At 42.2% G+C, this 72,089-nt stretch overlaps 1 protein-coding gene across 1 annotated transcript; it reads right to left on the bottom strand.

Moving 5' to 3' along the window:
• Window positions 1-17,950: 17,950 nt before the first annotated feature.
• EMB1579 (ATP/GTP-binding protein family) lies at window positions 17,951-51,955 on the bottom strand. Its single transcript, XM_086524776.1, has 22 exons — window positions 51,799-51,955; window positions 50,687-50,821; window positions 50,119-50,391; window positions 49,992-50,041; window positions 49,207-49,890; window positions 47,881-47,920; window positions 47,701-47,793; window positions 33,310-33,365; window positions 32,938-33,049; window positions 32,042-32,259; window positions 31,764-31,827; window positions 31,475-31,642; window positions 31,261-31,288; window positions 30,665-31,167; window positions 19,739-19,813; window positions 19,585-19,659; window positions 19,182-19,436; window positions 19,042-19,107; window positions 18,896-18,955; window positions 18,703-18,744; window positions 18,557-18,619; window positions 17,951-18,471 (listed from the first exon to the last, which is right to left on the bottom strand). Exons 1-22 carry the CDS (start codon window positions 51,838-51,840, stop codon window positions 18,385-18,387), a joined length of 3,189 nt encoding a protein of 1,062 aa, XP_086380902.1. The 5' UTR covers window positions 51,841-51,955; the 3' UTR covers window positions 17,951-18,384.
• Between the last annotated feature and the right edge of the window lie 20,134 nt (window positions 51,956-72,089).

Raw genomic sequence — 72,089 nt, 5'->3', positions numbered from 1 at the left:
GCACGTAGGGGGCTTGTTTATTATCTCTGTTTTGTAGGTTTTGGATCGTGGTCCTTAGGCCTAGGCTTGCGGTTTAATGGATATATACCAAAGTGGATTTACAAGAGATAAGGCCATGGGCATTCTGTTTTTAACCTCAATCTCTAGAATGGACTTGAGCTTCAGTGCTTTGGACTTTCTTGGGGAGTTTATCTGCAAGATGTAGAGGACCGTATGGGTGTTGACGTTGATTGAGAGTTTGTTACTCTTCTTCTTTCATGCCCATTTCTTACCTTCAAGGTTGTCTACACACTCATTCTTGACAACCTTACATCATACACATCCCTTAACCTATGCAAATGTGATCTTCCAGCTCATTACGAGGATAGTCACTTTGTCTTGGGTCTCATGACATTGTCGGCGTGGATCGTGATTTGGTAGACACCAGAGCATTGGACGTAGAAGATACTCACATAGCACGGCATTCACTTCTTGGTTAGGCCACCCCTCCTCTATGAAAATGACTACGACCAAGATTCATTAGTCTTGCTACCCCTCAGGATGCTTTCAACGCAAACACCTTGGTTTGGCTTTCCCGTTTTTCAAGGACGACCATAACATAGGCACCTTGATCTCGCTTAGTGGATGCTTTTGAAGTCATACCATCCTCTAACTTGCGAGGACATGTTACCTATTACCATCTCGTGGTGGTCCATGCAATTTATTGGTGGTTGTTTAAGCACACAGTCGAGTTTTGTGGTGCAGGATCGGCTACTTGAACATGATTGATTACAATTGCTTCCTCATTTCTTTAGATGAGTGACCGCAGATTTTCTTTGGCAAGAATGGACAATTGTGGGCCTTTCAACAATGGCACACCTGCAATTGTTGACTCTATGATAGGAGTTGTTTCTACACACAGTAGGCGACGTTTTTCTTGGAGTGGTGCACATACTTACTGGTAATGGAGTACATGAGTTTCCTACGCTACTTATGATGGCATCAATGTAAAGATTTTTCGAGTAATGTTGTAGTGGACATCTTCATCTGAGGCCTTATTTGACTTTTTATGGTTTGTTTAACATCGGGTTAGGGCATACTTGTATACGGCTAGTGTGCACATGAGCTGGCCACCCTTGCAATGCATTTCGGATGCTAAAGGTCCTAGTAGTGCATGTGGCCCACTTATTTAGGCCCTGTTGAGAGTATTAGGCATCAAGGGCAATGGGGGTTTCATAGGGCAGCGAATGTTCATAAAATCTTTTTCTCAAACACACAATTCTTGAGCTGAAATTTTGCAAATTATACTATAGTTTTGGCTATTTGTACACTATCGTCTAGTAAAATCTAAGCAAACTTTTCCCTTTTTACTCTCGTCTCAACCAGCTATCTTGAATTTCTAATCGGCTCAAGACTAAGTTGAGAAACACTTTTCCCGAACACCAAGGACAACACAACAAGGGCGCTCCAAGGATCCCTTCACACCATGATTCAATGACTTGCCCATAAAACCAAGTCAATGCGTCATAAATTTTTTGTAGGCTACTAAAAAAGAACCTATAATTTGTACACTTTTCTCCCTTCTCCTCTTAACACATATTTTGAAAGTCCAAAAAGAAGAATGGTTGCTATCATGAGGATTGTATCTTGCAAATTTTCCTCCATGTCCACCACCACCTTGGCCAGCATGGACACAAGTTTGATTCAATTTTGTGAAGTATTATGTCTCAAAATGACCATAGATGCTAGATCTATTACAATAACCATGTCCATGTCCATGTCCATGGTTTTGGGCTCTCCTCCTACCTCTTGTAATCATTGTAGCTTTGATTGTTTGATTCCCAATCATCTTTTCTATACTTATTCCACAAACATGATTGCCTCTTCCACCTTTGAGTAACACTTGATATCTTGATTTTCTATGTGATATAGATGGGTTGACTTCTCTAGCTTAACCTCCCAAGCATAAGTTACTCTTCAACTTGTAGCATGTGCACTTCAACATTTATGATAGCCAGATCTTCACCTATGTTCTTTATCTTTGTCACATAATTACTTGATGTAGAGTGGTTTTCATGCCAAACACAATGTAACTTTTGCTTCAAATCAACTTTTTGTGGTTGGCTATGAATTTCAACCGCCCATTCTCCTAACAATTGCGATGCTTAGGTGACTTGGCCCTTCAAGAATTCTCCATTCATTTGTTTTCACCACCTTTTAAAAATTATCCATTCATTTTTCGTATGCTACTACTTGAGCTTGCCATGATGTATGTACTTCAACAGCCTCTCTATTTGGTTTTTTCAACTTTTGAAGATATTTGATCACTTGAACCTAATTCTTTGCTCATAATAAAATCGCCATCATCAAAGACCACACTATAATTTTCTCTTTTAAGCTTCTCTCAAACAATCTATGTGGACCTTGAGCATTGATGGAATTCTTACAAAAAAGTGCAAGATTTTGGAAAAAAAAAATTGTTGCAATTTTTAGCTATATTTTTTGAAGTATCAATTGGAAAATGGCCAATTCTCAATCAATGTCCAAGTTTTTTTTTTTTTTAAAGCAAAAGGTGTTGTTTATGACAAGGGGAAAGTCAATGACAAATTTGATACAAATTGGCACAAAGCTTGGTATAAATAAACCACAATATTAATGTCCAACATGCACCTAGCAATGCGATCCCTATGTTGTTTTGCATCGCATAAGCATATGTTTGTCATCCCATAGCTGTAAACAAAATATAAAGTTTCTAATTAGGGGAGTCAAGGGCACACTCTAGTACCTACTAAGCCACCTTGTCAAGGTACCAAACCTTACGAGTCAAGGTTGTAAGAAAAAGCCTCACTTGACTCTCAAAAGTTGCAATTCTCTCAAATACATCCGTCACCTAATCATACATAGACCACAAAAACCATAATTTTTAAATGAGCCACCACAATTCCAAAAATGGCCAAACATAGGTAGCAATCCCCCAAAAGGACCCACAATCTTCCATATGTACTCTTTGTTGCAAATGGTGAAGCATACGCCATAAGCAAGAAAAGAGAAAGAGCACATTCCACCTTTAAAGACTGTAACTAATTCTCTAGAGGAAGGAATTTCACACTCTATTTCTCCAAAGGAAATCTTTAGTAGCATATGCAACAAAGGTTTCTTAAGTAAAAGTATCTTGTTCCATCAGAGGATGCACTAGCCATAAACCAATGATTGTTATAGTAAGAACTCTTGCACAATTTGTGGAAAAATCAACAATACTACTAGATAAGATAGCTAAATCCATATCTAGATAGGTGGCTTATCCCTAGAGTCTCTTCAACACTACTTTTTGATATAATGCGCTTAGCTCTACACACACCTTTACTACATTATACCTGACATAGTCAGAGCTAACTTTACCTCTTCTATCCTTCATTATCACTTGTATCAATAGTTATGGAATCTGTTTTGGAGTTAGAATGCATTCTCATGCATGAACGCTAGGGTTTGGTTTTTGTATGCAAGAAGCTCGATTGGTGATGCAATTTATATAGCTATTGTACAATTGTATGAAACATAGTATAGATATATGTATGCGTATTGTGGTCATCATCGGTTGCAATAGATGGAAATTTCTTTTTGTTTTGTTTTGGTCTTTTGCAAATATGTCTAATAATGATGGAATCAATGCAATTGTCAGTGAGAAGCTCGATAAGGACAACTTCCATGCTTAAAAGTTCAAAATGACCTATTTCCTATTTGGTAAAGATTATTGGAGTAGATTGAAGGTGATTAAAAAGATGCACTAGCATTACTAGAGAAGAATTCTACTACTCAATATGTGAAGGAATTTAAAGACTAGAACCAAGGAGCACAAAAGTCATGTATTGGTTATCTATTAGTGTGTTGGATACCATGATTGGGCATATGTAGGATGATAGCTTTCCCAACGAGGTTTGGAACAATGTGGTCTTGGTAGGTATGCCAAAAACAAGGCAAGAAAGTTGCAATTGAAGACAAAGTTACAATGCAAAAAGGGTCTCTTGTTTATCAATGATTGGTTTTTAAAGATCAAGGTTCTTTGTGTCTATTGGTGTCACTAGTGATGGTGAGGATAAGGTGAAACCCTTTTTGCATGGTCTAGGTCTAGAAGCAATTCAAGACCTCTATTCATAGGGAGAGAAAAATTTGTTTTACAAATCTTGTGTCTTTCATTGTGGACAAGGTGCATATAGTTTGAACATGTTTTTTATATTTGTAGCGGTAGAAGACAAGGTGCATACATCAAGGAGGTGGCCGTGGCCGTGGCCATGGCCATGGAAACTAGAATCACGGCAATCAACATTAGGAAAAATATGAACCCCAAGGGGCCTTGTAAGGGCAACCAATTAGATTTCAACCAACAATAGGGCAAAAATGGATAGCCCATATCTACATACCTCAAAACGCATAATGCAAATGCCCGAATCTAGATCCTGTTTTGTCCACTTCGATCGTGTCTCCTCAGGTTTCCTCCTTTGTATCCTCAGATCCAAACAATCCATCGGAAGGATGCACATTAACCTCGCGATTGCCAGCATGCACTAATACAACAGGTGTCATAAATGCATAGTACAACTCATCAACATCGGACCAACATGTGCAGATGCAGTTAACTGAAGGAATGAATTACTTCTCCACTCTGCAAGGTTTTGTCAATGTCAGATGACCAATGTTTCAAGTGATGACAATTTCTCCACTTTATGTCTCCATAGCTATGCTTGTGTGGCTGCATTATGGCATGCAGATCTGCATCTTTGTTCCCACATTACAGAGAAACAGTTGGGAAGCTTTTGAGGGGGCATGAAATCCACCATATACACATCATTTCTCAAATTAAGTACTCCACCATCCCCTATTGTTCCACCTGCCAGCGTTGCGTCCTCTCCTATGCCCCTTGGCTCTGCCATACACCATAGCAATTCAAGAAAGGTTGTTGTAGGTGTTGGTGTCAGCATAGCTACCTTATTCATTATGAGCATCTTGCTTTTCTTTTTGTGACGCTGCAAGCACCACAACAGAAGCGGTAAATTTGATGGGTTTATCTCAATAAATGACGATGAATTGGGCAATGCAGCCATGTTGAAGCTACCTCCTAGGTACTCTTACACAAAAGGCTTCTCACATCTTCTTGGAAAAGGTGGATTTGGTTGTGTGTTTCCTGGTGTTTTGGCGGATGGCACGACCAAAGTAGCTGTTAAGAAATTAGAAGGCATGAAGCAAGGTGAGAAAGAATTCAAAATAGAACTGGCAATAATGGGTGGAATTCATCAGTACAATTTGTTGTAATTGATGGGGTATTGTGTAGAAGGGGCACACAGAAGGCTCTTGGTGTACAAGTACATGGAAAATGGATCTTTAGATCAATGGCTTTTTGCATCATCAAGTGCTAGAGTCTTATCTTTCTCCAACGATGAAGCAGATGAGCAAATTAGTGACAAGGTTGCAATGGGAGGTGCGGTATGCAATTGTGGTAGATGTACCGAAAGGGCTTGCGTATTTGCATGAAGGGTGCAGAAAAATCATCATTCACATTGGCAATGCAATCCAAATGCACTATTGTCCGGAAAATTTGAAGTTAAAATGTTCAAATTATGGCCATCGAAAAAAGAGAAGCAAAAACTGGTGCGACCGTGGCCACAAGTCCATTCCATTGGTCTACATAGAGATTATATTCCAAAAGCATCTTTGACCCTTAAGGGACCTTTTGGGGTTCATATTTTCCCCAATGACAATGTACAACAATCAATGGTAGAATATGTGAGTGGTGGAGGAAATTCCCAAGGAAGGGGGACTCAAAGAGGTTGTGGAAACTTTCCCAAAAATAACGTAAATCAAAATGGCAAGGGATGTTGCAGGAAACAACACTTTCAGTAGGACTATCCGCAAAGAAGGAAACAAAACAATTATGTAGGTTCTAGTAGGGGTGCAAACAAGCTAAAGAAAATGTTTATCGTGCAACATATGATGAAGGCTATGTATAAATATATGTGGTATTAATGTCTAGTATATGGATTTGGAAAATCACATACCAACTATGGTGAATGGTTTAGAACTTGCAAACTTTGGACATGCTTAGGTATGTTGAGATTGGGGATGATGTGACACGCCGTATTGCACATAGATGTAATGTAAAATTTTCCTTGATGGATGGCTAAGAGAAATATTTGGATGATGTATTGCATGACTACCAAGAAATTGGTGCCTATCTTGAAAACAATTTAGAGTTTGCAACTCAGGTCCTATAGCAGTGGTGGAAGCAAAAAGGATGGGTTTTGCATCAGATGGATTTGAAGTAAGCATTCTTGTATGGTAACTTGCAAGAAGAGGTGTTTATGGAGCAACCACAAGGATATGAGGGTGTGAGACACCCTAAGGATGTACATAAGCTAACGAAAGCACTTTATGGCATGAAGAAAGCGCCTAACACTTGGCATGAAAGGAATGCAACATACTTGGCTATCAATTTTTATGCATTTTCTTCGGATTGAATATCACATTACTGCTACACATAATTTTATCAGACACTAGATCCCACAAGCGGTTACCCATCTCATTATTTTCTCCACAGCCAATGAAAATGCACTTGTAGACTTTGGCTTTAGCTTCTTTCTAAGCTCTTTGGGAACTAGAGCAGATTTCTCTACCATGCTTTCTATACACACAATGCTCACGTAAGTTCAAGTTCTAAAATTTTGAAAATTGGAAAGTGAAACGAAATAGAGTTTCCATTCTAGCTCCAATGGCCTTGCTAGCTATGGCTCAAAGGTACTTGGATGCTCGGTTATGATAACGATATTAACTTGGATTGTAGCCACATATAAAGGGTAAAGAGAACCATCCTTCTCTCTCTAGCCAAGACCAAAGACTCTCTAAATTCTCCAAGTGCTATTGCCAGAGCATGTATAATAGCCACAATCATCTAATTGTTGAACAAAAATCAAACTCTTGGTAAGAATAGATACGTGCCTCACATCCTTAAGCACAAATCTCGCACAAATGGGGAACTATTAGCAAGCCTCAAATGTATCTCTTGCACTAACAATATCACAAGCAAAGTTGTTGCCCAAATGTGTGCACCTATGTGTTTTATCATCATTGGTAATGAACCATTCTTGATTAGGAATAACATGAAAAGATGGACTAGAATCAAAGATCCAATCGTGGGTGAATGAGCCGTCTTTGCTCACCAAGAAACATACGTGAGAAAAGGTAAATAGAATATCTCCGTCATCACTCGTAATAGTATTTGTCCTCTATCTGGGCATTGCCCTTGCCCTCTTTCTTGCTATCCTCATATTTTTACTTCTTCTTCTCTTCTTTCCACTTATAGCAGTTCTTTTTATGTGGTGGTTATTCCCAAAGTGAAAGCATTCAAGATCTCCTTATCCCAAGACATTGCAATGTCTACGAGATTTATTGCAATCACAGGACTTTCCCTAAATCTCCTTATCCCAAGACATTGCAATGTCTACGAGATTTATTGCAATCACAAGACTTTCCCCTAAACCGCTTTCTCCCTCTATCAACACTAAGGGTAGCACTTTGCTTGCCTTGATCCACAGAATTTTGCTTTAAGGATAGCTTTTTAATAATCTTTATTCGTAGTGATGCTATATCCCTCAAACATTTGTATGTGGTGCATAACCTACCCATAAATGTGCCAAATAAAGCAGAGATATAAGTTAATGTAAATTTTTAAAGAAAATATTTGAATTTCGTACTCTCAATGTTGGAAAAATCATTTGTATCTCAATGGTCAATGTGATGCGTTATGACTCATTGGGAATTCTATTTAAGGTAATATGAGATACTTGATTTGGAGTGCACCCTCTCCGGGATATACATTCTAAGATCCTCATTAGCTGTAGAGATAAAGAAGTTAAGAGGAAAGATACAATAATACATAAGGAATTACTCTTTTTTCTTGAAATAATGTATCTCATCAAACCTATGTAAGGTGAACAATGCCTAGAAGATGAGTGCTAAATTTGAATTGTAGAAGAGCTCTCAAGTGCATTCAGTTTTTCATTATAGCGAGTTGACAAAATAAGCTCATCATGAGGAAAATATACTTTCACAAAAGGTCCTAGTAAATCTCAGTGAGCCACCTCTAGTTCATGACCCAGGAAGGTCCTTGGCTGTAGGGATCAATCATTATACAAGGCAAGAGGTAATGGGGGGCCGGGAGGGGGGGGAGCTTGTACAGATGCTCGTGAAGTCCAATTGCGTGGTGAGAGAAGGTCACCGACCCATGTGGGGGCACAATCTTGGTCAGCAGAGCCCCTTCACAGCTACATTTCCCTACTTTCAATAGTGACCTATAGACAGATATCTCTCTGTGCGGCCCAAGACAGTTATCCAGCCCTTGGTAACAAATCCCAACCCGTCCCTTTTTGGTAGGCCCTTGAATAGCGCACCCCCAAAGATGCAGTCTCCCTTGAGGGGGGTCTTCTCGATAATCAGCCCTTAACCACCGCGAGGTTATCCATGTCTACAATGACCAGCCCAAGAGGGAGCGTGGCCACATCCAATCCAATAGGGCACAACCTCCTTCGTCCACGGCATCCAACGATCCTTTCGTCGACGCGGGAGGCACTGCCAACCCACATTCATTTATCAATTCCAACTCCATGTGGGACAATGCGTTCATGAATGGGTTAGGTTAAGCTTAGATGATTACAAGGGTGAATCTAGAAGCTAGGAGCTCGTAAACCAAAAGTGTTTAGAAAGCCAAAAGCCAAGAAGCTCAATTACAGTGTAGCGGGTCCTATTTATAGCTCTCCAGAGTTACTACAATAACTGTGGTAATAACTGCCAGTGTAGCTATTTCCGCTCCCCCTGATCGACCTTCTAAGGGGCAGTTCTCGCCTGTTGGAACTATCTTCGCCTTCTACACCAAGGTTGGTTGGTTCTCTCTCTCTCTCTCTCTCTCTCTCTCTCTCTCTCTCTACCCTTCCGCATCGTTGTCTTTGACAAGTGGGAACCTCAACAAAGTGCTCAGAAATCGAATTGTCAGAAATGGCAAACTTGAGAGGATCTTTTTTTCTTCCTCATGCATATTACTTATCAAGACCATTTGACTTCGTAAACATATGAGAACGCCCGAGATTGCTCATTTATTCCTATATACTGAACGCTAGGAAGAGGGTTATGGGAGGGAGCCGCCTTGCATCCTATGAAGTGCAGAGCGTACTAAACAAGGGCCGTGGGCCCCCTGAGGTGATCGAGATGTCAAGTGGGCCTCAAAAAGCCGATTAGCTCTTTACCATCCGAGAATTGGGACGGGAACCGATGAGAAAGAAGGAAAAACCAACGATATGGAAGATGGTGAAGAAGGGAAGCGTGGTGAGGGATGGAGAGCCTAAACTTCCCCCCTCCGATCATGATTCGTTTGACAATGCGATAGGCGATCCCATTCGTCGACCACTCGAACTAGGGTCCGAGAATCCAACCGAAAATACTCGTAGGGCCAACCGTCCTCAGCCTTTGACACAATCCCAAAGTTGGCCGCTCACATCGAAGATGAGGGCCTCCTTGTCAACATCGGGACGGCCCCACCAAGGTTGTCAATCATTTGCCTTGCGGCATTGATAACAGCTTTGTCCCCAAGAAGCAATCAGATGATGGAACAGAGAGAATGCCCATAAGATTAAGCTCCTAGACAGTGGTACCAATTCCAAGAGCCAACGAGCAGTCAGAGAATGTCGATAGTAGGACGGCCTCATTTAACACTAGTATTCGAGAGGTGAGTAGCCCGTTGTGATATCAACTCTAGGCTCCTATGGTGGACTGGAAGAGGGCCAGCTCCTGGAGGACGGGGTGCCGAGGCCTCTCTTTCGGTGGGTGGCCGCACTCTTCCCCATCGAGCGCGCCTCCCTCATGCTGCCACCTTATGGCTCCCTATTCACTGGCTCGGCTGGTCCATTTAGACCAAAGAGGAGGATGCGCTTCAATTGGGAATATCCCCATCCATCCCTCGAAGATGAAGGACAAGATGGACCCCGACAGATAGGCCTCCCAAGCCTGAGGACCCCTCGATGACTGCATTAGGCCAGTGTATATTCTGGTATGGTACGCCACCATGTCGACCTCTTCCAAGGAGAGCTCATCGAGGAGGATTAGCTGCTCTAGAACCCCTCTGATTTTCCCCTTGACGTCACGCCCTCCGTTGGTGATGGTGGCCCCTCCCTTGCCATTTCTTGGAGCAAGCCACGCAAATTCAGCCTCAGGTATGGGAAATAGGTGATGGATGGGACTCCTCATGAAGAAATAAGCGCTCTCAGGGCATCCACTAAGGAAATATGTAAGATAGCACGTGCGAATAAAACAAGGGATTTATAATTAGATACATTTACATTTACAGAAAAAGAGGTTTTTAATTGAGAAAGTGAAAATTTTCATACATAAAAGCTAGTTTTTTTTTCAAAAAATGCAGACATAAGGAGTACATATAATACTTGAAAATATATAGGTAATGGATAAATATCTCTTGTTCACATGTGATATATGCAATTTATACATAGTGGACTCCCCGGTTAAGTGCTCTCCCTCAACGAGAGCTGACAGAGCATATAACAGGCCCAGACAACATCCGCACATTCGTTCTTAAGCAGTCCAAACCAAGACGTAAAAGTGCCGCAAGGAACAGGCCAGCCGGATCTTCCCCCCCATTAGGTCTCGTGCATGGGGGTATTGGGTCCCAACGAGGATGGTACTTACGTATGGTGGGTGGGTCTGGGTACACCAAGGCTTTGGCTCGTTGGTAGGCTACCATTGTTGGGGTAAAGACGTTGTGCCTGTGCCCAGGGTCAAACGTTCGGTGGCTGGCTGCCCACAGCTCATACACTTACCCTTATTCTTTAAACTCCTCACTTCTTGGAGGCTTGCTCTACCCACACATAGTGCACTCTTCTCTTCTCCCCCCTCTCCTGCACTGCGCCACGCAGAGGCACTCTTTCAACTGGTATCAAAGCCTATATGGCGATCCGCGCATGTGTGACGGCTTTCCGACGAGGTACGAAGACGAAGAGCTCAACCATGGAAGCTTGCGCTTGGCAAGGCTATGCGAGCTTGAGGCTAGTGTCTGCCATGACACATCCATACGTGACGTGTAGTCCTGATAATGCAACTCATGTGTATAGCACAAGGGAGGCTAGTACAACCAAATTTGCGTACATTTTGTCAACGTTCAAACGCCTCATGCACTGCCTACTAGTGTCGAAGCCCAATCTAACAGCTACAATGGGGCATTTGCAACAGGGATTGTTAGTTGTACGGTGACTCACACTAGCATGATGCATTTTGAAGCTTTGCAAACTATACAGCATGCTCACCTATCACTAAAGCCGATACCACTTCATGTAGATCGATTGAGCGAGCCATTGGGCATAGGTTGAGAGAGTCTCCTGCCTAGTTATTTCCTGTACATACTAGTACTTTAGATAGTGAGCTCCCATTTATTGGCACATTCTCTTTTAAGTGGGAGGCTGTTGGGATAAAAGAGACGTGCCCATACACTTACCCTTATTCTTGTATACACACATGAATAAGAAGCTCCTCAATTCTTTAAGGCTTGCTCCACCCACACACAATGCACTCTTCTTTTCTCCCCCCTCTTGCACCACACCGTGCACATGCATCTTCGCACACGCACTCTTCACCCATTACCCTTGCCCTCATCCCCCCCGCCGTGGACTTTCTTGTCATTTGCGAACCACTAAGAATAGAATGAATTGCTCTCCGATGTCTCAAGTGAATACTACAAGCAACAAGTCCCTATAGTAGATTGAGAATAATTAGGTCGACCTTTAGGCATCTATCGAAGCCCCAAGCACCAAAACCCCATTGAACAAGGGGAGCCTCAACTCCCCAATGCACTGTTCAACACCGTACATCGGATTTCAAGGGTAATAATCCCGAGCTCCTCACCTCCTATATTCATTGCTATGGAGAACTCCTTAGCAACTTTATTTGTGTGAACACATGTGACACAGCATTACAATGGTAACATAACAAAACATTTTTTTTTAAAACCTTATAAACAACAATACTTGTTAGTAGTTTGAAAAAATCGCATTATTGTACTAACTTTAGATCAAAGTAATGACATAGCAACCAAACATTAGTAAGAATAAATCCTACCCAATTCTACCTCTTTTCAATCCTACCCAATTCAGAAAATAAAAACTGTATTCGGAGCCCATCATCAAACAGTATTTTATGATACTTCAGAGGAGATGCTGAGAGAGGTGGATGTTGCAGAGACGGGCCTATCCAGACTATCACAGGATGGAAAACATACTGAGTATGGACGACACTCGATAGACATGGGGACTGCACATGGATTGGCCATCTTGAATGGCCTACAGAGATTTCCCGGTACGGGGGGTTTACATGCCTTCCACACATACATGGAGCCAGCACAGTGGATTATGTCATGAAACAGCCGAGCCTCATCTCTAGTATCCACCCATCTCTAGTATCCAAGATCTCACAGTTGGACCCAGAGCTGTTGGTGTGGCAGTGGATCATGCTCTTGTGTCATTGACCATCTCTTTCCAGTTTAGTGTAGAGCACAGGCTACACGCAGCAGCCCCTACTCGCTACACCTTCACGCGGGAGTCAAACTCTGTATACATAGATGGGATCTACAGACGTCTGTGCACAGAGGAGCCAGGGCTACCTCTGGAGAAGCTTACTACTATACTGACACATACATTACATGATGCAACAGCAGAGGCATACCCACACCTAGCCTGAGCAGAGACGTCGTTCTAGGAGCATGCCCCACAACAACTGGTATGATGAGGAATGCCGCGAGACTAGAGTTAGACTTCAGAGAGAGGTGCTTTTGGGGCACATCACTCATAAACAGTCATAAATTGACTTCTGATGCCTAGTGCGACGGAAGAAGAGGGCATTTTTGGCTCGCCTACAAAAGGACGCATCATCTCTGAACACAGTTCCTCGACAGACGCCCCTTCCCGACCTCCCGATCCATGCCCACACACGTGCTTTTTTCACCGCTGAGATGGTGAAGAAGGCCATTGACAGGATGAGGACTGGAAAGCATATGATCATGATGGCTTAGTGGCTGAGCCTTTCATGCATGCCAGAGATCTACTAGCAAAGCTTCTAGCAGTAATGTTTAACCATGCCATGTGTGAGGGCTTGCTTGATACTTGGGGCCTTTTTACTATTGTACCTATTTTCAAGTTAGGAGACCCTATGGAGCCTGGGAATTATCGCACTATCAAGATTGGACACACATGGCACGGCTATACGCATCCATTCTTGAGCAACAACTGAGTAGATGGGCAAAGAGGGAGAGGATGCGCAAAGCCGTGCAGGCAGGGTTCGGGAGAGGTTTTCCTTCTCTTGACCATATCTTGACACTCAGAGCCATCATTGACGAGGGCAGATTGCATGGGAGACGGATCTATTGTAGCTTTGTGGACTTCCGCAAAGGGGATGGAAGTACCAACAGAGCTCATTTAGGGAGTCATGGCATTATACAGGTCTCTAGTGGGGCATATACGCACCTCAGAGGGTCTATCTACACGGGTTTACTCCACTATTGGGGTGAAGTAGGGCTGCCCGCTCTCCTACTCTATTTGGTATGTATGTGGATGAGGTTTCTGACTACATTGAGAGATGTGGTGATAGAGGTGCACAACTAGCAGAGACATGGATTCCACTATTGTTCTATGCTGATGGAATTGTGTTGATCTCTGACTCTCCAAAGGCGATGCAACGTCACTTGGATACTTTGCATAGGTTTGCCCATGAAAGTGGTTTGTCTATCAATCTTGGTAAAACCAAGGTCATGGTATTTAATACCACCCCGCAGTGGATCAAGAGGTCAACACCCGCATTCACATACGGCCAGGAGATAGTGGAGTATACAGATGCTTACACTTACCTTGGAGTGGTTTTTAGTGGACCAGTATTTTCATTGAGGAGAGCAGTAGAGGCTAGATTGACCAAAGCCCATGCAACATTGGGTAGATTAGAGAGGCTGTGTTCACAAGTTTAATGTCAGAAGCCTCCGCTAAGCTCTGGCTTGGTGGCTTCTGCATTGCTCTATGGAGCTAAGATATGGGAACCTTCATTGGATCATCACGAGGACGGGTCGCACTAATGGATGGGGAGACATGGAGAAACCTCTGGTCTCTATGATCTCGCGGCTCATTAGAGCCAAGGCTCCAGTACCACGTGCCTTTATCCGAGCAGAGCTAGCTAGCTCCCCGCTAGTGGTTGAGGCACTCACCATATCTATCTCCTTCATACACCGCATTTGGAAACTTCCCACATACAAATATGCATGCCTTGCACTTGCGTTCTCTTGACAGTTAGCCATGCAGGGAGATACAGCATGCTAGTATGGGGAGATGACATCATGGTTTCAGGCACATGGATTCAACATAGACAAATTGCTCCCCTTCCAATACTCACTGGATGCACCCTCTCTGACTCTTACACATTCCGAGATCACCAGGCTCATGCGCCAGAACTTGACTTAGCTAGACACCAGGAGGACATGGATTCAACCAGTATAAGAGCTGGACACAAAGGCTATCTATAGAGAGCATCTTCTCCAACTTACAGAGGACGATTGTAAGCATCTCCTCCAACTTACATAGGACAATCTTCTCCCTATGTGACATGGAGCCTGAGACAGAGTTGCACTACACATCCCACTACCCCGTCTACTTCGAGGTACAAGGCTGATTCCATGGCTTGTTCAGAGAGGAATTTAGACCTCTCCAGAGTCGTGTGGTACGAGGATCAGAGATGCCTGGGTTTGTTTTTGCTCAAGCTGCGCATACATAGAGAGAGCCTGACAAGAGGACAGGCTAGGCACTCTTAGAGACAGATCGCAAACTTCTTTAGAGCAGACATTGGACACGTGAAAGAGCTACCACCACAGCAAAGCTCATCGCTTTACACCAAAGGCACATTGATTGATCGACTAATCAAGATGGGAAAACCCAGACACCCACGACTACGAAGGACTACACAACATCGATAGAGGCTGCGTCGGAGGATCCGGATCACTTTGGCCCGACATGGACGTCGCCCGATCAGACTACTAACCATGTAGGAGATTGATGAGATCTGCCATTGACAGATGCTGGATCTCTTGTGATTTAGCTATCCGAGCTAGCTGCTTAGTTCACATCTAACAGTTTAGGATTCCATAACTTAGTATTTTTATTGTCATTTTGTTACTTTTGTTACTCTGACTTTATATCAAATCCACCACATTGTCACTTTCTGGTCACATAGGTCACTTTGGCCTTTTGAAGACGTTAATATAGCATTCATCTCATTCCATTTCATCTCTATCCACACCGGTTTACTCCAATATTGGGGTGAAGAAGCCCTCCTACTTTATTTGCTATGTATGTGGATGAGATTTCTGACTACATTAAGAAGATGGTGATACAGGTGCACAGCTGGCAGGGACATGGATTCCGCTATTGTTATATGCTGATGATATTGTGTTGATCTTCGACTCTCGGGAGGGGATGCAACGTCACTTGGATGCTTTGCATAGGTTTGCCGAGGAAAGTGGTTTGTCTGTCAACCTTGGTAAAACCAAGGTCATGGTATTTAATAGCACCCCAAAGTGGATCAAGAGGTCAATGTCAACATTCACATACGGCCAACAGAAGGTGGAGATTACATATGCTTACACTTACCTTGGCGTGGTGTTTAGTGGGCCATAATTTCATTGAGGAGGGCAGCACATACTAGATTGACTAGAGCCCATACAGCATTAAGTAGATTGGAAAGAATGTGTTCACAGGTTCAAAATTAGGAGCCTCGGACGAAGCTTTGGCTCTATGACACTGGTGGCTTCTGCATTACTTCATGATGCTAAGATTAGGGGAGCTTCACTAGATCATCACGGGAGGACAAGCTGCAATGATGGATGGGGGGACATGGAGAAGCCTCTGGTCTCTATGATCTCAAGGCTCATTAGAGCCAAGGCTTCAGTACCACGTGCTATTGTACGAGCAGAGCAAGTTGCCCCCCCCACTAGTGGTTGAAGGCTCACCTGATCTCTCCTTCATACACCGCATGTAAGAACTTCCCAGAAACAGATATGCACGCCTTGCACTTGAGTCCTCTCGACAGTTAGCCATGGAGGGAGATACAACATGCTGGTACGAGGAGATGACATCATGGTTTCAAGCACATGGGTTCAACATAGACAAATTGCCTCCCTTCCAGTACTCATTGGATGCGCTCTCTCCGACACAATCCGAGATCAACAGGCTCATTCACCAAGACTTGACTGAGCTAGACACCAAGAGGACATGGATACAGCCAACGCAGGAGCTGGGCAGGAAGATGGCGTTCTACAGAGAGCGACTCCTCCAACTTACGGAAGATGGTTTTGTGACGAGGCCCAAATACATGGACACCCACTTGTCTCATGGGATATGATGTGCTATTGGCCAGATACGCACATCCTCACACCAGCTACAGACTGAGACTGGGAGATACAACAAAGTACCAACAGAGGCCAGGACATGCCTCTTGTGTGACATCAAGCTTGAGACAGAGTTAAAATACACATGCCACTACCCCGTCTACTATGAGATACAAGGCCGCTTCCATTGCTTGTTCAAAGAGGGCTTAGGACCATTCTCTAGAATCATGCGGAACGAGGATAAGAGATACTTTGGTTTGTTTTTTTTTTGCTCGAGCTGCGCAGATAGAGAGAGCCTGAAGAGAGGAGACGCTAACCAGTCTCAGAGACGGATCACATACTTCTTCGGAGCTGCCACATGACACCCAAAGGAGTTCCTACCACAACAGAGCTCGTCGCCTCACACCAAACACACACTGACCGACCAAGCGACCAAGCTGAGGAGACCCAAACGCCCACGACTGCAGAGGACTACACAACATCGATGGAGGCTGCACCACAGGATTCAAATCACTTTGGCTTGACATGCACGACACCCGATCAGACTATTGACCATGGAGGAGATTGATGAGATCCACCAACGACCGATGATGGATCTCTTGTGATCCAGCTATCCCAGCTAGCTGTTTAGCTACTTAGTTCACACCTAGCAGTTCAGGATTCCATAGTATTTTTTTTCCCAGCTAGCTGTTTAGCTACTTAGTTCACACCTAGCAGTTCAGGATTCCATAGTATTTTATTTTGTCATGTTGTTACTGACTTTGTATCAGATCCACCACATTGTAACTTTCTGTTCTCATAGGTGTTTCTGGCCTTTTGACAATGTTAATATAACATTTCATTTCATCTCTCTCTGAGTGGACCATTCCATGTTGTAGGATAAGCCAGTAACGGCCTGCCCACCTCCATTATCAACTCCCCATGCTCCCACAGCCTTCAATCTAGGGCTGAATTCAGCACCTTCACCCAGGTTCATCTTCAATTACGTCTGTATGGCTGTGTACGGTGGTATGTACACAAGTCCTGGGCGATCAGTAGTTTAGATGCAGGGCTTTCGTGCAAGTTTCTGCCCTCGTCGGTTGGTCGATAGGTTAGACCAAAGACAACACAATAGCAATTTTAAAATTGCCTCAAGTGGAGTCAGTACAAGGAAGATAAAACTGTCTTTTTCTATTTGGAGGAGGCCTTACCATGCCCTCTTCAACGGCCCTCGATGAAAGACAGGACACTCGTGTGTCCTCTTATCAGGTCAGAAACTTTCAACAGAAAAACGTTGAAACTCCCACACTTCGCTAAACCACAACGATTCAAAGAGTTGTTATCTCACATTCTACACACTAACATAATCAAAATTCTCAAAATTTGCACAAACTCAGGACTTCTCTATAAAAGAGGACACTGTCCTCATTCTCCATCCAAACATAAAAAAGCTACACAGTTAGCCCCGGATTTCTTGGCTTTAAGGATTTGAAAATATTTTCCTAGATACATTATTTGACACCATGGACATGAAGACAATCTTTAAACTTGATATGCAGCAAACCTTAAGAACCCCTTGAATCAGATCAAACCTTAAGGACCCCTTCAGTCAGATTTGCACTTCTGGATTCCTTCTACCCAGAATTTATCTCTGCACAAAGGCTTTCTCCCTTAAATCAGCTAGAACAAAAAATAAAACTGGAAGTGCTTCCCGCACAGAAATGCCTTTTCACAGTCACAGCCTTGATAGTTTGACTAGAATGCATGCATGCATCTTGCTTGCAGGGCTACAAAACAGTTCTTGAACTCCAGCCAGTGGAGTGCAATCTTAAGCGAGCATCTCAACTCGGCATGCAACATTTGTTCCCGAACAGGCACCCAGAATGCACATGGTCATGACAAGCTGATGGCCAGGAGAGATTTCCCACCACTGCTGTGCCAACCGTTCCTTCCAAGATTCGTAATCACACAACCTCTTTCTCCGCAAGCTTCTTGTAGTAAATGCAGTCATCTTTAGCTCTGCTCTCACTAAGGGCTGTGCTACTAAGGTCCTGCAAACACAAATATACAGCTCATAAGCCGACATGATCAGAAACACAAGCTTCCAGGTTCTTAGCGGTACAAGGCAATAAGCACCTTCACCCATCTTCTCGTTAGGCACCTTCCTAGAATGTGTACCAGCCGCCGGACATCTTCGGCCTGTATTTTCAATGATGAATCAGGTCTTACTTACCATAAACAATGAAAAACAAAAAACATCTATAAGGTTTGTCTTTGCTTACTTTCAGGAAGTTTAATCTGTTTTTATCAAAATATCTGAAGGCCTGTCAAGACGAAGTAACCGATTTGAGTGCAAATCAGCATGAATGAGCCCATCGAAGAGCAAAAAAAGATAGTAAGACGAGCCTTGACAGACTGCAGAACAATTAGCAATGCCTCAGTAGTTAATTGCGAAGTTCAGATGATGTTCTCAACCTTAAGTAGCTTTTCATTCACTATGACATTTCGCGCTGATTTCTTCGACTCATTAGCTTCCTGAATACATGTTTCAAAACTGCTTAGGTAGGAAAACAACGTCATGCAATAAGTGGCCAATAAGATCAAAACATGCACAAAAAAACCTGTGTGGGCTTGTCCTCATCTGTAACGTCAGCATCTCGAACCTCAGGTGTTTCCTGAAGCTCTTCCTATACTCAAGACAAACGATATCAAGTTAGAGAAAAGCACAGAACATATAAGCTGAAAACCCAGAGCATCTAACCTCTAGCTCGTCAAAGTTTATCAACGACGCTTCTTGCATTGCTGCATCAATATCTTTCACAGGTTTTGGATCATCCTTCTTGTCTACCTCTGCATCTTCACTTGAAACTTTATCTGCAACTGCCTCCGTATTGGAACCAGGTGTTGCACTATCCGAAAACTTAGACTTCTTATTAGTAGTGCTTTTTGCATCCTTCTCATGACGACCACGTTTTTTATCTTCTTTCTTCCTGCCTAGGCAGCTACGATGAAGAGACTATCCAAAACATTCAACCAAAAAAAGGTGGACTGCTTAGTCCTTAACAAACTTGTGACTTTCTGAAGGAGACAATTACAACAGAAAAAAAAATGAAGTAGAAGAGGTTCAGTAGTACGAGGTAAAGACCAAAAGATAAGAACAAAACCTCGAGAGCTTCTAAAACACGTGACCCATATCTATACTGTAGCATTTCTTGAAAAATTTCTCCAAAAAGTGACAGCTGCAAAATATTGGAAGTTAACATACTGTTGTTATTTGGTTAAAAAGTAATAAATAAGCCAGTACGAGAAACTAAAAACCTCAAAAGTAGATTCTTCCTTGTCTCTCTCATCGTAATCGAGAAGGCCATCTAAAGAAATTGTCATAGCTCGAGCCTGCCATACATATATCACATAATATAAGTATAATCAGATCAAAATTGCCAAAGCCAGTCAATGTGTTCCAGACATGCAGGACCATTTCAGAGGCTACGGCACATGTCATTGCAGTACTACACAAAACACCTCACATTATCATTCAGCTGAAAAAAAATTTAATTATAATGCACAAGCAATTTATGGCTTGACAGAAAAAACTAGTTGCATCAAACATATCCCTGGATGATAACCCCAGATTCACCCTTGAAGGAAAGGGCAAGACATGTTCACAAACAAGATGAAGTTCACTATGGCCTACAAAAGGCTATTGAGAGGAATTTAATAATAAGAGGCATCAATGTGAGAGAGAACGAAAAAGAGACACTGGCATTTTCAAAATTTTGTTGTCACAATAAAACATAACATTTTTTGAAAAGCAAGTGTAGCGATGAGCTATTTAGATTACAATATATTCTAAAAGCATTAAAAAAATTGGCCGAAAAAAACACTTTGAAGCATTGTAAGAAATTGAGTAAAAAACAAGGTAAAATAAAATAAGAAAGATTGTGTGACACCCAATACTCCATGCCCCTCTTTAAAGAGAGATGCTTAATGCCTCTCCCACAAGAAATAGTTAAGAAGAAAGTTTGTCATTATTAGCTTGCTATGTGGCGCTACTCAGCAAGCTTTATCTAATGGTCCACAAAGCAACGCTTTGCAAAGGCCTTAAGCAGGTCAAAAAACTCCTCATTACATTATTTGCGGTACTCATAAGTACTTTGGTCTACATGTAAGTTCCAGTGCCGCACGCACTTCAATTACCACCAAATAGATTTTGTGAATGAGAGCAGCAAGCAGAAATATCAGTGCAGACCTGACCTTAACCTCTTCAATATTTGCACCAGCATACATGGCACTTTACTTTATACAAACACATTTTCTTAATCCTACACGCTACTTCAGATGTACCATCACATATACCAACACTCTTATCTCATAGAGAGCCAGAAAGAAACCCCATGTAGCCGCAGGACGCCATCACAAGCCCATATGGAGGTAACAGCTCTTACTTACTTGATAAGTAGCTACTCCCTCTATTGGAAAATAGATATGAATAGAGAACTCAAACGTTTAAAAGATCAAACTTAATGGAGTTACAAACCACTAGTATTCAGCTACTAAGCTGTCTCTTACAGCAAGACTGCCCAATAAACCTAGTTATGAGCGTGCAAATTGGTAGAACTACTTAAGACCCTGAACCATTCAAGGAGGGCTCTGTGCCTTGATTTCTGCTAATGAGTATCATTCACGCAGGACAAATTCCACAGACACTACCCTGTTCCGGCATGGAATCCATTTGTTGGGGGTGCTATTGCCTTTCTTCATCTCCCCGCAGTCCAAGGTGTATCATCTCTCTCGGATTCTCCCCAAGAATCCAAGTGTGCTGCAGAAAGGATCGGATCCTCCGTAAAGGAAGAATCGTTTCTAAGCTCTGATAAACTGTTATAGACTTGGACACTCCTACCCAGAGATCAATAGCAGCACAGGAACAAAATCTGCAAATAGCTGAACTAGAACATATACATATACATGCATACATACATACATACATACATACATATATATATATATATAGAGAGAGAGAGAGAGAGAGAGAGAGAGAGAGAGGGGTCAACAAAGGACGACGGAGTTACCCCCAAATGCACTGGCTGTAACGGACAGGTACCACATGCCAATGGAAAAGAACAGACTGAACAACTTTAAATAACGACTGAATTGAAAGAGATGCACGACAGGAGACGGGGAGTTGCGGAATTCCACCCCAAGAGAGCATTGGCCCCAAACATTGGCGCCCCTTTCGGTAATTATTTATATTGCTTAAACTCGGTTATTGCAAGTACTCCACTCTCTGCACCTTCGTACTGAAGTATGCCAGAGAATGAGCCCTCTGCACATATTTCAAGGCCCTTGGCCTATGAAAAGCAATGTATATGAAAAGCTTCAAACTCAAAATCATCTGGCCCCAAAAGCACTAGCGCACAAAAAGCTACAAGAGCGTTTTGCGGAAATCCGTACAGCTTGTCAACGCAAAATCCCAAACTGTACAGAGAGTCTGCCATGTCATCATGTTAGCGCCACATCCAAAAATCCGTACTACTACCACGTCATCACAGCCAGCGTGAATTTCAAGAATCCATACAATTGCCACGTCATCAGTTATCCACGCGCATGTGTGTGTGTGTTGTGTGTTGGGGGGGGGGAGGGGGGGGGGATTGGGGGGGATTGCTTTATTGTAATGCCGTTATGTCACTTGCAACCCATCGGACGGGGTCCCATAAGTTGGTGGGAACTCCTCTTAAATAATAGGCCACTCGGCAAGATTTTGCGAGTTGGTAAAACTTCTTCTGCTACTTCTTCTAGGGTTTAGGCCCTCGACTGGGATCTCCAAGTTGGCTCCGTTCTTCAGTGGCTTGACACGTCGATAGTTTGTGACATCCCCCCTTCTCGAAAGAAAGTAATCGTCCGTTATTACAACATATCTTCAAAACAACTCAAGTTTAGCTCAAAAATTTCAGAGGGTTATTCCAAGGGACAATCAGTTTTTTGATTCCAAATCAGAGCTCTTGATTTCTTAGGTCGTTGGCTTCCCAGAAGAATCTCATCCAAAAAGGAGTCTCATTCCAGATTCGCACTCTTGATATCTTGGGTATCTGGTTTCCCATAGGTATCTCATCCAATAAGGATTGTCATTCCAGATTCGAACTCTTAATATGCCCGGTAGTTGACTTTCCAGGAGTATCTCATCCAATAAGGAACATTCAATAGTTGGCACATCACAATGCAACACAAATGTGTACATATGCATGTGACAATACACAACGAACAGCGATGTTGCCGAGACACACAGTCTGCGGTATGAAGCTACTCACTCTTTATATTGCTTGATCTCAATACATTGCGTGCCAGAGAATGAGCTCATGGCACATATTTTAAGGCCATTGGCCTATGAAAAGGAATTACATGAAAAGCTTCAAACTCAAATGCATCGGGCCTCAAAACCTAGAACTTAAAAGGTACCCAGCCTAAAGCACGGAAACCTGCACACATGCCACGTCAGCATGCTGCAACGCGAATTGCAAAAATCCGCACAATTTGTCACGTCAGTTACTGCGGGTTGTCCATACAGCTTCTACGTCATCAGTTTTTACGTTGTGTGTCTGGGTCCAACTTTCTTTATTGCCTTTGTGTCACTTAGGCCCGATCCCATAAGTTGGTGGGAACTCTTGTATAAAAATAGGCAACTCGGCAAAAATGGTTTAGGCCCCTCGGCAGGGGATCTGTAGGTTGGATCCATTCTTCAATGGCTTGACACGTTAGCAGATTGTGATAGTTTTTCTAGAACAGAGATTCGAGAGTATTTTCTAGAACAGAAGTCTGACTCTATGTTTTGAGACTTGTGGGACATCCTACGCAAGGATTTCGAATACATGCCGATTCATTGACTCATCCTGTGGACAGGACGGTGTCTGCCTCAATAGGGTAAAAGTCTTCCAATGAAGAGAATGAATCGGGGGAACCGGATGACATATACCTAAATGAATCTAAGATAAGCCCAGATTTTGTTACCATATACATGTGGTAGTGATGTGTGTGAACACACTAGGACCGCCGGGGCATTTTTTCCCTCTTCAGGAGGTTTTTCCCCCCGTGCATTGTATATACGCCCATCACTCTAGGGCTATCTATCTTTCCATTGCACACTAAGTAACACACTCTCTATTGTGTGCCTTGAGCTTCCTTCGTCTTCTCCAAGCTGTGTGTGTTTCTCTGCAACCCTAATTCCAACAATTGGTATCAGAGCAGGTCACGTCCTCCCGGGCTTAGTCGCCAGCTGCTCCAGCACACGCCTGCTCACTTTCTCCGATTTCAGTGAGCTTTGGCAAGCGTTCGCAGGTCGACAAATATTTTGGGAGAGCTCAAAGAGCTCGGTCTGCTCAGAATTTTGATTTGGGCTCATTTCGGCCTTCGTTTCCACTACGGGCACTACTGCACAGGCTATTTCGTCATTTTGTGCAGATTTTCTGTCAGTGCCGTTTTCTGCATAACAGGTGCCTTATAGTCTTCTACGGTTTGTGCTATATAGCACAAGTTGTTCCCGCTCCATTTCTCCTATTTTCGGGCAGTTTTCACATCAGGTGCAGCATTTACCATGGCTGACAACAACAACACAGATGTGTTCAAGATGTTTGCTGTTGAGGACAAGTTGGATGGGGACAACTACCCTATGTGGGCTTATATGATGCAACACGTTCTTGTGTCAAAAGGTGTCTGGAACATTGTGCAGGGCATTGATGTACGTCCTGGTTCTGAAGATGTAGGCGATATTGAGGATGTTGCAGGTCTTGCTGCAAGGATTGCAACTGTTAGAGTTGTTTTGCCTACAGCAGAACAAGCTCGTTGGGATGTTAAGGATGCGCAGGCTCATGCATTGATTGCGTTGTCTGTGAAGCGCACCATTATTCCTCACATCCGTTCAGCAAAATCTGCAAAACAGGCTTGGGATATTCTAGCAGGTCTTTATGCAAGCCGCAATGAGGCTAAAATTGCTTTGCTGCGTAAAGAGCTAGAGTCGAAGATTATGCATGAGGAAGATGATATGGACACTTTCCTTGCTAGTGTCAAGGATATCAATGAGCAACTCATTTCTGCAGGTGAAGTCATTTCTGACAGTTCCCTTGTGCAGACTGTTCTTGATGCCTTACCAGATTCCTACCAGACTTTTGCTAGTACTTGGAGACTGATGACCCAAGGAAATCCTGAAGTTGTCAAGTTTGATGCATTATGCACATTGCTGTTGCAAGAGTCACTTTCTAGAAAAAACAGGACTAGGCAGCGTGCAGTTGAACAGGCTTTTATTGCTTCTCAAAGAAAGGGTGGTAACAGTAATGCAGCCACTTCTTATGGTTCTGCTGCGAGTGGCAAAAATTCTGTTCCTAATGCTTCTGCTGGCAGCACTTCGTCTGGCAATTCTGGTGATAAGGGCAAAAAGAAGATGCGTTGCCATTATTGTAAAGCCAATGATCACTTGATCAAGTCGTGTCCTAAGTTGAAGGCCAAAGAGGCTAAGAAGAAAGAGGGTGGTTCCACTGCAAATGCTGGTTCCACTACAAATGCAGCCATTGTTGAGTCTTCTGTGAAAGGAGATTGTGATGCTGATGTTGATGCAGAATGGGCTTTCAGCGCAGAGTGCACTTACAATCCTGCTGTCCATGATGCATGCTTGTCAATTGCTGCAGATTCACATGTGTGGTATTTCGACAGTGGTGCTACAAAGCACATTACCTCACATCGTGAATTGTTTACCTCTCTCGAGTCTGTCCCTCATGGGAATTCAGTCACTTGTGCCAACAACGCCTCTTATCCAGTTCAGGGAGTTGGAAAGATTGTGCTCACTGCTGCTAATGGCAGTTCCTTCACACTTGTTGATGCACTTTATGTACCTGGGATCAAGAAGAATCTCTTGTCTGTATCCGCACTTGCTAGACTTGGACTTGTAGTCAAATTTGTGGATGACAGATGTACAGTTCATGATCTCAGTTTTGGTGATGAAATTGTTGCATCTGGGCTTTTGTGCCGTGGGCTGTATAAGCTCACTTTGTATGACAAGTGTGGACAAAATTTTGCAAATGCTGTTGCAGATTCAAGGGCTATTTCAGATGCAAAACTTTGGCATGCACGTTTTGGTCATCTGAATTTTGCCAGTTTGCTGCGTTTGCAGAAATCTGATATGGTTGCTTCTTTGCCGCCTCTTGAAGCACCTATCAAACATGTTTGTGAAGGCTGTATTCTGGGTAAAATGCAGCGTTCTAAGTTTCCAAAGGATGGTTCAGTTAGGGCCACATGCAGGTTGCAGCTTGTGCATAGTGACGTTTGTGGGCCCATGCAAACTCCGTCCTTGGGCAATTACCTGTACTTCGTGACTTTCATTGATGATTACTCCAGGCATGCGTGGGTATTTCCGCTTAAAGCGAAGTCCGAAGTTTTTATGTGCTTCAAACAATTTTTGGCTATGGCTGAAAATGTCTCCAAATGTACTATGGGCACCCTCCGTTCCGATCGAGGGGGGGAGTATATGTCTCATGAATTTAATGCATTTCTGGCTAGTCGTGGGATAAAACACCAATGTACACTGCCTTATACACCTCAGCAAAATGGTGTTGCTGAGAGGAAAAACAGGTCACTAACGGAAATGGCACGATGTATGGTCAAAAGTCAAGCTTTGCCGCATTCTTTTTGGCTTGAGGCCATCATGTGTGCCACTTATGTACTTAACAGGTGTCCTACGAAAGCTTTGCAGTCTATTACTCCATATGAAGCATGGCATGATAGAAAACCTTCTATTGAGCACATGCGTGTTTTTGGCTGTTTGGCATATGCTTTGGTGCCACAAGTGCAACGCAGAAAATTGGATGATAAGGCTGTCAAATGTATTTTTGTTGGTTATAGTGCTGAAAGCAAAGGTTACAGGTTGTATCATCCGCAAACAAAACGTATTTTGGTTTCACGGGATGTAGTGTTTGTGGAAGATTCTGTTCAACCCTTGCTGTCATGTACTAGAGACAGTAATGTAAGCTCACAGGACATTTATGACACTTTGTTGCCTCTTTTCAGTGGTGGAAATACGATTGTAAGTTCCAATGAGGCAAATGTACAGCCTATGGGGGTTTCTGAAAATGTTTTAGAACAGCCTATTACTGATGCAGATGTACATGATGTACTTGATGAGGAAAGGGCTGAAAATGAGCAGGCTAGAGGTATGCCAAAATGGCTGGTGCACACTTTGCGTGACAGTAAATTGGATGCACCTTTATCTAGTCGTACTCGTTCAGGCTCTCGCCATGCATCTTATGCATCAGATTGTTATGCTTTGGCTGTGTCTAGTTTACATGATGTTGAGGAGCCTCTGTCTTTTGATGAAGCACAGAATTCAGAAAATTGGATTGCTGCCATGAAATCAGAATATGATGCACTTATAGAGAATGACACATGGACTTTATGTGATTTGCCTCCTGGCAAAAAGGCCATTGGTACGAAGTGGGTTTACAAGTTGAAACGCAAGCCGGATGGTGAGATCGATCGCCATAAGGCTCGACTTGTTGCAAAGGGTTATGCACAACAAAAAGGCATAGATTATGAAGAGACTTTTGCTCCCACTTGTCGTATGACTACTGTGCGTTTTCTATGTGCATTGGCAGCTCATTTTGGTTGGGATGTACATCAATCAGACATTGTTACTGCTTTCTTGAATGGTGACATATTTGAGGAAGTTTATGTAACGCAGCCTCGCGGTTTTGTCATAAAAGGACAAGAGGACAAAGTGTGCAAATGTAAGAAGGCTTTGTATGGGTTGAAGCAATCTCCTCGTGCTTGGTATGAGAAAGCTGACACTCATTTGGTTAAACGAGGCTTTCGTAACAGTCCAACAGAAAGCACATTGTATGTAAAGCGTGAGGATGATGTATTTCTCATTGTGGTTCTTTATGTTGATGATTTGCTGATCACTGGACCAAATGAGAGACATATTGCTGAATTTAAGGCTGATTTGAATGCTACTTTCAAGATGAAAGATTTGGGGCTGTTGCATCATTACTTGGGTATACAGTTTAAGCAGTGTGATGGTGGTATTGCCTTGTGTCAGAAAAGTTACATAGAGACATTGCTATGTAAGTTTGGACTTGAGGATTGCAAACCTATTGCCACTCCCATGGAAACAGGTTTGAAGTTGAGTCTACATGATGCTGGCGATCCTGCTGATGTCACTCTTTACCAAACTGCTGTTGGCTGCCTCATTTATGTATGCAACACGAGGCCAGATATTCAGTTTGCAGTCTCGCAGGTCAGCAAATTTATGCATAGCCCAGGGTCTAAGCATTGGCAGGCTGTCAAGAGGATTTTCCGCTACCTTAGTGGCACTTTACATCTTGGCTTGTTTTATCCCAAGGGGGGATCATTGCCGCCAGACTTACATGCTTTTTCGGACTCAGATTGGGCTGGTTGTTTTGACACGCGAGTGTCCACAAGTGGTTTTTGTTTCATGCTTGGCAGTTCATGTATATCATGGTTGAGCAAGAAGCAACCTACTGTGGCCACTTCGAGTTGTGAGGCTGAGTACAGGGCAGTCTTCACAGCTACGGTTGAGTGTGTATGGCTCAGACGCCTTATGGCTGACTTGGGTGTTGGACAGGACACTGCCAACACTATCTACACTGACAGTCAGAGCGCATTGGCAGTTGCGAGGAACCCAGTTTTTCATGCTCGCACAAAGCACATTGAGGTGCATTACCACTATGTCAGGGAGAGGCTCTCAGCAGGAGAGATCAGCTTGGCTTATGTGCCAACACAGGACAACCTTGCAGATCTTTTCACAAAGGCATTGTCTCGTGAGAAGCTTGAAGCTTTCCGCAAAGCTTTGGGCTTACTCCCCTTTGTGGACTGATCCTGTCCTCAGGGCATGGCACTTCCCTTTACTCATGTGCCAGCTCTCGTTCACCGCATCACTCCAGGGGGGATTTGTTACCATATACATGTGGTAGTGATGTGTGTGAACACACTAGGACCGCCGGGGCATTTTTTCCCTCTTTAGGAGGTTTTTTCCCCCGTGCATTGTATATACGCCCATCACTCTAGGGCTATCTATCTTTCCATTGCACACTAAGTAACACACTCTCTATTGTGTGCCTTGAGCTTCCTTCGTCTTCTCCAAGCTGTGTGTGTTTCTCTGCAACCCTAATTCCAACAAGATTTACCCTTAAAGGAGAGTGGCATAGAAACATGATAGTCACCCACAAGACAAAATAACCATCACCTCCATCATCCATAGTATTCACTAAATACCACTTCTTCTTCGACTAGCGTCATCAGTGTCCAATAGTGGGTGTAGAACTAGGTACTAGCATATGCTCCCAAACACACCATACATCACACGCACACACGAGTAGCATACATTAACACGAAGTTCAACGCACTAAGTTTTTGTCATGACTCCGGAGATTAAGGGAAGACTCAACCATAATGAAGCCTAGCACTAAAAGAAGCATTAAATCAAGAAAATTAGCGCAAAAATAAGGTAGTTGATAGGGCATACGCACCACAATGGATCGAAAGAATTATTAGCACTATAACAATTGGTCGTAACTCAGACGAAAACCTCACAATATAAAGCTTGCGTGTCCGTCTATTCACCCTAATGTCGTCAATACCTTTCCCAACGTCTTTTACTTATACCTAACCGACCTTGGGAAAATAAGCAATGGATTTGAGTTTTGACCTTCCCAAGACTCAAAGTGGGCATGATGGCATTTGGATAGTCATCGATAGCTTTCGCAAGCATGCTCATTTTGTTTCGATCAAGAAGACAATGAAGACAGATCATTTGGCTAAGCTATTTGTCTCACAGATATTTCGATTACATGACATACCTCAATCTACAGTTTCAAATAGAGATTTCCAGTTTACAAGTATGTTTTGGAGGACAATCTGGAAGAATATTGATACTCGATTGCTTTCGAGCCCCATACCGAAGGCAATCGGAGATAGCAAATTCAGTGGTCCTACACGTGTTGAAGTCTTACATCTCTAATCAGAAGGCTCAGTGCGAGAAGTATTTGCCCTTGGTGGAGTTTGCCTACAATATAGTACATACGTTTAAGAGAAAGGCGCCATTTGAGATGAGGCCGGATGGTATAGAACGCTCGGTCTTACAGGTGCACGCCTACATCCTCAAACATTGGCCCCAACACGCGGGTGCGCCAGATGATGGCTATGGTCGGGTGGTTCATCCCACGTGTCAGTAGGCGGTCGGTGTAGCCGGGAGATCATCTCGCGTGTTCGTTTCAACGGGATGGGGGGGGGTGGGGGGGGGGGGGGGGGGGGGGGGGGGTTAGTCTTTGTGCCTCTCCTTTGACTACCTATTGACATCCTAGGGCCCCCCTCCCTCAACGTTTTTCATGTGGATTGGCCATCCCCTTGTGCTCTTGGTGCCTTTTGTCACAGAAATTTACCTGTTGCTGCGTTTTCTTTAAAATTGGCTCTAGGGACCCCCTATTCCACCCAAGTGTGTCCACACTTCAGCCCCTTTCTCTTGCAGTTTTTGCCTTTTTGCCTTTCCGGCACTCAGCAAGCCTTGGTGGGGGTCCCTCTTCTGCTGCGCATTTTGCACAGTGGGGCAGCTTTCTTAATCTTTGTCCTCAAGCACTTTGATCCGCTGTTCTCCACCGGCTTGAGCATCTAGTGCTTCTAACGGTTTGGCTATGGCTTCGCACCTTACGTCGGTTATTTTGGGATTGTTCCCTTGCTGATTTTTCTCTGTTTCAGCCTCTGGTGGCAGATCTCACTTAGAGATCTCCCGTCCCGCAACCCTTGCAACGTTTGGACTTTGAAGTGTAACGGGAGGGCACCAAGTGCCAACTGAAAAGAACAGACTGGAATCAATTCAAAACAACTTAAAAGAGAGACAGAGAGAGAGAGAGAGAGGGAGAGAGAGAGACTCTGCAACTCAAAAACCAAGATGAATGACTACCCACCCTAGAGCAAAAACCCAAAAATACAAATGTAGATAAGTACCTAAAAACCCCATAAAGATGGAAAAGAATAGGAACCCAAATCCGGACCAAAATTTTCCAGCCAGACCAAACTGAAAGTGGCCGGCCATGCATCCTACAAGCAATGCAATGGGTGGCCACCCCAGGAAAACCACAAAATGCCAAGACCATGAAGCAGCCCAGGATGAGATTCACAGCAGCAACACTCCAGTTGAAAACAACAAGGAAGGGTATAAAAAGAAACAATTACAACCCAATTGAATGATACCTTGCCAGCCTTGGTGCAACTCGTAATGAAAAAACCTGGTACTTCAGGTGCTTCTACCTCAAGCAGAACTTTTCCTTTCTTATCTGAACCCCTGCCCTTGGCACCTTTAACATCCTTGTCATCCTTCTTCTCTGCTTTCTTCTCTTCATCCCTTTTCTCATCTTTATCTTTTTTCTCTTCCTTAACTTTTCGGTCCTTCTGCTTCTTGTCCTCTTTCTTAGCATCTTTCTCCTTCTTCTCCTCATGCTTTTCTTTTTTGTCCTCTTTCTTGACATCTTTGTCTTTTTTGTCATCCTTCTTTATATCTTTCTCCCTCTTCTCTTCTTTTTTGAGCAGCTCCTCCTTTTTCTCTTCTTTCTTTACATCCTTTTTATCTTCCTTGGCCTCCTTTTCCTTTTTATCATCCTTTTTCGCATCCCTGCCAGATTTCTCCTCTTTTTTTGAATCCTTCTCCTCTGCATCCTTGTCCTGCACTTTCTCTACTTTCTCTTTCTTCTGGTTATCTGCGACAACGTGATGCTATCTTCAGTACTTATTGAAAATCAATCCTTACATTTACCAAAAACTAGATAACTTGAAAAAAACTATGTGTTTACCTTTGGGAGACCCAGAAGATTTCCCATCCTGAATAAGGAAACACCACAGTAAGTACCCCATTGCATTGACAAATATGACACGTTTACAATATCAAAATTACGCAGAATGTCACCATATTCAAACACCAACAAAAAAATTCATAAGTAAACAGAAACCAGCACAACCTGCTGTCAAACTTACGTGAGATTAAATACAGAAAGCAGCCTATTATACCTTATCTTGTTTCTCAGATGCTTCACGCTGGAGTCTAGCCTCTCTTCGTTGCTTCCACTGCAGCTTCCAGCTGTCCAAAGTAGGAAGGCATCCAGAAAGATCCGGAATAAGGAACACTGTTACTTCTTTGTAAGTTGAACTACTGTCTCTTACCCTGTCATAGTGCACCTGATAAACAAAAGACGTGAACACAATGAATCTGTCCAAACATGCAAGACGCCAGACTAGGCGAACAATGGACTAAACTTGCCCTTTTCAAAAATGAAAGTCTTCTGCAGAGCAACCTTACCTCCATAATACGTTTCCAAGATGAAACCGCAGTAAGATCCAGCTGAGTAGCATCTTTCGTACACCTGAAATTCAGACTATTAAAAACTAACCCATTCTAAAGCAACTACATTGATTCTAGGCGCACGATAAATAAGATGTACCATAAAATACAAAAAACCTGATCAATTTTAGACGCACGATGAATAAGATGTACCATAAAATACAAAGAACCGGATCAATTCTAGATGCACGATAAACAAAGAACTTAAAATTCAACTGCACAGATGAACTAAGAACCTTATAGCAGTTCGTATCAGAGCAGACTCGCCAGTTGCTGGATCCCCTCCATCTAGTGTCTTATCCCATACCCCACCAACTGCCATTAATGCACTGTGTTCCTTACGAAAAACTACAAATCGAAGAAGATTATGCATGTGGATAGGTTTCTCCTCATTTGAACAGTCAGCCAGAAGGTCCTTCACAGATTCGCCACTTGCACCACTCATCAACATCACCTGCTTCCCCCAATATATGAAAACGAAAAAGCAACCAATTAAAAGTGTGGAAAATCCTGCTAGCACAATGCTGAATTTATAAATATATACGGGAGCGAAATGATGAGGAAGAGACTGGTCTTTCCACTTGCAGCTCTAGCTCAAGTGTGTGCATAAGACTAGAAATTACCAGCAACTCTACGACAAAAACACAAACTTGAGCAGATGACACTTAGATTTTCTGGTGATACACAAAGCACATCAATACAGTGCTAAAACAACCGCGCAAGTTCCCTTCTGGGCAGGAGCAAATGTAAGTGCACATTTGAATAAGCTTTGACAGACAGAGTATGCCAGCTTAGTGAAGCAATCAAAGGACGCTGCCACAGCCAAACCTAGGTATGTCGTTGATATATGGAAAGAACTTAGGAAGCCTTTTAGACACAATATTTCGACAGTATAAAAAGAGAAAAAAAAAAAAGACAGGAGTATCTCAAATGCAAACAACCAAGTGCAACTAACAAGTGGCACACACAGCATGCTCATGCGTGATGAAGCATAGCAAACATCACAGTTCCCTATTCAATTAGGTTGATCGCCCCCTTGGTCCAAAAGCCGAATATTATCTTTCAACTCCATGCACTCCGCTCTAGTTGATTCATCCATCCCTTGCACCCATCAGCACTCGCCACAGGTTACCTTGACGCTCCACACGATGCCCTCCTTCAATGCATCAGCATCCTCTGTGCAGTTCACTGCAGCATCCTTTGTGTCGTTCTCTTCCTCTGCATCCACTGCATCAACCTCGAAGCTGTTGCACCGCATGCCAGGTCAAGGTTGGATTCGTCATTCAGACAACGAAGACAAGTGCTGAGTTCCGAACAGCACAAACCTTAGAACAGACTATCTATCGAGCAGGCTTGGTTCCTCATACACTAACCAAGGAGCAGTCTCAAAATATAAAGACATGTAGCTCATATTAAAGTACTACAATAGAACTGGTGTACAAGGCAGGACTTGCATGCAAAATATGCTGGTCTTGCATGCAAAATATGCTGGTAGCGCACATACCTGACTGGCTGATTCAAAGCAATCTCCAAACCTTCCTCTTTCCAGCATGTTACAACCTGAAATAAAATTATTCTGACAAGTTTTTGTGACATGTTCACAGAAAAGCACGTAGGTATCTTTTATGTACTTAACAATTGCAAATTAATAACAAACAATTTTTCTGATGAGATTGAGATTCATCTAGTTACACAGAGCCAGCAACAAAAGAAACAACAAGTGTAGGCACAACTGTTGATTTGCTGCAACCTTTACAATTCAAGACTAAACATTGTTCTTGAATTGAAAACAGACTTCATTGACATTACTCCCTGTTTTTGAGGCAGTCTGAAGGTTCCATATAAATATTCATCTTACTTCCTTTTACCTCACCCAGACAATGTAACCAACTTTGGACTGTGGATTGGAATATCTATTTTGTGAACTATCAAGATTTGCAAGACCTGATGTGACGGATTTTAGGGCTAGGGTTTTTAGGTCGAGATCATAGACACATTTGATCACTGCATTCGTTTGGCCAATCACAGACTCTTTTTCCCTATAAAGCTGGTCCATGCCAATCTCTGTGTCAGAGCCAAAATCCTTTATGCTAAGCACAAATTTTCTCTTTTTCTTATCTTGCACTTGCATATGAAATTGTTTGTGTTGCAAATATGGAATGAGAGATACTAAGTGTGTCACAAACGCGAATGCACACGAATAATCAACAAGCTGAAAATAAATAATCATTCAGCTAAAAAGAGTTGAAGGAAATGATCGACACAATATTTGCGACCGGAAGATGGGCTGGTCCCCCCCCTTTAAGAGAATCTTTATTAAGGAGAATCTTTTTACAAGCACAAGAACCGGAGCGACCCCTCCGTTCTAGATCTTCCGACCCGAATGTCAATTTCCTTCCCATGCAGGAATTTCCTGAGAAACAAGCTCTCAAATCTGTTTCCGTCTGTTCCCAAAGAGTGAGGCTCTACATACTATTCCCGATTCCGTTCCCAGAATCTCTAAGCATAGGCCGAGGCCTCCTTGCTCCTCCGTGATGGAGTACCTGCAAACACACACAAACACGAAACAACAATTCCTATGGCGAATTCACAATTGATACCTATCGCTCGTTGCACGGAAAAGCGACTATCGAGCTCTATAGTCCCGCGATTACTTGTGTCTCCTTCCCAACAGAGTCTCTTCCCAAATGATTCTCAAATGACCTTCACGTTTTTGAACTAACTTGATTGAAGTTTGAAGATCCTAGCCAAGGGGCCTAAACCCTAGCTGAAGAAGCAGCAGCAAAGACCTACCGACTTATTGAAGACCGGTCGAGTGGCCTAAAGCACAAAAAACCCATCTAAAGCACCCAAAAGTAGAGAAACAAAGTCGTTGAGGTTTGTAACCTCAAAATACGATGATCTGGCACCTCTACAAACATCTCGAGATTCGTGACAGATATTTAGGGAACTCCCAATGTCACGTGCACACTGCACTTGCGCCACGTGGACAAGCTTCTTCTACAGTCTAGCGAGTCCTGGTTAGCTTAGGACCTAGCCTCGCACTTTGTAAGCCTCTAGCAGGACGTGCATGCCCAGGCAGGTCATAGATGCATACCCTCTCTACACAGTATAGTGATTTAAGCATATGTATTTTATTCATAAGTGATGAGCGAGTATTATTTTCCAAAATCGTAAAGTCTCCTGGGTGGCTACTCGACCCAGTATTATTTGAGTAGATAAAGCAACCTGGGGGTCATCACTTACGGAAGGGAAGCACCCGCAGCACAAACCAAAAGTACCAACATCTTCACCAACGATTTCAGTACACAGAACAAGCGTTTTACAACACACAAACCCTCTCTCAATTTCTTTTTCTCAAAGAATCTAATGTAATGATCTCCGCCTTATTAGCCACTCAGTTTTTTTTTCTCAAAGAATCTCCATGCCTTGATCCCGAACTTATTAGCCACTCAGTTTTTTTTTCCCTCAAAGAATCTTCGTGCCCGATCACGGACTTATTAGCCACTCAGTTTTTTTTTCTCAGAGAATCTCCGTTGCCCGATCTTGAACTTATTAGCCACTCTGTTTTTCTTTCTCAAAGAATCTTCGTGGCCAGATCCCCGACTTACTAGCCACTCAATTTTTTCCTCAAACAATCTTCGTGGGTGGATCCCGGACTTTATAGCCACTTCCAACCTTATTCCATCGTGCATCGGGCGCGCTCCCATCTTCATCACTATGTCTACAACGAAGATCAACATCGAATACACGAAAACCCACTTCTTGGGTACCATGATATGCTTGCCTTGTATGCGGATCTAGAAGGAGTTGGTGCAAGGATCCTTGACCCTCTTGTGCATTCGCATTCGCATTCACATATAGCGTGCATCCACTTCCATCGACATGGAGCCACTGGAAACACCTCCGAGACTTTAGCTTTTAACTTCGTCCAAAGTGTTTTCACGAAAAGACTATTCAAGTGGTAGTACTTGCTTGCAAGGTAGCGTCAGCATCAAGGCTCATATTCAGCGACAGTAATAAGGCTACAAGTACCTCGTGCGGTCAGTGTTTACATCGCAGAAGTAACTACATCAGCACTATCCACAAGCTTGTCGGAATTTCCATTGGCTTATGCATCCACAGGCATCAGAAGCATTCAGCATCAAAAGCACAGGAAGCATCAAAAGGAAGAAGTTCGACAACTACGAGTCACTGTTAACAGGGGGATGTCACGGGCGCCCTGCACTTGGGCCACGTCGATAAGCTTCTACTACAGTCTAGCGTCAATCCTGATTAGCTTAGGACCTAGCCTAACATTTTGTGAGCCTCTAGCAAGACATGCATGCCCAAGCAGGTCATAGATGCATGCCCTCTCTTGCACATAATAGTCATTTAAGCATTCCAACATGTGAACCACCTCTTAAGTCATTTTATTCATAAGTGAAATTAGAGCATTATCTGCTCGACCCAACATTATTTCAGTAGATAAAGCAACCTGAGGTTTATCGCTTAACACTAGTCCTGTAATTGGACATCAAGTGTCCTGAGACACTGAAGTGTCATGTTTTCCTAACAAGTTTTGGCAATTTATTAGCCAAGCTAGAAAGAAGGATCTAAGTCGTAAATTTTAGTAAAATTTCAAGCCATTTAGCCAAAAAAAAAAAAACATAAAAATTCTTTTTGTAGAGATTACCTTTTTAAGGTTAGTAAAAGCCAAGTGCTAGTACTTAGTGTTACAAAACAATGTCATGACCCCAAGTCTAGAATCTATCGCGACACGAGAGAGAATCACTTAAAATATTTCACAGCTTTAAAATGACAGTAGTTCAATTTGAGACGAATCAGCCCGACGTAGTTCCGTGCCCAGAGGTATTGGCCCCAAAGACTGGCGCCCCTTTCAATATTTCTTTTATATTAATGCTTGATCAAAGTTACCACTCCCGAAGATCCTCGGCGGCCCTTAGGGCTCTTTTAACTCAAAAGCAATTGGTTCTTAAAGCAATGATCACAAAAGCAACTTGTTTCAAAAAGCAATTGTCCCCAGAATCTGCAAGCAAAAAGCACAACGCAATTTGCGAAAAATCCGTACAAGCTACCACGTGAGCACTGCTAATGCAAATCTCGAAAATCCATACTATCCTACCACGTCAACCGTCAGTGCAAAATCAGGGGAATTGGTACAGTCTGCCACGTCAACATCTATACAGCTTCCCTGTGTGTGTGTGTGTGTTCGAGTAGAACTGCCACGTCATCAATTTGTGACGCCATCTCTCTTTCAAGTGAAGTGTACTAACCTTGTGTTTGAGCTAAATCCTAAACACTTCTGATGTTTGTTAGCTATTTTTTTGTTGTTAAAAATCTCTCAACTGGTGCATCAGTTGACTTTGCAACAAAGTAATAAAATGTTCCCCTTGTCATTCTGAAGCTAATGACGCGAACAGATTTCATGGTCCAAAATAGCAATTTCCTAATTTTTAGGAGATGCTTCTGTTGGGCTCCCATTGGTCATTTGACCATCTATTCTCATTGGGACCGCATCCAAAAGCGCAATGTGGCCCAACTATCGGGTACTTTCTGTAACAGACTTGGACACTCCAAGTCAAGATTCAATCGCGTCAACACCAAATAACCACTTCAAAACAGTTCACATTTCACAATAGATTTGCATTGGCCCGGCGGAATTCCGTGCCTAGAGATATTAGCCCCAAAGACTGGCGCCCCTTTCGGTATTTCTTTTTGTATTAATCGGTGTTCAAAGTACAAGAGTGGTTGGGTCTCACTCTCAGACTCTGCGTCCAGATGCTCTGTAGAGTGGGAGCCCAATCCACTTATTTATTTTACAAGGGATGCCAAAAGCGGAGCCCCAAAAGCTTAAAACAACGCAAAGGTTCTTTTCTCTCACAAGCTCTCTTTTTAGCTTTCCAAATTAAAGCAAAAACTCTCTCTCTTCTCATATTGCGTAGCTAAAAAGCAACAGCCTAAATCACGCTGCAATTTTTGGAATTCTGTCGTACGATGCCACGTCATCATGCCTCTGCACTTTCTAGGATTTCCCTTGCTGCCATTAGGGTTAGGGTTAGGGTTTCTACAGTTTTAGGGTTTTTGGCAAGTTTTAGGGTTTACAGGTTTTAGAGTTAGGGTTTCAGCTCTCGGGCTGCCACATTATCACTTTGTGACATTCCCTCCTATTGAAAGCATTGTAATCGCCCTCAATTACATCTGCAAAACAGACAGAGGCCATAAACCGTCTTAGCAGACATTGACTGTTAGTACCTACGCACATCTAGCACATGTACCAATCGACAATCACATCACAGGACATCACTCGACATCACAGGACATCACATGAAATTTAACATTCATTCGGATCTTAGATCATGATTTATCGGCAATGTAGCTAGCAATCGCATCTAGATCAAGTTGAGACCTCATCGATGTTCGATTGACTAACCCCTATTGCAACCATGTCTATTCGAGATCAATTAGACCAAAATGCTACAGTCATTTCGTCTATCAATTCCTGCACTTAAAAGAAGTCAAGAACAAATCAGTATCATATTCAAGAATTCCATTTCATAAAGTCATACAGCAGAATACTGTCAGCTCTCAGTATCCCTGAAGCTCAAAGAGACATCAGTGACTTTAGTATCAAAATCGAGGCATCTGTTGACAAAGGAGCGGAGGAACTCCCCTCTTGTGCATCCCACTGCACCAGATCTTCGACCAAGCTGAATTCTGGGTTCCATTTGGAGTAGACTATGCTAAACCAAAAGCCTCGAGGTAAAGTTTCACAATCTGAGGAGTATCTGCTAGGTCCTCCTCCTCCATCCACTTCGCATCCAATGCAGGATAGTTCTTGAACTTAACCAAAAACCGCCTTCGGACTTTACCTTTATTCTTCGTATCCTTGTGTGCCAAAATCTGTTCAAGAACAAGGATCTCCTAGTTTTCTTCCACTTCTGGTTACTCATCAGGCTCCCCATCATCAGGCACATCACCTTTTAAAGGTTTAAAGAGACTCACATGAAATGCATTGTGAATCCTCCAAGTGTCAGGCAGTTTCAGTCAAAAGGAGACATCATTTATCTTCTCAGAGATCTGGAAAGGACCGTTCCAGATCCGTAGTATCGTATACTAAGCTTTGAAAAAAGCCTCTCCTTTCCCTTTTTCTTTCTCAAGAGTGCCTTCTCAAAACGTAAGAGCACCCAATCATCCTCCTTCAATTTCAAGTCGCGACGATGGCGATCTGCTGCCTTTTTATGTCGTTCTTGAGATTTCTGCAAAGTCTTGCGAACCTTGGCAAAAGCCGTATCTAAGTCTCGCGTATATACATCTGCTTCAAAAATCTTATCTTTCGTGCTTAGGAAGGGTGGAACCTTCACAGCACCTTCCACAATCTCAAATGGCGCCTTCCCCGTCGAAGAGTATATCGTGTTATTGTAGGCAAATTCCACCAAAGGTAGGTACTTTTCCCATTGAGTCTTCTGATCCGAGATATAAGACTTCAATAAATCTAGAACCACTGGATTGGCAATCTCAGATTACCCGTGAGTCTGCGGGTGGAACGATGACGAGAACTGCAACCGCGTGCCAATATTCTCCCAAATTACCTTTCAAAACAAACTCGAAAATCTGGGGTCCCTATCAGAGACAATCATCTCAGGCATGCCATGTAGTGTGAAAATCTGGGCCACAAACAGTCTCGCTAAGTAATCAGGCTTGACTGTTTTCTTCACTGAATGAAATGAGTCTGTTTGCTAAATTTGTCAATAACAATCCAGATATCATCGTGACGACTCTGTGTTCTAGGGAGATCAAAAATGAAATCCATTGCAATACTTTCCCAGGGGCGGGTGGGTATGGGTAAAGGCTGTAACAATCCATGTGCTTTATGCTTGTCAAACTTGACCTTTTAGCATACTAAGCAATTGCGCACAAACTCTTCCACGTCCTTCTTGAGTCTCGGCCAATAGAAGTATCTCTCTATCCCTTTCATGGTGGTAATAATGCCGCGGTGACCCGTAATAGGTGGATAGTGGCATTCAGTCATAACCTTTTCCCTTAACGGCTGTGTAACGCACAACATGGTTTTTCTTATCAAGTAGCCATCCCGAAAAGAATATCCCACTATTGTCTCCCCATCCCATATCCGTGTGAAAACGTCTGCAAAATCTGTATCTGTGGCATATTGGTCGACCATATCCTCGAAGCTCCTATGATGTATCGCAGAAATAACCAGAATCAACGGTTTCCGAGACAAAGCATATGCCACCATATTCTTCTGTCCCTGTACATGGACAATCTGGAAGTGAAACTGTGACAAGATGTTCGCCCACCGCATCTGCTTTTCCAAAAGCTGCTTCTGTGACAAGAAGTAGCGCAAACTCTGATGGTCCGTAAAGACAGTAAAATCCGCTCCGAGTAGGAAATGCCGCCACTGAGTAAGAGCATGGATAACCGCCAAAAGCTCTTTCTATAAATCTGTGTTGTCGTTTCCAGCCTTGAGAACAATCGACTCTCGTAAGCAATGACATGGCCTTCTTGCATTAAGACCGCACCTAAACTACGACCACAAGCATCACAATATACTTCAAAAGACTTTTGCAAGTCCAGCAAAGTCAAAACTGGTCCCGTAGTCAATTTCTCTTTCAATGTCTAACAGGCAGTCACCTCTATGGGTCCCCACAAGAAAGGGACTTCTTTCTGTGTCAAGATATGCAGAGGGGAAGGAACCTCTATAAACTTTCGAATGAACAGCCTGTAGTACGAACACAGTCCCAAGAAGCTTCTAACTTCATAAATATCTTCAAATCGGGCCAATCACGGATAGTCTCTATCTTGGCCGGATCCATTTGCACTCCCGCTGCTGAGATAATGTGTCCCAAAAAGTGCATCTCTAATAGAAAAAATTCACTTTTCTTTGCATTAATCACTAACTTGTGATCTCGTAATGCCTGAAAGACCTGAAGCAGATAATCTCTGAGTTCTGCCTCATTCTTGGAGAAAACAATGATATCATCAAATAAAGTGCCAACAAATAGCCTCTACTTTCGAAAAATCATGTCCATCATCCGGTTAAATGTCGCAGGAGCATTGGTTAAGCAAAAAGGCATCACCAGAAACTCATATAACCCAAAAGTCGTCCGAAAAGCTGTCTTGTAGACGTCTCCCGATCAATTCTGATCTGATGATATCCGCTCTCCAAATCAATCCTACTATAGCACGACGATCCCTGTAATCTATCGAGTATATCATCGATCCTAAGAATCGGAAATTTGTTCTTGATGGTGATTTTGTTGAGAGCTCTATAATTGATGCACATTCTCCAAGATCCATCTTTCTTCAAAACCAACACCGGAGAGCAATGCGGTGAAGTACTAGGCTGGACAATACCCTTTTCCAAGAGGTCTTTCTTGGTTCATAATCTCTTCATTCTGTGCTCGGCTCACACGATAAGGTGGCCGGTTGAGTGGTGTGCTTCCAGGTATCAGATCAATGGTATGATCTTCAAGACAAGCAGGTGGTAACTCGCCTAGTAGGCCCTCTGAGAAGCAACCGGTGTGAGAGTAGAGAAAATCTTGGCGTTCTTTATCAAGTTTAGACATATTTGTCCTATCCTTATCACTCAATTCTTTCATAAAGATCGAGTAAACAAACAGACTGGATTTCATTATTTTAGAAATGGCCGAAGCCGATACAATAGGGACAGACTCGCCCTTTAGTTTAATGTCAAGTACAATGGTTTTGCCCTTCTCTGTAGTCAATGTCGCTTTTCTCGCCCGATAATCGACCACAACGTTGTTCTTGTGGTACCAAGGAATCCCCAAGAGAACATTACAACCTTCCATAGGCATATAATGAAAAAGTCCTCATGCCCCAAATACCCCTGACAATGCAACCGAAGTTTACCAATGACAGGTGTAGTGGCTACGTCCCCACCTAGTGCTGCTAGAACAGCCTCCACAAGGGGTCCCATCCGATCGAGAGTGATCTCAAGTCGGGCCGCCAATTCTGGTGAAATGAAATTTGGCCTTGGCTCCTCCATCAAAGAAGATCAAGGCCTCTTGGTCTTTCACTTTGCCCCAAGCTCGGCAAGTTCTGTCCTCTCGTCCATGGTGTTGGGATCGGTACCCACACAATCTGGAACCAGTCTTGTTTTCATCTTGCCTTTTCTCCCACGTTCCTCAACTGCTCTCAAACTCTCAGGCCTTTCGTCGTCCTTGTCATTCTGTTCTTTCTGTGTCTTTTAAGGGCACTTCGTGGAGATATGTCCATGTTCCCCGCATCCAAAGCACTTCCCCTCCCTGATGAAGCGAGCTCTCTCCTGAGGAGTAAGCTTGGGTAGTGTATCCTTCTTTTCTTGGTTTCTCTTTTTTCTTTCTACTTTCATTCGCTGAAGTCTGTTCGGCTCGTTGTGTCATGACCTCATCGGTAGGGTAGGTCAGACTGCCAGAGTGAACAGCAAAACCCCGTTTCGCATGACTCATCAACTCCTGAATAGAAGTTGACTTCTGTTCCAAGCAATGATCTCGGATCTCTGTAGGTAGACCCAAGGTAAACCGCTCAATCTGTTCTCTAAACGAGATCTTCTTGAATAAAGAGGCGGGTAGAAAAGAGCTCCAGAATCTCTCGCAATAAGCATCCACTGTATCTCTCATGGTCATTCGAAGATGGTTCCAAGCAGCTCGTATATCGCGTTCATACTCTTGAGTCAGCCAAGAAGAAATAAAAAACTTCTTAAATTTCAGCCATTTAACTGGCACAGTCTTGTTTAAAAGAAGCGTGGACCATCGAGTTCGAGCATTCCCCTTAAAATAAGAGAGCTCTCCGAATCTTGGAGTGCTCTGTGTAGCCTCCTCCCGCGAAAGCGATGCCAAACTGCTGTATAAAAGACAAAGCCTTCGAAGCATCTTTATATCTTGAAAACGTATCAAATTTAATTAACTGTCCACCTTCCTTAAACTCTCGGACTTTCTTAGTTTTGTCTTCCAGAAAGTCATACTGGTTGGCTTTATAAAAATTCTTCTTGTTTGCATAAAAATTGCCATCATTAGAGTCTGAACTGTCTGTAGACGAGTCCTTTGTAGAACTATCACTCATTGGGCGAGATTTAGACTTCTTTGCCTTTTTCTTGTCCTTTCTGAAGCGTTGTTTCTTGCTTCGCTTTTTGCCTTTTCTGTCTTCTTCGCTCAAATCTGAAGAGATAGAAGAATTGTCAGAAGAAGAAGAAGCAGAAGAACTGGGTACTCCTTCAAATTGAACACGCTTCTTTTGTTTCTTTGCCTTATCAAATGTTGACTGAGGACCCAAATAACCCGAGAAGTCAGTGTCTTTCTTTTGCTTTATGCCGTGCTTTTTAGCTTTGTTTTGCGAGGCAAAAAGCTGAGCAATCCGTGCATCAACCACCTCTTCTAATTCCTTCTCTGAATATTCCTTGTGAGCAAAAGGTTTCTTAAGAGCGGGTTTCGGGGGGGGTGTTGTGATTTTCTGCCTCTGCGGTCCTTCGCAAAACTGAGCATCCTCTTTGTTGCATCGCCGATCAATTGACGACGCTTCATCTCTCGTTGCTCCGCCTGAGTAGATCGAGACGGGCCATACTCTACCGGAATCTTCGTTGTGATCCCTTCCCGCACCTTCGGATGCAGAGGGAGTCGACTGATCCTTGCGTGAAGCCATAGGTGCCGTGGAAAAAAAAATGGGATCGGATTTCCCGTAGCAGAGAAATCGACCGTGCTCTGATACCACTGTAACAGACTTGGACACTCCAAGTCAAGAATCAATCGCGACAGCACCAAATAACCACTTCAAAACAGTTCACAGTTCACAATAGATTTGCACTGGCCCGACGGAGTTCCATGCCTAGAGATATTGGCCCCAAAGACTAGAGTCTCTTTCCATATTTCTTTTTGTATTAATCAGTGTTCAAAGTACAAGAGTGGTTGGGTCTCACTCTCAGACTCTGCAACCAGATGCTCTGCAGAGTGGGAGCCTAATCCACTTATTTATTTTACAAGGAATGCCAAAAGCAGAGCCCCAAAAGCTTAAAATAAAGGAGAGGTTCTTTTCTCTCACAAGCTCTCTCTTTTTAGCTTTCCAAATTAAAGCAAAGACTCTCTTCTCAAATTGCGTAGCTAAAAAGCATCAGCATAAATCACGTCGCAATTTTCAAAATTCTGCCGTACGATGCCACGTCAGCATGCTTTCGTACTTTTCGAGATTTTTCTTGATGTCATTAGGGTTAGGATTAGGGTTAGGGTTAGGGTTTTTGCAATTTTAGGATTTTTGGCAAGTTTTAGGGTTTGCAAATTTTAGGGTTAGGGTTTCTAAAAATTAGGGTTTCAACAACAATTAGGGTTTCAACTCTCGGGTAGCCACGTCATCACTTTGTGACACTTTCTGTTGGTGATCCCACCTTGACTTTATGCCTTTATTGAGTTCACTTCTTAGTATCCCCGTCGGGGGATACCTACATGAGTGAGCCTAGACATCCTTTTACTTTACGAGTTCCAGTGCCGACCAACTTCTCGTCTGCGGGTGAAACTACCATTCACATTGGCCATACAATGTCCGACCATTTGTAACTTCAAAAAGAGGATCTCAAAAATTAAACAAAAAGCATTGGAAAGAAACCAACAACTAAGGTTAGCAGTTGCCACGTCCTTGTGACATAGCCCCCTCTTGAAATCGCTAACGTCCTCGATTGCATACCATAAATACGTGCCACTGATGATCTTGTGTTGTTAGCACTCTTTTATCATCGCATGTATCCGCAAGAAAGGTCGTGACACATAGATACAAATGACTTAATGAGACCTTCATACTTTTGTCATTGCCATCTATTACACTGAATTTGTATGTACATATGATGTGCTAGCTCTATCATTATCCCTCCTTTGTACACGTTGGGTTGGGACATAAGTAGGCTGTAACGCAAATACCTCAAGGTAAAGCTGCAATACATTTCGTGACTCGGACAGTTCGTGCTCTTCCATCCACCTTCCATCCATAGGTGGATAGTTCTTGAACTTTACCACATAGCATCTTGCAACCTATCCCTTAACTTTTTACATGTGCAAGAGGCTTGCCTCTGCAAACGAGCATAATTCCACAACACTATCGCGTACAACCCACGACCAAGTAAGCTCAAATTTCAAGATGATATAGCAATGCGACAAAGAATCCAAGCAATCGCCTCAGAGAATCAGGGAGCAACGTGCCACTTGGCAGACCCACATCACTCCCGCAAGAGATCTAGTGGCCAATCCACCATCGTGAGACCTCTCCCTATCTCATATTGGTTCATACTTGCAAACCCAAAAAACGCAACAAAAAATCAGCCCTAATTTGACCACTTTTTGGCAAGGCGAACATGCGGAATTTCATGTCTGTCATGTGAAGAGGAACCCTATTCCATAATGCCCTTCCCTTTGTCAACCATAGTATAATCCCGCGTTCCTGTACTCTGTGTCTTTACCCAAAACAACCGAGGCTCACTACTTGAGGAAAAAGTGATTGATATCCCGACAACGGAACCTTGTAACTGGCCTGTACAACGTAGAGGGCCTTACTATTTCAATTACCTGTTAACTTTACACAGAGCACTGAGAAGGAAAGAGAACACAGTTGCGTCCAGCGACTAGAATGTCACTGCGCACACGAGACTGACACCCTGTAGGCCCCAAAGACTCGCATCCCTTTTGGTATTTCTTTATTCAATTTAAGGTAGATGATCCGACCACATAGTACAAGCTTTCACAAAGCTGTCCAAACCTGGCAAGGGCTGAAAACGCAAGTTTTCGACTTGATTTCGGCAACATAACAACGCAAAAACCCCTGTAGGTCAAAAACACCTGTCTACGGCGAATTCCCTCGCTAACTAGAAGCATTCAGGTGAGCTGTCACAGAAATTCAGCGGGCTATAATTCTCTGTTTTTCATTGCCGGGTGCCCAAAAGCCTGTATATGCATCCCAAGGCTCTCACGAGGCTCCCTTGGTGTTCCATTGAAGTTTAAGTGCAAAACCCTAAACTTGCAGAAAAACACAGCAGACTGTAATTCCCTGTTTCGGATCGTTTTTAGCGGAGCGAACACACCTACGCGTGTCCCAAGGGCTCCCGCACACAGTGGGACAGTTCCCCTATAAGTTGGACGAGTTTTCACGCGAGAAAACTCCAAACTCGCAATCTTTCAGGATGGAACTGTGCGTACCTGTGGGGGATTAGCAATTAGCCAATCCGGTTCCTATTCAGAAGGCTCTTGCCTTAGCAAACGTGCATAACCCCTAGAGCTGTACATGTTCATCTGAGTAGCCAAACAAGTGGGACATTACCATATGTGCCAAAGGGGGGAGAGAGATGCACGAGGAGCAAATCATCGCGCTACATGAGACAAAGGAGAAGGCAAGCTTTCCATTAAAGTTGTAGACCTGCACCCACTACTCACACACATTGTAGGTCACTTAGTGAGCAAAAACCAGCCCCCAACCTCAAATGGGCGCCTCCTCTTGCTGAGGTATCTTGCAAGCTGCTCTCCTCTTGCCAAGTGTCCAAATTGCCCCTCTTGAGTTAATTCCCTAGTTCCCACTGACTTATAAAGTTATAAGTGACTTTCCAAGTGGCACAGACTTCATTTGGCGCACACAAGCGTCCATAGTCGGCAGAATTCAGTGCTAACTTGCCAGACCAGTCCCAGACTGACCGACCCAAACTCCCAATGGGAGAAACCTATTCGGCCGCAACCGTTTCACACTGGCCATGCAATGTCCACTTGCACCTTTCCAAGGGTTTCGAGAAAAACAAGTAGAACTATAAATAAATAAAAATATCTAGTACTTATTTACGAAAAGGCATTAGGAAAAATACACCTCGTGAGAGAAAGAGAGAGAGAGAGAGAGAGAGAGAGAGAGAGAGAGAGAGAGAGCTCCAATTAACTCTAATTAAATGGATACTAAAGGAGAGCCCAAGGGGCCTTGTATACTTCCCATTAAAAGTTGCCAACCCAGCCCGAATAAATCATGGCAAAAGCCCAAACAAATCTGGCAAATACACAACTATAGTTAAATAATAAGGCTGAAAACTGGCAGGTTCACATGATATGCATAACTTTAACAGTCCCCTCGGTAAACAAAGGGAGCTGTTGTAGGCAAGCATCATTGAATAAGCTTTAACTGAGCTCTTTCCTTGCATTACAACAGCATGCACTCCTCTTTGTAGGACAAAATCTTCTCCTTGCAGGATTAAACTTCTACAGACTTGGTCTGGATTTTATAACCTATTAGTAAATTCAACACAAAAGTGGCTTAATGCCTCCTTGTATAACGTAGCTCTACATTCTTGTAGCTTTAGATGGACCTAGAACATGTAAATCCATGAGATCAGAAGGCATAGAAAAAACTTGGGTAACGTACTGGGACCACAAAAATCCAATTTTCAAATTCAAACACGAAAGTAGCTCAATGCCTCTTTGAATAATGTAGCTCTACATCGGCTGAACCTAGAGCGTGTTAAATCAACGAGATCAGAAGGCATAGACAAAAACTTGGGTAACGTACTGGGACCCAAAAATCCATTTACAGTTTTATTAAGCCACAAAACTGTGATTCCTATCTATATCAAGTCCCATAAAATGTTGCAGCCTTATGCTAAAGAAGCACATAAACAGAAACATGTTGTGCAGAATGTCCAAGTAATTCAATGCAAAGCTCACTACCTAGAAATCCTCGCAACTTTCAGTAGCTACTTGCGTATTACCTATAAAGTCGTCAACAAAAGCAGTCACACTGACCACTGGCCCATCATAATAGGCTGGTTGTGTAATGGTCCTTGTTAATGCCTCTCTGTAAGGAGGGTTCTGTGATATTCACGCCTACTTATGATATAATTTGCATGATGCATGCTGGCGAACAAAAGATATACCTTCGCGAAATCTGCTGCGACGTACAACCTTGGGTAGCGTCTGATTAAAGATAGCAAGTCTCTTTCCTTCTCTACAAGACTGAAAGGCTCAACCTGTTTTTGCAAATTACAAAGCTCCAATCGTTATCAAGCGAGAAGCTAAATGATTAACGAAGGTAAATGTCACCTCACAGGAGATACCTTGCAAACATACTCTCTCTTTCTAGGCTTGATTGGAGATCTGTCACAAAAGGAAACATAAACTATAAGTGCTAGCTTATAAAATCATAAAACACATATACCTTCATAAGGTCAGAATACTCTGAACTTACGAATTATAAGAGGATAAAACACTCAAAAAATTACAAAGGCAAGGGACGCACAAGAACAGAAAAAGGGAAAACCGAATCACTTTGTTTGTTACTAAACAAAACTAGATGAAAGAAACCATTATTCACTTATAAATGCTTTTAGCAAAGGCATAAGCAAAAGAAGATAAAAAAGCAAGCAAAATACAACCCCGTATCTAAACTTCCCATAGGCTGGACAAGCTAACATGAGATTACTTACTATTGAGACAACCACCAAAAACCAATCTCCCCAAAATGTTTTTCAAAGGTGAGATTCTCATCCATTGACTACATAAGCGCAACAAAAGTGCACACATATATATTCCTGATCCATAATAACCTGAGCTTGAAAGCCTACACACTTGCACTTAATTATAAAGCAGACTCGACTCAAAACTCCAAACTTCTTGTCTACCAAAAACAGTTTTACAGGCTGAATCCTTCATAGCTACTAGGATATGGACCTTACAGGTACATTAATTAAGCTAAAGTATACATGTAGGATTGCAAAAGTAGTAAACAAAAGAAGTAATTTCCTTCATGCTGAATCTAGAAAGTAAAACTATAAACAAAGCGGTGTCTTTTTACAAATTAAATATTCCCTCACAAGCAACGGCAGAAGTGGAGCTCATGTGGCAAAGCCAAACCTTCTTACGAAAAGCTGAAAACTATGCACGAGCAGAGCCTTTCGCAGACCAAAGTTTTGTAACAGTCAGGAAGTAAGGACAGTTTAGCACTAGTTAGGCATTACCTGCAGGTAGAAACCTACAAACTGACTCAAGAATCACACTCAACATTTCATGCAATATAAAAAAGTATCATTCTTGTGAGGTAAATACTGAGCCCTTCATTTGCAGAAGCCCCCAACAGCCAATAATCTAGTGCTGACAACCTAAATAAATGCCCCATTAAACTGGCCAGCCCACTTCGGTTTTTGTCGAACTAGATAAAAGCACAATTGACTGCAGATAATTGAACCCAAGTCATGGACAAATAAAATATTGGAAGCTGGAAATAAATGGACAATGTTAGTTAAGTTGACACACAGAAAGGCAATTTTATCCACTGAACACTACTGCAAATCGCTTCAAAAGGAAAAACTCCATCATAAAGGAAGAATGCACATCATAGGTTTAAGGAAGAGTGTACATCATGAAACAGAGCTTCCTGAGCTAACCTTGCAGGTGGTGGTGAAAATTTCTTGCCCGCCTTCTCGTCTCGCCTTGGAGGTGGTAGAATCCTTGGCGGCGTCCGTTCCCGTCTCCGTTGCTCCCTCTCTCTCTCACGTTCTCTCTCTCGCGCTCGTTCCCTATCCCGTAACCGCTCTCTTTCCCGTGCCCTCTCTCTCTCTCTTAAGCGCTCACGCTCCCTCTCTCTCTCCCATGATCTCTCTCTTTCACGTTCTCGCCCCCGATCACGATCCCTCTCCAAGGAGCGCTCCCTTATTCGTCTATCATCATCTCTGCGATCATAATCAAAACGAAGAGCAACCCGATCATCCAAGCGATCATCGTAGCGTGTACCACCAATTCCAGCAAGATCTGACATTCCACTGATGCCACTCCTCGCAGAAGCTAAATCTAAAGAGCTGTAGCCGGCACCAGGAGGATACATAGCACCTAGCAGACCCCTTGCTCCTGCAAGGGATCCTAAAGAATCAGCAGCCTGAGATTGGAACGGCAGCACACCAACCCCACCTCGAGCTGCTAGCCCTACTTGAGATCCCAAAAGTGCAGCTTCAGCCTCAGATCGAGTAACACCATAAGTGCTACCTAAAAGTTCCCTCCCAGATCCATAAGCCCCCCCACCAGCGGCTGTAATTGCAGAACTTCTCGATCCTGAAAGATACTCTGATTGAGACCTGTGAAAGGGAGGTGGACAAAAAGGATACACAAGTGAAAACAGTAACCTAACTATTTCAAAAGTTAAGAACACAGCAATGAGCAGAGTACAATCATATACCTGACACCAGCTTCCAGTGCAGCCCCTTGACGTAAAGCCGACTGTAATAACTGCTCATAAAAAAAGTAGGCATAAGAGGCTAAGAGAACACATAGCTCAAGGTCTACAAATAGGCAGCAATATGCACCTGAGATTCAGAATAGCGTTTCAAAGCATCACTATGACCATCCGCAGCCAAGAACTGAGACTGACTCTTAGAATATTGCCCTAAGGCACCCAACTGGTCTGCTTTCTGATTAAATGCCGCTGGAGAAGCACCAACACTTCCAAATCCAGAGCTTGGAAACTTTGAATCCAAGCCATAAAGACCTGACATGTTGCCACCAGTCAGCCCTGAAGAACCTATTGCACCTCCTTGAAAATCATCAGCACCTCCCGACTTTCCACCTGATCCAAGTATCTGAAAGGAAGCACCAGAATTACATCCAGCTGAGAGTATATGTACAAAATAAGGCCTAGAAGATCATCAGTCAATAAGGACACATGATCACAAACAAATTATCCCCGGCCTGGAATCCTGCTGGACAATGAAAATAAAATCTAGAGCTAATGTTTCCTAGCCAAGAAATGAATTCCTACCACTAGTAGCACATTTTAACAGTGACAGATAAACCTTACCCTGTTACCAAACAAAAGACAGCTAGAACAAAGCCATTGGTTTAAACCAAAAAAAGTACATAAACCAACAACTGAACCTGCTGGCCAAAAGCTTGACCAAAACTTGGCTGTGGAAACAGCTGAGCACTATAAGGTGTGGCAACAGAAGCGGCACCCTGCTGACCGCCAAAAGAACCAGGAGGATATCCCAATTGCCCAGCTTGAGAATGTCCCTGGAAAACCAGAATGTCAGTACTGCCAGTTTGTGATCAGGAATGAGCAAAAGCATGAACCTTAAAGATATGCAAGTAATATTGACAAAGTAAAATTAACTCAATTTCTCACACTCTTGACGGGTCGAATTAGTCGGCCAAACAAAACAAGAAACACTAACATGTTGCAAGGAAGTCATAAATCAAGAATAGTAACATGCAGTGAAGAATAACTGAGGTCGTAGCATAAGAAGCGAACAACCGGCCGCCATCTTTACTTTAGATTTCAATACATAACTCTATGACAAAGCCTTGAAAGAATGTCTAATTTAATCAGGGAGTAGCAACTTGTACTAAGAAGCAGACTCATTCTGTTAGCAATGACACCTAATTGAATAGAGCAACTAGAACCCATATGGCTAACTCGCAGAACAAAGCATTTGAACCCACCCATCTGAATGAAATAAAATTGAACACAGCAACCCATTTTTCCGCCATGCTCCTTCTACGCATATAGCAACTCATAACCCCGGGAGAGAAGGAAGAGGAAACTATAGCATATTCCTTCTCTGGTCCAAAAATGATAGATGTACAAAGACATGCAAATCATTCACGAATGACCAATTAACAAAATATGTCCTCTAAGCCATTTGTTGTTGTGCTGCTCTGCATATAGGTTTTGAGTCGAAACTATTGGTGAAATGTTACATGTAATACGAGTGAAACCAAGAATCACAGACAACCCAGAACAGAACATTGTAACATTTCCTCGTTCATTGGCTTATTAGCGGTCAGCTTTCAACGCAAAACCGTCATTCATCCTTTCTCACTGGAGAGCTAGGACGAATGTGTATTGTGATGCTGTGACGGCATAATAGACACAAAATTTTCCAGCATAAAAGGTCGCAGGAAAGCTATGAATCAGGCTGCGTGAATCCGTTGTGTAGGTTGAATTCTTGCATGTCCGTTGTAGCTACAAGAAGGGGAACGTCGCTTACCTGCTGTTGGGAAGCCCTGCTGCCGTAGTTCCAATGCTCCATTGCACTTCACAAGGAGAGGGATCGTCACTGTAAAGAAATTGTGACCTAGGCTTCATGGGCATCGCCTTTAGGGAATGAAAGGTTCCCCTCAGCACTAAAGACCACACTAAGGGTGGGTTCAGACTAGGCGGCGAAGAGAAATGCAAAGGACCGTCGATGCTCCATGGCGAAATCTGATTGGTTGGAGTTGAGGCACTCTTACGTCGGGCCTTGCATTTTTCTTCCGCCCCCCCCCCCCTCGGAAGAGTTGATGGCCTCTCTCAGTCCCCCTTCACTTTTTCATTCTTCCTCCTCCACGTTGTTCACACTAGGCGGCGGCAGATTTGCAAAGATTAGGTTCTTTCGTGGGTTCAGTCTGAACCCAGCCTAAAGACCACGAGGGGTCGTCAGATGTTGTCCGAGTTTTTTTTTTTTTTTGTCGAGTTTACTTTTTTCCGTTTGTGTTCACCATATAAGGGTGTGTTTTGCTTTAGATGTTATCAAAAGCTATGCACCCGCGTGGTTTGGGTAGCAGCTTGTCAACGGACATGTCATGGGTTTGATTCACCTTGAAGTTGTTGATTGTGGCATTTTTTTTACCATCCATCCGCCTCGATTCCCACGGCACGACTTACAGCCGTTGATCCCATCTCTCCAGCTTCATTGAATACCCCGTGAGACTTAGTGTTGTGGAAAGGCTCCCACTCCCATGTTCCACGAGCCCATTAATGAAGAGGCTCTCCACCTTAGATATATGGGGACCCTTCAAAAAACTAGTCACTAGTCATGCTTGTTTGAGAATATTTTGATAAGCACACCAAAGCTAGCACTAAGAGTGCCCCTCGAGGAAGATTTCCTAATTCTTTGGGGGTGGCTTGGGTGCTTTTTTCAAGTTTGTCAAAAATCTCATTCGCTTCTTTGTTTGACAAGTTTGTAACAATGTTGTACACATAGTGTAGCATTTCAAAGCATATAGGGATTGATGTTTTATTTTGAGTGTAGTAGTCATTTTGCATCAATTGCATTCAAGTGTTCTTTGGACACATCAAATTGTACTTCTAGCTTCTCAATTATCTCTTCAATTAGACCTGCAGATGTGTGTGTTTGGATTAGGAATTGGTTTCTTGTGCATATGAATAACGCAACATTGTTTTGTGACAAAAGTTTCAACTATGATTTTGGGTGTTTTAAACTGGTAACTACTTGCTCTTTTGATTCCCGTGCTTTCAACTTGGTTGTAGAGATTTGTGTATGTATCCATGACTGAGCGTATTATTATGTAGCCTAAAATCCTTTAGAATATATGTTCAAAGTCCGCGAGGGGGGGTGGTTGCTAGGTCAAGCAAGGACAGTCACTTGACTTTGGGAAAGATTGTTTGCTCTAGTTTTTGTTGTTTTTTGGACAATATTGTGGCTTTGAATGGTTCAAATGGTCTCTGTTTAATGTAAGCATCTATTACTATATGATGTTATCCATGAAAGATAGGTCAACTAGTTCATAATTTACTCGAGCGTAAGTTGTTGTTGTCCATTTTGGATGGCTCAAAAATTTATAGCAAAATGAACAAATAGAACAAGTGAAAGCAAGATCGTATAAATTCTTAGGTTTATTGTGAGATGAAGACATGAAAAAGTGACTAAATCAAAATTTGTATTTCTAGAAGTTGTGAAATGAATTATAAAATCAATGTTCAATACATTGTTCAACTTCTCGATACTCCTTATACGATTTTAAATGGAAAAGCTCGAGTGCATCAAGGTTTGGCATGCCAAGAATTCTAAGGTTTAATTGGTTTGTGATTTTTGACAACATCGCGTAGGTGAGGCATCTTTGAGGACTAGTGAGACTCTATTGCATATTCTTGCTCCTTTTGTCTTCTATCTTGTGATAGCATATGCCACTGTCAGGGAGAATGTGACGTTGTGATACCATTTCCTATTGATTAAGGTCCTTTTCATTGTACACTAAATGAAAACATTAATATAAGTTCTTTAATGTGTCACTAATGGTACGTGTGATACCATTTTTAGCACCAAATGCTAAGTCTTTCTTTTTTATGATCATGCGATAGGCATCGATTGCAATGGCATCAAGCTGATGGAACTTTGGATCTTATGGCGAGAGGTGAAGCATGTTAATGTTCTTTGCATTTGTATGGTCCCCACTATTATGTAGCTTTTCTAGGGCAATGTTGTTGTGGTAATTATATTAAAAGGTTGTTCAATTTGGTCAATACTAACATATTCCAATGTGAATTTATAAGTCCTTATTTTCATGTATTAGATTCCTTAGCTAGCACTCCAAAAAGTAGGATTGTGTTGTATTCTCATGTGAAAGTGTTTGAAAGCATTAATAGTGTGGTAAGGTGTTGCAGGAAAAAGCCTCATTATGGTGACTTTATGCCATTGAAACGATTTTTTTATAAAAAAAACTTTCTAGTAAGCTAAAGAATGACAATGGCCTCACGAACGAGTTGGTAGAGGAAATCAAAGCAATTGAGTGTTGGGGTAAAGGCGTTGTGCCTTTTGGCTGCCCACTCATACCTAAAAGAATAAGGAGCTCTTCTCATTACTTGGAGGTTTGCTCCACCTACATATCCGTGCACTCTTCTCTTCCCTCTCCTACACCACACCGCACACATGCGCATCCACGCACATCACTCTTTCATTGAGCTATTTGTTGAGCGATCTTGCACGGGTTAATTGAATGGTAACAAGATATATCTATAAGAGATTGATTCAACAAAAAGCATGGTTAGTACCTATTGTGATTATTGATATGTTTGTGGTTGTCAAGATATTCTTTATTTTGCAAAGTTATAGATTGTGGTCTCATGAAAAAGTTTTGTTGTAGATTGCTTATTGTAATGGAGACATTTTTATAAAAAATTGTGACAATTTGAACAATGTATAAAAAGTCCTCTAGGAGGATAATGTGACGACGTTCAATGAATATTGTGAAGTGATGGAAACGGAATGCTAGTGGGGTAGTCGGTTTTCAAGAAAAGCTTAGTATTTAAATAGTGATCAAGGTGGTAATTTAGAATGAATATGTGGCAAGAAAAGTGATATGCTTGAGAAACCAAGTTCAAATATGGTTGTGTTTAATGTTACTTTTATTTTTTACAAGCATATGGTAGATAATGATGTTCAGGTTTTGTTCTTAACATGCCTTTGGTCATTTTTTGGTGAAGACACACATAACTTATGCAATTGGGTGATGACCTTTGGTCTAGAAGTATTGGGATTGTCTTGTTAAAGATTTTGTTGTGAGTAGTGTAGGTTTGGGAGTTTCCTTCATTAGCGTTGAACAACTATCTTAAAATTATTGATGACCTCATTATTAGTAGATTGATTATGCATTTGAAACTTTGGATCTAGTACAAAGCATGTCCCGTGTAAAGGGGTGTGTGGTTAATCACAATGTTTCTCAAAAAAAGAAACCATCATGGTTTTCTCTTGTGCTATAAAGGACGTACTCTCCTTTAGCTTGCAAACGACCTCATGCATGTTCCAATAGACCCACTCGGTATGGATGCATCTTTGTCAACCAAGCACACTAGATGCACAAAGAAAGGCTCTACATCAGTGACAATTTTCTCTACATTTCTCTGGAATATTGGAGAGTTTACAAGCTAATAGAACTTGGTGGCTACAACTTCATAGCAAGGATACTTATCAAGCCTACTATCCCATCGTCAATCTACAATTGTTTCCCAAAGGGTTGGCTTGACACGTTGCAATGTAGAGAGAACGTAGTATGCAATTGCAAAAGGTGATGCACAAAATTTATCAAATTTTTGTAGGGTGACATAGTTCTAAATATAGCATAAGTAAAAGCACTCTCTCTTATGAACTTGATGACGTGATTAACGTCTATGAGAGTCTGCCTCATTGAAGACACTTTTCCAAAGCCCTTAAGAAGCGAATTCAAAGTATGACCAGCCCATGGAACCCATGTAATCTCAGGATACTTACCTTCAGTTGCACATCCGACACCTTTGTAGTTAGATGCATTGTCTGTGACAAATTAGTCGTAACATTTTTGGGCTCACCAACTTTTCCAATTGCATGAATGTATCCTCTTAGGCAGATCAACTTCACATTTGTCAAGGGTTTTTTTGGCAATTTGTCCATCCATCAAGACTAATTATACATCCATATTGTGGCACATACTCAAGAATTATATACTTCAAAATAATCTTTGATGAAGCTTTCACTTTATTTAGATATTTGTATGCACCTATTACGAAAAGTTTGGACTCAAAATTGGTCCTTTTAGTGCTAGAGAAATAATGTTGCACGACCAATGGATGGTGGGCTACCATAACGGTAGCTTGGTTTTTTAGTTTTTGCATTTTTAAAAAAAAATTTGTAGTTGTTTCAAAAAAAATTAATAATAATATACATTGCGATTTGCTCGAATCTCTCTTTTGTCATTATTGAATACAGGACAAATGTGGCATAACTCACACTCGGTGTAGTTGTGCGCACTTTCTTTATATGAGAGATTTCATTGTATTCCCGCTCATTTCCATCCACTTGGGCTCAACTTACTATTCTACATACATTCGACTACATGCTCTTTGTGCTCAGTGGCACTATTAAACATTCCCTCTCTCTTCTGTGTTGTGAATCTTAATGCCGTAGAAGAAGCACTAATGGAGAACAAAAGACCTCGACGACCATCTGGAAGGTCTGTGGGAATATTCAACAGCTTTGATTTGGACAATGGTTGTTGGTTTTCCACCACCATTACCATTGGAAGTTGGGTTCTCCTATAGATGAGAAAGAGAAAACGCCCAAAAAATGAATTTGCGAACAGTTACAAAGGTAGGATGAAAGATTTTTGCTTGTCATAAACGGGAAAAATAGTCAAAGAGGTGCTCATTGAACTCTCATATATGCATTCAAAGTTGCATCTGAGACCAACCCTGACAGGGTTTCTAGCTAACTTACCAAATTATGCATTTTCTAACCTCCACTAAAGATTTTTATGTTCACTATTTAACTTAGATTTATTAGTTTGTCTATTGCAGAAATCTATCCCCCAACAAAGAAGACTAGCAATTTGTGGGTTGCATTATATGCATTTTTTACGCATTCCATGCATCGGTGGGCGAGCTACTTGATAACACTAGCATTGTAAGAGCGCTGGCTGAAAGGGGGGGGGGGGGGATTTTTCTTTGACCACTTTTACAATGCACCGCTTTCTGTGCTTGGGTTTAACACTCTATGATATCTCTTGCTTCCTCCAAAGAAGAGTCCACAGTGGCAAGTCCCTGCCTCTGAAACCTCCAAGTGGTTCAGAGTAAAGCTTCATCAAGAAATACAAAATTGCTTAAGATCAAGTAGGGTGGTACATGTTTCAATCTTCATGCCCATGCATGTGTTCATCGACTTCTTCCATGATGAGGAGCTTAGGAAGACTGCAATATGCTAATCTGCAAGTAAGAGAAATGCCTCAAATTTTTGGATAAGCCTTGGGATGTCCATGATTCTGATGGAATCATGTGCAAGGTAGATAAGAAATTTGTTGTGTATAGATGCATGATAGCTTCTAAGAACTTCATAGCTTCCTTTCACTACATAAGGTGGCATTGAGTGAATGGTCATCTGGTAGCTGTTGATCAAAATTTGCATGATGTCATGAATAATCCTCTGAGGATGCTTGAGGTGTGGTGTGTGCTTGACCTACTAACCATTCTTAGCATTTGAGGCAATGTGACACTACGACAGGTGCGCGAGGACTTGGAGAATGAGGTTGACCTCAACCTGCCTCCAACATTTCTTTTCAAGTTCAACATGCGAAAGGTAGCATGTTTTGTATGTACTACTTCCTTGTCTGTCATTGTCAAAAAAAAATCAATTTAATCTAAATGTTGGATTAAGTGTCATATAGGTCCCTCAGAGAAAGGAAAAGGAGATAGTTTGTGCAGAGATAAATGATGATCGATTGTTTCAGGTGCGATGCAACTCCAAAGTTGTAGACAACATGTTTGTAATTGTTATTCATACAAAAATGAAATATAATTTTTATTGCAAACAAAGTCCGGCTCAACTTGTTTTTACATTGGGTATAATCATGTACGCTATATTCTCCAATTTAGTACAATGATTTGTAAGTCTCATTTACAACATGCTATCCATTCTCTTATAAAAAAAAATGGATTGGTGCAAGTGTCTTGTCGTACCTGAGCGTAACAGCCTAAGGGAATTGATATCCTAGGTCATCACACTCACTCCGTGGGCATGCATTGCAAGGACGTAGCTATTGGAATAGCTTGATCAGAAAGTCTTTAGATGCCATGTCAAGGCAGCCCATCGCGCTTCTGGCCCATCAAAAATTCAAGTTCACTCTCTCATAGATTTGGCGCACAACTCCCCGAAAATGTAGCTTAGGGATATATGCCTTTGCTTTTTGTGAAGGTAGTACGCTTTGGTTCTGTTCATACCTTTGACTCCGCATAGTTTCTTGTAAATTGTCTAGGGTTTTGCCTACAACTCGTAATGATGAAGGCTAGTTGCCTTGCGAGTATACCTTTCTAGTTGTTTGCTTCATGTGAGCCATGAAAACGTGAATTTTTTGTGGAAAATGAAAGGTCTTAGAAATAGGAGAAGAACAAGCAATCAAACAACAAAATTGCAAATGTCAGCTATGAGAGGTATGGAGAGAGGTCAAACAAGAGGGGGCTCTATGAAAATAGGAGCGTTATATATTGGGTAGATATCATCGTCATTACTAGTCGTGCAATTTTAATTATGGTTGAGCCCGCAATTAATTGCCTCGTTCATTGTCATTGGGAAGTGTGCATCACTGCATAAAGAACATGTGGCAGTTTCATGCACGCTGATGTTGGGGGGAAGGGATAGGGCGATTATGTATTTGTGGTGGCTATGGGGCCTTGAAACGCACCTACCATCTCGTGTAATGGCACGACAAAGGTAAATGTTGGGCCACAACGCGAATAGTGTGAGAGGCTTCTAGTCACAACTCCGTATCGCGTTTTCATGTCGTGCCACAATGTGATATGGAGATGTACCTACGATTAACATGTATCCATATTGCGTTGTGGCACACCGTTTTTATGTCACGTCGCAACGCAACATGGAGGTGTGCCTACAATCGACATGCCTCTATATCTCGTTGTGGCGTGACATTTTCATGTCACACCACAACGCGATATGGAGATGTGCTATGATCAACGTGCCTCTATCTCACATTGTGGCACAACAGACAAATGTAGTGCCACAATGCAAAATGGAGGCAACTCAATTGTAAGCACTTTCATATCGTGTTGTGGCACGATATTTTTGCCCTCTTATGGGAGAGATTCGCTTTTCCCATTTTCTTGTCCTCCATACTTGCAATATGTAGATGTGGGTGAGTCTAGGATTGTGCAATCAAGGTGCTTTATAAAATTATGATACTCACCCAGTCCAGACATGTGTCATATGGTGTGGTTGATCTTGCCTTGGACTGTGTGCGGCCTTCAATGCACCGGTATGAGTAGGGTGGCTAAAATGACATCATGGAATTCTTGAGACCTCTATAGTTATGAGTTTCTTCTTTCCCCTCTTCATACTCCCCAATCCTAGCCATAGCCTTCTTACTCCTACCCTCACCTTTGAAGATTTTCTTACCTCCTTCTACAAATGGATCCCTTCTAGATTGAGATAGAGGAGGAACTGTTTTTCTCTAATGAGGCATCCAAGGGCAAGCTCTTCCACTTTCTCTATCGAATTGGCCTTCAGCAATTAAGCCAATTTTCATCAATCATGGCTTCTCATTGCAAGAGTGGATGGCTTCTGTAACAAGACATTTCCTTATAGAGTTTCATTGGACTTTTTAGCAACAGACGGTCAGTGTAACATTTGAGTTTTAGGATTCCCAACATGTCCATATGAGCAAAATACTTTATCTAAGTTTAGCTTTAACATTAAGACCACTATGAGAACTTGTGAAGCGAATGTATTCTCAACCATATCCATTGCAACAGTTTATAAAGCCCTCAATTCAAAGCCAAATATAAGAAATCCTCTCAATATCTCTTGATAAAACAAAAAAATGTACCCAAGACTGAGTCCCTATTCCATATGACCAGTAGTATCCATGCAATAGTTAAGTCCCATTTAATAGTAGAGGTGAATTGAAAAAAAAAACTTATGACATACACCAAACGGCAGCCAAGTATGATCTCACGCATATTATAACCAGTGAGTTTAAAGGAAAATTTGTGAAGAGGCAATATTTTCCATTAATTTCACATTAATGGAGAGCGTTTTGCCATAGCAAAGAAGCACCACCTCCCTCACTCGCACTCACTCAAATAATATTTCAAGGCTAATTGAGGGAAATAAAAGCTCCCTCACTAGTTTTATAGCTGTTAACAGCCAGTTGCAAGAGCTCTCCAGCTCGGAGCCATTCATCAAGGACCCTCGGTAGTAACACAAAATCCTATGAGTCAGCCATGGAGTCCATGAGACAGGCCATAAAACATTAATATGCACCAATATAGGGTACAAGGATAGTGGTAGGAGCCATAATTTTTTTCGGTGTAGGGAGATAAAGAGAGAAAGGGTATCTGTATACATAACTGTGAGAAGGGTTCATAACACATGAAAAACAGTACAAGGATAATAATTGTGGTAGGTATTATAAGGGGGATAGTTCCCACTAGGGCTAGCTTATTAGCTTTTCAGGCAATATCGGGTACAAACATCAAAGCATTCCACAAGGGGAGTTTAGGAGGTCTTATAGCTAAGCTCAAAGGATTATGCAAGTTCGAATTATAGATAGTAATATGTAAGTTCATGAGAGAGCAAACTACTTTGTAGTCCCAAATTTGGTGGAGGGAAAATTAGCAGATCTCAAGAATCAAAGTAACTTTAGTAGACATAAGTCCATGTATGTGTGTGTGTATCAAGTAAAGACTCATGGGCGATCATCCATAAGATAACCATCAAAACCATCATGCATAAGACTAGTAGTGCAACCTGAAGTGACAAAGTGAGTGTGTGTAGTAGTTAGGCCACCAAAAGATTGGAGTTGGATAAAGCGATCACAATCAAGTACAATGACCAAGTGTGTGTGTGTGTGTGTGTGTGTGTGTGTGTGTGAGAGAGAGAGAGAGAGAGAGAGAGAGAGAGAGAGAGAGAGAGAGAGAGAGAGAGAGAGAGATTATACGTAGCAAGCTGTACAAACGACATAAAGAAAGCTGAAAATTAAGAGTGGGTTCAAATTGAGTGGCAGAAGAAGCAACCCCTCTCTCTTCTTCCACCAAATTTAGTTCATACAGCATGGAGGAAAGCACTTAACCTATGTGTTTTTGGGGTTGTGTGTATGCCTTTCATTTGGAAAACTCGAGTTAAATCTATGCTGGCTAGTCTTTTTGTAGGCTTTCGAGTGGAAGCTTGTTTCTTTTGACGGAGGGGGGCACAAGTCGTAGTGGGGCCCAAAAGATGCAAGCTTTTTATTGGTTCAATCAACAATCACCATATTGGCAATGCACCCCTATCCCTTCCTCTTTCACCACTCAAATTGAACCCAACCTAAGAAGAGGTGCATGTCGTGACACAATCCATCCTATCGCCATGTGCATCTACAATGTTTTACAATTTAGCATTTGAGGAAAACCCTAACACTAGCAAGAAATGACCAATTACCTCCAACAAGGGAGCTTTTGGACAAAACCCCTCTCCTAAAACATCATAGTTTTTGGGTAATTCTCTCTCCTTGATCATCTATGAGCAACAACAACAAAGTGGCTCGGATTGCTTTACTAACTCCTTGTGAAGTTACCATCCCAAAATCTACGAGCTTTAAAATCATAATACTTGAAAAAAACACGATGCTCATGGATGTTACACAAGGTGTACTTGCTCCTCAACCTTGAATTAGAAAGGGACTTCAATCGTAGGCACCCTTGCTACTCAAGCGTAAAACCATTCACTCGATGGCCTTGTTGTTGATAGTCAAAGTTGTCCACATGTTTGTATACACATACAATGTAGAAAGAGGAAAGGGATGGGGGGAGGAGTTGTAAACCTTGTTACCTTTATAGCATGTTGGAGATAGTGGCAAGGTCCACTTGGTGAGAGATTGAGAAAATCCAGTGAGGGATCATCGCCATCAATATCACCCCCAATCTAGAAGCGGGAGGTGCATTTATCAAAATCATGGACCGTCAACCCAAGGATGTCAGAGGCTGCATTTGCAATCCTTCGCAATTTTATGCAATAATATAGATACTACGAGCAATCAACCAGTAAATTGTCAAGACCAATGCACTTTGTAATTTACGTCGATTTGTCGTATATTGATCCTTATGTCCCCATGTGTTTATGATTGTTAGAGCAGCTCTCGCATGACATTTTTATGATGCATTGCCAATAACTATGGGACCCAAAAATGAAGGCAAGCTTGCATGTCACCAAGGAACCACCTCACATGGAGTGTACCATGTGAAGAGTATTATAAAGATAAGGTAGAGTCAATGCATGACTTATAAATGTTGATGTGGCTACTACAACTAAGAGTCCATTGCGTTGTAGGGGGGTGGATATGTGGTCTTAAGGTGGCGAGTTGGTACCTTGACCATCTTTGCAATATATCGGTTTTTAGTGAGGGAGAAGAGACCGTGATATACTATTAGAAGATAATTGTGTGCCTTACAGGAAGGATTGGTGGTGTCCTTACCCTTTGTTCATCAACTACCGTGCAGGCGAGTTCCCAGGAAATAATACCAAAATAAAAAAGTTACAAGGTTTTAGTGTAATTGATGAATGTGCTATGATAAGTATTGGAATATTAGAAGTGTAGTTTTTTGCTTGGGTTTAAGGCTAAAAGTGAAAGAGAACGGGGTGGAGCCCGAAAGCTTGTGTGTTACATCAAACAAGGGCAAGGAGAAAGCCAATCCATGTGCCTCCAAGCTTAGTCAAATTGAGCAATCCTCCTCTAAGAACCATAGAAAGCAGGTGGAGACCAAAGACACCAACAAATTGGAGGAATAGGAAGGTAGGTAGGGGAGCCTTGCCATGAGCCATGGCACATACATATAGTCATCGTTGTTACCATATACATGTGGTAGTGATGTGTGTCAGCACACTAGGACCGCCGGGGCATTTTTTTCCCCTTTAGGAGGTTTTTTCCCGTGCATTGTATATACGCCCATCACTCTAGGGCTATCTATCTTTTCATTCCACACTAAGTAATACTCTCTCTGTTGTGTGCCTTGAGATTCCTTTGTCTTCTCCAAGCTGTGTGCGTTTCCCTGCAACCCTAATTCCAACAATTGGTATCAGGGCAAGTCACGTCCTCTCGGGCTTAGTTGCTAGCGTCACAAGAACACCCTTGCTCGTTTTTTCAGATTTCAATGAGCTTTGGCGAGCGTCAACAGGTCGACAAAAAATTTGGGTAGACTCGTAGACCTTCGTCTGCTCGGAATTTCATTTCGGGCTCATTTCGACCTCCGTTTCCACTACAGTCAGGTCTACACATGCAATTTTGTCATTTTGTACAGAATTTTTGTCAGTGCTAATTATTGCATAACAGGTCCCTTACAATCGACTGCACGTGCTGGTCTCACTCCTCATTTCGAGCAGTTTTCACATAAGGTGCAGGCATTTTCCATGGCTGACAATAACACAGATGTGTTCAAGATGTTTGCTGCTGAGGACAGATTGGATGGGGACAATTACCTTATGTGGGCTTACATGATGCAACATGTACTTGTGTCGAAGGGAGTTTGGAACTTTGTGCAGCGCATTGATGTATGTCCTGGTACTGTGGATGCAGGTGATGTTGAGGATGCTCCACGTTTTGCTGCAAGAGTTGCTACTGTCAGAGCTATTTTGCCTACGGTTGAGCAGGCTCGTTGGGATGTAAGAGATACGCAGGCTCATGCATTGATTGCATGTTTTGTGAAGCGCACTATCACTCCTCACATCCATTCAACAAAATATGCAAAACAGGCTTGGGATATTCTAGAAGGTCTTTATGCAAGCCGCAATGAGGCTAAAATTGCTCTATTGAGTAAAGAACTGGAATCGAAGATTATGGATGAGGAAGATGAAATGGACACTTTCCTTGCTGGTGTCAAGGATGTTAATGAGCAACTAATTTCTTCAGGAGAAGTCCTTTCTCACTGTTCACTTGTGCAGACTGTTCTTGATGCTTTGCCATATTCTTACCAGACTTTGTTAGTACTTGGAGACTTATGACCCAAGGAAGTCCCGAAGTTTTCAAGTTTGATGCATTATGCACATTGTTGTTGCAAGAGTCACTTTCCTGAAAAATAGGACTAGACAACGTGCAATTGAACAAGCTTTTATTGCAGCTCAAAGAAAAGGTGGGAACAACAATGTAGCCACTTCTTATGGTTCTACTGCGAGTGGCAAAACTTATGTTCCTAATGCTTCTGCTGGCAGCACTTCATATGGCAATTCTAGTGATAAGGGAAAAAAGAAGATGCATTGCCATTATTGTAAAGCTAATGATCACTTGATCAAGCAGTGTTCGAAATTGAAGGCAAAAGAGGCTAAGTAGAAAGAGGTTGGATCCACTACAAGGTCCAATACAAGTGCAGCGATTGTAGAGTCTTTTGTCAAAAATGATTGTGATGTTGATGTTGATGCAGAATGGGCATTGTGGAGAGTGCACTTGTGATCCTATTGTCCATGATGCATGTATGTCAGTTGCTGCAGATTCACATGTGTGGTATTTTGATAGTGGTGCTCAGTGTAGAGTGTGCAGGTGATGGAGAAGGTAGGAAAGAAGACTACGCACACACACCAATACACATCGAGACACACACACACACAATCGTTACCCTGCAGAGCAGTCATTCAACGTGCTGCTCTCCTCCTCTTCTCTTTTAACTATTATCCAAAGTATATTTACAACATAGTATAGTCAGTGTCCGGCCGCCCATAGCACAATGGACATATTCTTTAACACTCCCCCTCAAGCTCAGAGTGAGCTTGCATATGATGGATTCCCAATGCTTCACGAAAGTAGCAAAACTTCTCCTTTCCAAGAGCTTTTGTGAATATATCCGCAACTTGATCATTGTCTTCACATACACCAAATCAATCTCATTTGCCAAAACTTTTTCTCTAATGAAGTGATAATGTACCTCAATGTGTTTAGTGCGAGCATGGTAGACTGGATTCTTTGCCAACATGATGCTGCTAATATTGTCACAATATATAGTGACACTGTCAAGATAGTGAAAACCAAAGTCTACCATAAGTACTCTCAACCATGACTCTTCACATGCTGCCAAAGCTGCTCCACGATATTCAGCTTCTGTACTTGATAATGCTACAGTTGATTGCTTCTTGCTACTCCAACTTATCATACCATTGCCAATGGAAAATGCATAACCACTTGTAGATCTTCTATCCATAAAATCTCCTACCCAATCTGCATTTGTGTAACCATAAAGACAAATCTTCCCATTCTTTTCATAGAACATTCCATAATTGACAGTGGCTTTCACATATCTCATAATCCGTCTCACTACATCAAGATGACTTTTACATGGCTTTTGCATGAAATTGACTCACAACACCCACTGCATAACTCAAATCTGGCCTTGTTATTGTCAAGTAAATAAGGCTTCCAACCATCTTGCGGTACATAGTGACATCCTCAATGTAATGTCCATCATCAAACAACTTCACTTTTTGATCAAGAGGTGTATCAACCAGTTTGCACGCTGTCATTCCATACTTCTCAAGCATATCCAACGCGTATTGTCTTTGTATCATCCAAATTCCTGATAAAGTGTCGACAATTTCAATTCCCAAGAAATATCTCAACTTACCAAGGTCCTTCATGTTGAATTCTCTCAACAAACTCTTCTTGACATGCAAAATTTGCTCATCATGATTTCCAGTGAGAATCAAGTCATCAACATAGATAACAATAATGACGATCTCTCCATCAACATGCTTCAAAAACAATGAGTGATGAGCAGTAGACTGTTTAAATCCAATGTTCTTCAAGAATCTGGTTATCTTTTCACACCAAGCTCTAGATGCTTGCTTCAAACCATACAATGCTTTCTTCAACTTACACACATAATATGGAAACTCTGGGTGTTGATAACCCTCTGGCTGTATCATATAAACTTCTTCTTCCAAGTCACCATTCAAGAATGCATTATCGACATCCGTTTGCCGTAACTTCCAACCGAACATACTTGCCATTGCTATCACCAATCTGACTGTTGTCATCTTTGCAATTGGACTAAATGTCTCATCATAATCAAGACCTTTTGTTTGTGCATAACCCATAGCAACAAGCCTCGCTTTGTATCTTTCCACACTACCATCTGACTTGCCCTTGACTTTGTATACCAATTGCTTTCTTTCCATTTGGCAAGCGAACCAAATCCCAAGTGTCATTCTTCACAAGAGCATCCATCTCATCATCCATAGCTGACTCCCATTCTGATTTTCCAATTGCCTCTTGAAAACATGTAGGCTCTTTATGTTGCACACGTGAAACCATGTATGCATAATGTGTACACGCATGTAACCGTTGTATGTCAATCTATCAACTGGATAACGCACCCTCTCTGATCTTCTCAAGTGTGGTGCACTCTTCTCTTCAACTCTTGCATATGGGGGTATATATTTCTCAATATGCTTACTGCCAGGTGTCCTCAAATGTGGTAAACCATGCTCTTCATCGAGGCTTTCATCTCCAAAAATCTTTTCAACCACTTTCTTCTTGCCTTTCTCGTCTTGCTTCTTATTTCGCAAACGACCACTCCATGGGTTGACACTTCCTGTACTCTCCTTTGCCATATGTGGTCCTGAAATAGTTATTGTTGATGGTCCTGGCTTATCAACAACATGACGCACATTCTCTTGCTCTTCATACTCATCTTCTATCATCACTGGCTTTGGTTTATACCATGGTTCATGCTCGCAAAATCTGACATCTCTACTGACATAAACTTGTCTTGTCGTAGGATCATAGCACTTGTAACCTTTCTTTTCAACTGGATAGACCAAGAATATACACTTCACTGCCTTTGGCTCCATCTTCTTTCTTGCTTCATTTGGCACATGAACATAGCAAACACATCCAAAAACTTTCATGTAGGAAACTGTTGGCTTGATCCCATAAAGTCTCTCATAAGGTGAAATTTCATGAATGGCAGCTGTTGGTGTTCGATTCATAATGTGTACTGCTGTATGAACTGCTTCAGCCCAATATGTTAATGGCATATTCATCTCATTCATCGTGGCTCTTGCAATCTCTGCTATGACTCTATTCTCTCTCTCAGCAACTCCATTTTGTTGTGGTGTGTATCTACAAGTAATCTGTCTTCTTATGCCTTGTTCACGTAAGTAATCATCAAAATTGTGTGACATGTACTCTCCCCCTCCATTTGTACGTAGGCATTTAATTCAACAACCATAACTTTGAACTCCAAGAATACCTCAAATGCCTCTGACTTTGCCTTTAGAAAGTAAACCCATGTCATTCTGCTATAATCATTTGTGAATGTGATGAAATATCGACAACCACTTGGCGTAGCATGATCACAAGGTCCCCAAATATCTGAATGAACAATTTCCAAAGGACTTTGGCTAATTCTCCCCCTCTTTGGAAATGGTAAACGATATTGCTTTCCAAATTGACAAGCTTCACAAACATGATCAAAATTCAATCTACCAAACTTTGGTAATCCACGTACAATTTGATTTGATTGCATATGCTTTAGTCTTCTAAAATTGACATGATCAATCCTCTTATGCCATAACTCTGCCCAATCATCTTGAGTGGCTGATTTGTTTGCATACATACCACTGTGTAAACATGGATCTCCAACTTCCAACGAGAACAAGCGACCTTTCTTTCTTCCACGTGCCAATATCTTGCCTGGTCTGCCTTTGTGAAACTCCTCTATGAAGCAGCCATAACGAATAAAACGGACTTGCAACCCTTGATCTGTCATTTGTTCAACTGATGCTAAATTTTTTGTGATTGAAGGCACATATAGAACATCTCCCAATGTGTGGTATGTCCCGTCTTTTTCTAGCAATGGAACTGAACCAACATGCGTAATCTGATGCATAGTATCATCACTTGTAGAGACAAACTCATCCTCTTCTAATTTCTCTTTTCTGTCAAACCATTCACCATGATATGTCATATGATTTGTGGCACCACTATCTAAATACCAATCATCTGTATGACGTGGCTCCACCATGCTTCCAACAACATGCTCCATAGGAAATAAATGTCCACTCGATCTATTGTCATATATATTTTGATCATGAGGATTGTATCCAACAAAGTTTCCTCCATGTCTGCCATAACCTCGGCCTCTTCCACCACGATCACGATTTTGATTTAGCCTTGTGTAACATTCTCTTTCAAAGTGACCATAAATGCCACATCTGTTACAATATCCATCTCTTTGAGGATATACAAATCGTCCACCTCCACGTCCACGAGGTCGGGCTCTCCCCCTGCCTCTTTGGCTATAATCATTGTAACTTTGACTTTGTTGGTTTTGCCATTGACCTCTTCCAACATTGTTTCCACGACCATAGTTTCCTCTTCCACCTCTATTGTTTCCACGACCTCTAGAGTAAAAAACCTGATCTCTGGAATTATTATTTGATGTAGAAGGACCTGACTTGCCTAACTTCACCTCTTCTTGCAAACAAAGGTTTACTAACTCTTCAAAATCAGGCATGTGTCCTCGAACAAATATAGATGTATCCAATGACTTGTATTCCGGTCCCAAACCATTCAATGTCACTGAAACTAAGTCATCATCTGGAACTTCAACATTAATGCTCGCAAGATCTTCCTGTATTTGCTTTATCTCTGTCACATATTTGATATGGATCTATTTCCTCGCCATACACAATGTAACCTTTGCTTCAAGTGAACTTTTCGTGGTTCTGTATTGGAGCTGTTCATTCTTGCTAGTATCTCCCATGCTTCCTTTGGAGATTAAGGCTTCTTCACATGTGGTATAAAGAAGTCACTAATGCATAGTGAAATCCAATGCATCACTTTCCTTGAATTCTCGATCCCTTCTAGTAAGCTTCTACTCCTGCTTGCCATGTTTTATGTGCTTCGACGTTCTCTCTATTTGGTTCCAAACCAACCTCGGGACACTCTTGTTCACCTGTAATGTAATCCCATAAACTTTTGCCCATGATAAAGTTCTCCATCCTGTAAGACCATATGTTGTAGTTCTCTCTAGTTTCTCTCCAACAATCTATATGACTTGAGTTGAACTTTCTATCATCTTCACTCTCTCAATTGCTTCCAAAGGATTTTGACAAAATTTCGGCAGAGTTTCGTTTGTATTTGGACAATATCTCAAGTGACAATCTCAACCAAAGTGCTCATAAACACTGACAGAAAATCTCTCACTGCCAAGGAAAAATCCACTTACTCACTTTGCCACAGACTGACTCAATACTATGCATAAATACTCTAAAACAATGTCCACATGGACTTGTATGCAAATGCAATCCATACGCTATCATGTACCACATATCCATACATCCACCTTCTAGTCGTAAACGACATATGAGGTCTTTCGCGGGGCCAGTTGGAGGTTCGCTCCAGTACCTAATCCACCTTGCCAAGGTACCAAAGCTCCCAAGGCAAGGCTTCAAAAAACCTCACTCGACCCTCGCAAAGGCTGCAGTTTTCCAAAATACATTAACCGCATATCCATACATAACCACAAAGTACTCAATCTGACAATATAACCGCCTCAACTTCTTCCCACAACCTTTCTTACATAGACGGCTGTCCATAACGGACCCACAACAACCAAACATAATCTTCAATAACACAATATCATGATGCAAAAGCTCTATGTCGCTCTCCAAAACCTGTGTAAATGCTGAATTCTTCACTTGTAACCTGTAAATCTACTGCTGAGTGCAAAACTGGAAATCTCCTATGCTTGTGTGAGCTGGCTGTTTGCTGTAGAAAATTGCAGATTTTGGCAAATTTGAGTATACCAATGCGTCTGGAATGCCCAAAAACATAAAGATAGGACTCCTGGATCACTGTATTCCGAGTTCGGGTGAGGGAGTTATGACAAAAAAACCTCTCTTTTTAGCTGTTTTCCAGAGCTGCAGAAATCTGTGTATTGACTGTAGCTCCTTAAACTGAGCTCTGATACCACTCTGTAGAGTGCGTAGATGATGGAGAAGGTAGGAAAGAAGACTACGCACACACACCAACACACATCGAGACACACACACAATCGTTACCCTGTGCAGCCATTCAATGTGCTGCTCTCCTCCTCTTCTCTTTTAACTATTATCCAAAGTATATTTACAACATAGTATAGTCAGTGTCCGACCGCCCATAGCACAATGGACATTTCTTTAACATCATATTCTTTAACACAAAGCACATTACCTCACATCACGATTTGTTTACCTCTATTGAGTATGTCCCTCATGGGAATACGGTGACCTGTGCCAACAATGCCTCTTATCCTCTTCAAGGAGTTGGAAAGATTATGCTTACTGCTGCAAATGATAGTTCTTTCACACACGTTGATGCATTGTATTAGTTGGGATAAAAAAGCACCTTTTGTCTGTATCTGCACTTGCTAGACTTGGTCTCGTAGTCAAACTTGTGGATGACAGATGTACAATTCATGATCTCAGTTTTGGTGATGAAATTGTTGCATATGGCCTTTTGTGTCGTGGGCTATATAAGCTCACTTTGTATGACAAGTGTGGGCGAAATCTTGCAAATGCAGTTGCAGATTCAAGGGTTGTTTCAGATGTAAAACAGTGGCATGCACGTTTTGGGCATCTGAATTTTGCCACTTTGCTACGTTTGCAAAAATCTCAGATGGTTGCTTCTTTGCCACCTCTTGAAGCACCTGTTAAACATGTTTGTGAAGGCTGTATTTTGGGTAAGATGCAACGTTGTAAGTTTCCAAAGGATGGTTCAGTTAGGGCCACATGCAGGTTGCAACTTGTGCATAGTGATGTTTGTGGGCCCATGCAAACTCCGTCCTTGGGAAATTACCTTTACTTCGTTACTTTTATTGATGATTACTCCAGGCATGCATGGGTTTTTTTTGCCTAAAGCGAAGTCTGAAGTTTTCATGTGCTTCAAACAATTTATGGCTATGGCTGAAAATGTCTCGAAATGTACTATGGGCACCCTCCGTCCCGACCGGGGGAGGGGAGTATATGTCTCATGAATTTAATGCATTTCTAGCTAGTCGTGGGATAAAACACCAATGTACAGTGCCTTATACGCCTCAACAAAATGGTGTTTATGAGAGAAAAAATAGATCACTCACAAAAATGGCACGATGTATGGTCAAAAGTCAAGCTTTGCCGCGTTCGTTTTGGCTTAAGGCCATCGTGTGCCCCATTTATGTACTTAACAGGTGTCCTACGAAAGCTTTGCAGTCTATTACTCCGTATGAAGCATGGCATGATAGAAGCCTTCTATTGAGCACATGCGTGTTTTTGGATGTTTGGTATATGCTTTGATGCCACAAACACAACGCATAAAATTGGATGATAAGGCTGTCAAATGTATTTTTGTCAGTTATAGTGCTGAAAGCAAAGGTTACAGGTTGTATCATCCACAAAAAAAGCGTATTCTGGTTTCATGGGATGTTGTGTTTGTGGAAGATTTTGCACAGCCCTTGTTGTCCTGTACTAGAGAGAGTAATGTAAGCTCTCAGGGAATTTATGACACTTTGTTGCCTCTTTTCAGTGGTGGAAGTTTGAATGTAAATTCCAATGAGGCAAATGTACAGCCTTTGGGGGTTTCTGAAAATGTTACAGATCAGCCTATTAGTGATGCATATGTACATGATGTACTTGATAAGGAAAGGGACTGAAAATGAGCAGACTAGAGGTGTGCCAAAATGGCATGCACGTTTTGGGTATAAACTTATACATATTTCGGCCTTATTACTGATTTGGTTTTGATACACACTCTGGTCTATCACAATTTTTTTGCGTTTTCTAATAAAAAAGCATGGTCTCTTGACTTAATCCTACTCTCATACAATGGCTATATATAGGAATGGTCTATACTGGCCCGCTTTATGGCTGGCTCTATCTTTGGTTCTGGCTCTGGCTAAATTTCTCTAACCCTGGCTCGTACTTCTCTAGGCTGTTAGTTCAATTATTATGATGTGTAAATGATGGTTGATATTGAATGGTTGATATTTTGATGAAGCAGGATAAGGGAGTAACTCACTCAAATGATAAAATTGCAAGTTTTA

Source organism: Adiantum capillus-veneris, chromosome 12 (assembly GCF_014529385.1).
Source record: "Adiantum capillus-veneris isolate H3 chromosome 12, ASM1452938v2, whole genome shotgun sequence".
NCBI lineage: Eukaryota > Viridiplantae > Streptophyta > Polypodiopsida > Polypodiales > Pteridaceae > Adiantum > Adiantum capillus-veneris.
This window is presented reverse-complemented; position numbering and strand designations above follow the sequence as displayed.

Excerpts from the sequence above, each read along its gene's own strand:
- EMB1579 (XM_086524776.1), bottom strand. The coding sequence starts at position 51,840 with ATGGAGCATTGGAACTACGGCAGCAGGGCTTCCCAACAGCAG. Across the intron at positions 50,042-50,118 it reads AACGCTATTCTGAATCTCAG|TTATTACAGTCGGCTTTACG; the intron begins GTGCATATTGCT and ends TTTTATGAGCAG. Across the intron at positions 19,660-19,738 it reads AGGAAGAATCTACTTTTGAG|CTGTCACTTTTTGGAGAAAT; the intron begins GTTTTTAGTTTC and ends AATATTTTGCAG.